Source organism: Lactuca sativa, chromosome 3, assembly GCF_002870075.4.
Source record: "Lactuca sativa cultivar Salinas chromosome 3, Lsat_Salinas_v11, whole genome shotgun sequence".
Lineage (NCBI taxonomy): Eukaryota > Viridiplantae > Streptophyta > Magnoliopsida > Asterales > Asteraceae > Lactuca > Lactuca sativa.
In genome coordinates, this window is record NC_056625.2 from 45,998,911 (window position 1) to 46,070,999 (window position 72,089).

The 72,089-nt window shown below is 34.5% G+C and overlaps 3 protein-coding genes across 3 annotated transcripts; 2 read left to right on the forward strand and 1 right to left on the reverse strand.

Annotated features, from left to right (window-relative positions):
* The first annotated feature begins 31,001 nt into the window (after positions 1–31,001).
* LOC111909073 (tetrahydroberberine oxidase) lies at positions 31,002–32,787 on the forward strand. Its single transcript, XM_023904860.3, has one exon. The coding sequence runs from the start codon at positions 31,017–31,019 to the stop codon at positions 32,652–32,654; it is 1,638 nt and encodes a 545-aa protein (XP_023760628.1). The 5' UTR covers positions 31,002–31,016; the 3' UTR covers positions 32,655–32,787.
* A 7,685-nt stretch (positions 32,788–40,472) lies between these two features.
* LOC111921295 (protein FAR1-RELATED SEQUENCE 5-like) lies at positions 40,473–51,013 on the reverse strand. Its single transcript, XM_052769680.1, has 8 exons — positions 50,947–51,013; positions 44,128–44,162; positions 43,988–44,041; positions 43,486–43,588; positions 42,235–43,039; positions 41,864–42,122; positions 41,331–41,747; positions 40,473–40,973 (listed from the first exon to the last, which is right to left on the reverse strand). The coding sequence occupies exons 1-8, from the start codon at positions 51,011–51,013 to the stop codon at positions 40,473–40,475; spliced, it is 2,241 nt and encodes a 746-aa protein (XP_052625640.1).
* A 289-nt stretch (positions 51,014–51,302) lies between these two features.
* LOC128132747 (leucine-rich repeat extensin-like protein 3) lies at positions 51,303–51,815 on the forward strand. Its single transcript, XM_052769681.1, has one exon. It carries the CDS (start codon positions 51,303–51,305, stop codon positions 51,813–51,815), a length of 513 nt encoding a protein of 170 aa, XP_052625641.1.
* The last annotated feature ends 20,274 nt before the right edge of the window (positions 51,816–72,089 follow it).

Here is a 72,089-nt window from a genome sequence, read left to right on the forward strand (position 1 = left end):
TGTAAACAAAACAACTTGATGATTCAACCATCTTATGCCCTCGCGCCACTACCTGTAATACAAATAAAACTGAGTGGGTCAGGCTAGGGAGCCTGGTGAGCATATAGGGTTTTCAACCCACAATAAATAAATTATATTTAATTTCACCAACCAATCACTATCCCGATTACCCATTCTCGTTATCCTCACTTTACGTCCCTAAAACAACATCTATCTCAAGGGACCTAATCTAGGATTTTCATTGGGACGGACATCACTACTAAGGGGTTTCCTCAACAATCGATATCCTAAAGGCAACCATGAGGGGGTTAGAGTACACCGGTGAACACATCGTTCACAACACCTACAGGTTATGAACCTGCTAGCGTTCCACTGGATTGTCTAGAAAGAGTTCGTGGTCGTTATCCATACTCCGCTGAATAACTAGATCAACAACAACAACATCGAGGCCTCTCATCTGTTTATTACACACCAACTATCTACCCATGTTCTACCCAACATATTAGTAGATAAAATATATATTTTCATACATAGTTTAAAATTTGTATAGCATTTTCATTCAATATATATATTCCACATAACAGATGAGGCATACCCGCATAACACGTATTTCATAGAAAACAATTCAAATCTATGAGATGGAAGAGGGTGAATATACATTCACACACATAACAACAAATTATACACATAACACGTATTTCGTATAAAATACTTCATGATCATGCGTTAGAAGAAAGTAACTACGCACTCACACATATAAACAACAATATACTTAATACACTCGAACCATACTTGTATTATTATCGTGTTTATGAAAGGTAGTATACACTCACTTGATCAGAAGATGATCAGACAACACTACGACTTGTAGAAGTAGTAATCCTCAGCAGATCTGGAAGATCTCTACAAAAATCGAACTTCTCGCGAGGAGAGCTTCGGCTCGGGAACCGCACTTCTCGGGATCTTCGGGATCTCGGGACTTGATTCGGGGCTCGAGAATAATACCGGGGCTTCAGGGTATTTCTGGCATGCAAAACGATGCAAAACGGGAGAGAGAGAGAGAAGAGAGAAAATGAACAAAAGAACCGGCTGCCCTCACATCCTATTTATAGGAGGCTGGAGCCTCGGAGTACGCGGGGCGTACTGCCTCAGAATCGTCATTGCTTACGTATCCGAAGTCCTTGAGTGCGAGTGTCGACATCTTCGGTGTACGCGGGGCGTACTTCGGATCGGATCGCTGACTCCCCTTCGGATAATGCCGGATTTTCCAATTAAAAATAAATACAAATTATTTAATAAACTTCGGAAATTCATATCTTCTTCATACGAACTCCGTTTTTGACGTTCTTTATATCCACGCGAAGGTGAGACTACGCTCTACAACTTTCGTTTAGACTCCGTCGGCTAATTTTAATTTTTTTTTATTATTTATTTTTAATAGGCCGGGACAGAAACTTTCGTTATAAATTCATAACTTCTTCGTTTGACGTCCGTTCTCGCCTAACTTTTCATCGCTTGGATACCAACAACGAGACCTTCGATCCTCGTTTAGATTGCTTCGGCTAAAAACTGCTTGATCTCAAATCGAGTATTTCAGGTTGCATACCGCTAAGCCGAAACTTCGATAAATCATAACTTCCTCATACGAAGTCAGATTTGGGCGTTCTATATATATTTGGAAGCCTCGTTTCAACTACTACAACATTATCCAAAGATATTAATTTTATTTTTACACTTAAATTTTGACGCTTATTTTTATTCTTAATTAATCAAACCACATAATTAAGCAATTAAGCACAAAACACATAATACTCAAATAATACACTCTTATTATTTCAAAACGGGTTACAAAGGTTAACCTAGACTATTACATTGCTAAAAATGGCAAGCCCGGAAACACAGGCGTTACAATTCTCTCCACCTTAGAATGATTCCGTCCCCGGAATCACACATCAACAAACAAATGCGGATAGCGACCCATCATGTCACTCTCCGTCTCCCAGGTGAGATTCGGCCCATTCGTGTGTTTCCATCAGACAAGCACTAACCCAACCATTTTGCGTCGCAACTTCTTAGTCTTTCGGTCAACAATTGCCTCTGGTTCTTCAATCAACCTTTTGTTCTCATCGATTCTCAACTCCAAAAGTGGAATCATGTCAGGAATTTCCCCCGTGAACTTCCTCAAATAACACACATGAAAAGTGTTATGAATTCCATTCAGTTCTTCTGGTAGTTTGAGCTTGTAAGCTTGGTTCCCAATCCTCTGAAGAACTTTAAACGGTCCAATAAACCTTGGACTTAATTTTCCCCTTTTACCAAATCTTATAAGTCCCTTCCACGGCGAGACTTTAAGCAAAACCGAATCACCAATTTCAAAAGTCATCGGTCTTCGCTTTTTGTCAGCATAGCTCTTTTGACGATCCTGAGCTGCTAACATTATTTCTCTAATTATTTTCAACTTTTCAACAGTTTGATGAACCATCTCTGGTCCCATAAACTGCTTTTCCCCAGCCTCAAGCCAACAAGACGGCGTACGACACTTCTGCCCATACAAAGCTTGGTAAGGTGCCATCTTAATGCTCGAGTGGAAACTATTATTATAGGAAAATTCTACCAATGGTAAATGTTCATCCCAATTACCTAGGAATTCCAAGGTACATGCTCTCAGCATATCTTCAAGTGTTTGTATCGTTCTTTCACTCTGTCCATCAGTCTGCGGATGGTAAGCTGTACTTAAACATAACTTGGTACCCATTTCCTCTTGTAGACTTTTCCAAAATCGTGAGGTGAAACGGCTATCACGATCCGATACAATCGTTAGCGGAACACCGTGAAACCTCACAATTTCCTTCACGTAAGAATTTGCAAGCTTTTCCATAGACCATTTCTTCTTGGCCGCTATGAAATGCGCACTCTTAGTGAATCGATCAACGACCACGTAAATCATGTCGTGACCATTCGTTGTTCTGGGCAGTTTAGTGACAAAATCCATAGCAATGTCTTCCCACTTACCCATAGGCACAAGCAAAGGTTCTAAACTCCCGTATGGCTTCTGATGTTGTGTCTTTACTCTCGCGCAAGTCACACACTCAGCCACATACTTTGCAACATCAAGCTTCATCGTCGGCCACCAGTAGTAGGGTTTCAGGTCCCTATACATTTTAGTGCTACCGGGATGAATTGAGTACATGGTCTTGTGAGCTTCTTCCATCAGAAGATCTCTGACTCCTCCTATCTTAGGTATCCAAATCCGATCTTGGAACACCTTCAGTCCATGACTGCTTACACCGAACACCAACGTTTTGCCCAAACGTTCCTCCTTTCGGTCATTCTACTCAGAAGCTTCGCTTTGAGCTTTCTTTATACTTTCCAAAATAGTCAAGACAACTTCAATTCTCAACGCTCTTGGCCTTTTCCTTTCAAGATTGACTTTCCGACTGAGAGCATCAGCAACAACATTAGCTTTACCGGGATGGTAAAGTATCTCACAGTCGTAGTCCTTGAGTAACTCTAGCCAACGTCGTTGCCTCATATTCAATTCTTTTTTATTAAAGAGATATTGGAGACTCTTATGATCAGTGAAAAGTTTGCACCTCATGCCATAGAGGTAATGCCTCCATATCTTCAGAGCGAAAACTACCGCTGCCAACTCCAAATCATGAGTCGGGTAGTTCTTTTCATGCTCCTTCAGCTGTCGAGACGCATATGCTATCACCTTTTCTCTTTGGGTCAAAACACAACCCAATCCAACCCCAGACGCATAGCTATAAACAACGAAGTCTTCAACTCCATCGGGTAGAGAAAGTATCGGTGCCTCGCATAGCTTCTTCTTTAGCTTCTCGAATGCTTCTTTATGCTTATCACTCCAAGCATAAGTAGCTCCTTTGTGGGTCAAAGCTGTTAATGGACTAGCGATCGAAGAAAAACCTTGGATAAACCTTCGGTAATATCCGGCTAATCCCAAAAAGCTTCGGATCTCCGTGGGACTTTTTGGTGGTTCCCACTTCATCACAGCTTCGATCTTCGCTGGATCAACCATTATCCCTTCTTGGTTGACCACGTGACCCAAGAATTGGACTTCACGAATCCAAAAATCACATTTGGAGAACTTTCCATACAGCTTCTCCTGCTTCAAAACTTCTAACACTTCTTGCAAGTGTCTGCCATGCTCCTCTTGGGTTTTCGAATAAATCAGAATGTCATCTATGAACACTATCACAGATTTATCTAGGAACAGATTAAAAACTCTGTTCATTAAATCCATGAATGCCGCTGGAGCATTGGTTAGTCCAAACGACATAACCAAAAACTCGTAGTGTCCATATCCAGTTCTGAATGCAGTCTTCTCGATATCTTGCTCTCTTACTTTTAGCTGATGATATCCTGACCTTAGATCGATCTTAGAGAAATAGATCGAACCTTGTAATTGATCAAACAGGTCATCAATTCTTGGCAACGGATATCTATTCTTTATTTTTGCCTTGTTCAGCTCTCTATAATCAATGCACATTCTCATACTTCCATCTTTCTTCTTTACAAATAACACCGGAGCTCCCCAGGGTGATGAACTAGGTCTAATGAAACCTTTGTCCAATAACTCCTGAAGTTGCATCATTAACTCCTTCATCTCCGTCGGTGCTAATCGATAAGGTGCTTTCGCAATTGGCGTTGTTCCTGGCAACAAGTCAATACGGAATTCCACTTGTCTATCAGGCGGTAATCCAGGAAGATCTTCGGGAAATACTTCCGGATAATCACACACAACATGAATATTCTGCATCACCTTCTTTTCCTTCTTAGCATCGATCACGAATGCTAAGTATGATGTACACCCTTTGGTCAAACATTTTCTGGCTTTCATTAGGGAAATGATTCCAGAATTTACTCTGCGTTTGTCCCCATACACCATAAACGAATCTTTCCCAGGCGGGTTCACTTTAACTATCTTCTCCTTGCATAAAATTTCGGCATCATTGGCGCTAAGCCAATCCATTCCAAGCACGATGTCGAAACCATTAAGTTCGATAGGCAATAATTCCTCGTGGAACTTATTCCCATTCAGATCAATTAAGATGTTTTTCATACGATGGCTAACAGGTACAAACTTGCCACTAGCAACTTCGACTAATAAGGTATTATCTAGTCTATCAATAGGCAAAGCTAGTTTTCTACCAAATTCATGCGATATAAAGGAGTAGTTGGCTCTAGAATCAAATAAAATTTGGGCAGGCAATTCGTTAACGAGAAAGGTACCTGAAGCGACATCAGCTTCATCTTTAGCAGCTTCCAGTGTCATTTGGAATGCTCTCGCCTTTGGCTTTGGCGGAATGTTGTGTCTAGCTGCCTCCTTCTTCTTCGGGCAGTCCCTCGACATGTGTCCCTCCTCACCACAACCATAGCAAACCTTCTTAGAGAGGGTACACTCATTGGCATAGTGCCCTGGCTTTCCACACTTGTAGCATGTGGTCGCTACCTCACATTTTCCATGATGCTTCTTCTTACATTTGTCGCACCATTTCGCTTCGCCTCCACTTCCCCTCGAACCAGACTTCGAGAACTTGTTTTTCTTATTGGACCCTGAAGTTCCATCGAAGTTCCTCTTTTCACCAACTTCTATCCTTTCCAGACCCTTTTCCTTCTGCTGGGCCTCCACATTCTTAGCTGCACGAACAGCCGTTTTCAGAGTAGTTGCCATCTTGACTGTCGGACCAAAGTCGGCAGGCAGTCCATTAGCAAACCTCTCAATCTTGGAGAGTTCTGTTGGCACTAGGTACGGAAATAACTTCATTTTCTCAGTGAATGCAATAGCATAGTCATCTATGCTCATCCTCCCCTTCTTTAAGTTTTGGAACTTATTGTTCAGATCAATCAGATCTATCTCTGAACAATACTGCACCCTTAGCTGTTCCAAGAACTCCTCCCATGACATTTTCAGGGCTTCCCCTCGTGGCATAGTATCTGCCAACAACTTCCACCAACTCAAGACTCTAGTCTTCAGTTGTCTGACTGCAAAGACAGTCTTTTGTTTGTTGCTACAGTCGCAACTTTCAAACACCATCTCCATTTCGGAGATCCAATCCATTATCTCAACAGGCTTTGGGCTCCCAGAAAGACTTGGCGGTTTGGCGCCCAAGAAGTTCTTGTACATTTGCCCATCCTTGTTGTTTCTCCTTTCCGGATCGTTCCTTTGTTCTCCTTGAGTCCCAACTTGACTCATAATGCGACTATTGTTCCCTTCCTCTGATTGCTCGGGAATCAATTCAGGTTCCTCAATAGGTATGATAGGTTCGTCCCTATTATCATGCAACATTTGTCGCATCTCCTCCCTTTGTTCGGCTAGCATAGCCCGAATCATGGCTTGCACCGCAGCCATTGTTATTGGTTCTGGTGCTGCTGCTACAACAGGTATTTCCTCAATAACTGGCAGTTGATTCCTGTTTTCATCTGCGTTTCCAACGCCACTCCTTGTTCTCACCATTTTTGATCTACACACCGAATAAGGTGAAATTAGATCCTCATTCACGACAGATATTCAATTCATCCTTATTACTCCGAAACGTTTACATGCTAGTTCTACACGTAGGCATACGCTTAGAATCCTACACACATAAGGTTTCCAGATCCGGTCGGCAACAGACCGTAGATCCGAACAATTAATATCATATATGGCAACATATAACATTTAGCACATAAAAACATTTTAGGCAACTTTCCTAAAATAGACTAGTGCTCGTGTCTAAAATCCAACAGACACTTAACTCAAATTTCCACTTAGCATTCTAAGTTTAAGTCTAGAAATCCTACAAATTCCTAGTTCGCTTAAACTAATGCTCTGATACCAACTGTGACATCCCCAAAATCTCGGCCAGAAAAGACCGATTTCATTTATGCTTTTTAAAATAATTTCAGAGTAAATCCTTTTGATTTAAAAGTGTTGCGGAATTTGTTCCCAAAACAAAACATGATAAAATAATATTTATCAAAGCATTTCATCAAGAGATGCATTTTCATTATATAATCAAAACTCGGGATGTCATGTTCCGATACAGACCATAAAGCATAAACGATAACATTACAAGTCATTCAACAAATATATACATATATAGACTTGTAAACAAAACAACTTGATGATTCAACCATCTTATGCCCTCGCGCCACTACCTGTAATACAAATAAAACTGAGTGGGTCAGGCTTGGGAGCCTGGTGAGCATATAGGGTTTTCAACCCACAATAAATAAATTATATTTAATTTAACCAACCAATCACTATCCCGATTACCCATTCCCGTTATCCTCACTTTACATCCCTAAAACAACATCTATCTCAAGGGACCTAATCTAGGATTTTCATCGGGACGGACATCACTGCTAAGGGGTTTCCTCAACAATAGATATCCTAAAGGCAACCATGAGGGGGTTAGAGTACACCGGTGAACACATCGTTCACAACACCTACAGGTTATGAACCTGCTAGCGTTCCACTGGACTGTCTAGAAAGAGTTCGTGTTCATTATCCATACTCCGCTGAATAACTAGATCAACAACAACAACATCGAGGCCTCTCATCTGTTTATTACACACCAACTATCTACCCATGTTCTACCCAACATATTAGTAGATAAAATATATATTTTCATACATAGTTTAAAACCTGTATAGCATTTTCATTCAATATATATATTCCACATAACAGATGAGGCATACCCGCATAACACGTATTTCATAGAAAGCAATTCAGATCTATGAGATGGAAGAGGGTGAATATACATTCACACACATAACAACAAATTATACACATAACACGTATTTCGTATAAAATACTTCATGATCATGCATTAGAAGAAAGTAACTACGCACTCACACAGATAAACAACAATATACTTAATACACTCGAACCATACTTGTATTATTATCGTGTTTATGAAAGGTAGTATACACTCACTTGATCAGAAGATGATCAGACAACACTACGACTTGTAGAAGTAGTAATCCTCAGCAGATCTGGAAGATCTCTACAAAAATCGAACTTCTCGCGAGCAGAGCTTCGGCTCGGGAACCGCACTTCTCGGGATCTTCTGGATCTTGGGACTTGATTCGGGGCTCGAGAATAATACCGGGGCTTCAGGGTATTTCTGGCATGCAAAACGATGCAAAACGGGAGAGAGAGAGAAGAGAGAAAATGAACAAAAGAACCGGCTGCCCTCACATCCTATTTATAGGAGGCTGGAGCCTCGGAGTACGCGGGGCGTACTGCCTCAGAATCGTCATTGCTTACGTATCCGAAGTCCTTGAGTGCGAGTGTCGACATCTTCGGTGTACGCGGGGCGTACTTCGGATCGGATCGCTGACTCCCCTTCGGATAATGCCGGATTTTCCAATTAAAAATAAATACAAATTATTTAATAAACTTCGGAAATTCATATCTTCTTCATACGAACTCCGTTTTTGACGTTCTTTATATCCACGCGAAGGTGAGACTACGCTCTACAACTTTCGTTTAGACTCCGTCGGCTAATTTTAATTTTTTTTATTATTTATTTTTAATAGGCCGGGACATAAACTTTCGTTATAAATTCATAACTTCTTCGTTTGACGTCCGTTCTCGCCTAACTTTTCATCGCTTGGATACCAACAACGAGACCTTCGATCCTCGTTTAGATTGCTTCGGCTAAAAACTGCTTGATCTCAAATCGAGTATTTCAGGTTGCATACCGCTAAGCCGAAACTTCGATAAATCATAACTTCCTCATACGAAGTCAGATTTGGGCGTTCTATATATATTTGGAAGCCTCGTTTCAACTACTACAACATTATCCAAAGATATTAATTTTATTTTTACACTTAAATTTTGACGCTTATTTTTATTCTTAATTAATCAAACCACATAATTAAGCAATTAAGCACAAAACACATAATACTCAAATAATACACTCTTATTATTTCAAAACGGGTTATAAAGGTTAACCTAGACTATTACATTGCTAAAAATGGCAAGCCCGGAAACACAGGCGTTACAATACACATCAAGCTGGTAGACCGAGAAACATAAATTGTATCCCGTCACAAGGTGAGGAACCTGTAGTAAGAAGGTGTAGTAGATGTAATAGTACAACACATAATGCAGCGACTTGTCCGACATTGGTCCTAATGAATCAAAAAAAGGCTAGAAAAAATAGTGCGACATCAGGTAGTAACACAAAAGGGAAAGGGAAAGGGACACAAAGGACTCAAGAGACGCTTGAGACGCACGTGACACAAGAGACGCGCTAGACGAGTGGGACATAGAGAGAAGATTATTTCAACATTTGATTTGAATGATTGATGTTGTATTTATAATTAATTATGTTTTGTTTTAGAGGACATTAATTTGTGTACTTTGAAATGGTGTGTTTATTTTAAAGATGATGGGTAATATTATGATTATATTAGTGCATCATTACTAGTAGAATAATAACTAAAACTCGAAGATAATACATTCAACAAACCACAAACATATAGCAAACGTACAACAACATTAATTAACTTAAGGGAATTGCAAAGGATACTTTTCTTTCTCCATTGTTATGTAGTCGTCCCTAATTCTTATTTTATCTTCCATACAGTCCTTTTGCCTCCCAAGTTCTATCATTTATGCATCCTTCTCAACAAGCCACTTTTCAGACAGTTTGATATTCTTGTTAGTTTTTTTATTCATTCCTCATGATTTTTGATTTTTTTTAGTAATCGTCATCCTTTCCTCAACCTCTTTGCACTCCGCCGCAATGAGGTCACGACGTTTAGTGAGAGATCGCGATGACTCTTTATCTGTTTTTTGTTGTTCTTCAACCCATTATAGTTGTTGCAAAGTATCCTCATACATATACGAATCTCTTAAAATTGGTGATGGGGCATGAAAAGGGTCGATCGGATTACAATAGAAACAATCAACTTCATTGCACGAGCAAATATACAAACTTAAAGATGGAATCATTTTAAATTAAAAAAAATTATAACTCTATACCAAAAATCCAACGACCATCCATGACTATATATAGTCCCTTCTACTCCGCAGAGAGCCGTTGTCAGTCCGCAGAACTGTTTGTCAGTCTACAGAGCTGTTTGTCTAGTCATTGTCATCCATACATTACAATTATGGGAATACAATTATTTATTTAAAGGTAAACATTTTTTTATTAAAAACTAAACAACGCCAACAGATCGTTACAACTATGGTTAACATAGAACTGAATACAAACTAATATTCGTTGTGATCCATACAATATAGTTCAATTGAATTTTCGTGGAGGTAAGAACACAACACTTTCAACTGCTATTTCCCAATCCTTAAGGGTTGGAATAGTATTGACCATCTCAGTTTGATAACCATTTCGATACACCACGATACTTAACTTTAAATTTACCATTTGCTGTATTTCTACAATTTCAAGCCTTTGTAGTGAAGCTATAGCATGCTCACAAGGTATACCAGATTTTTGCCATTTACCACAACTACAAATACCACAGTCTAATTGCACATATTCGGTTGTTAAATACTTACTCACTTCATATCTTCGCCAACAATATACCTAATCCTACAACCATCCGAGTGGATAAATCTTTTATGAATCACCTTAAGTGCATAAGGGGTTAGAAGGCCATGAAAATCCCCTGTGAAATGAACTGAAGGAAAAAACAAAAATTATGATGTCATAACGTATAATAACATATCAATTGACCATTTGAGTGATGTCATAACTTATAATTGTTGGATTTTGAGCATTCTAACACTTCCTAAGTGTACATGCAACCCTAATAAACCTTGGATCTATGTTTGTCTAAGGTACATGCAAAATATTATTTTCCAAGGTTTATAACTTATCTAGCATGGCATGGGGTACTTTTAAACATAAAAGAACTAGATGAATTACATACCTTTTGTTGATTGTTGATTCCTTGGAGTTTGAGAGCCAAGCACCAATAATGTGAACGCCTCAAATGGAAATCACAAATCACTACAAACTTGTAAAATGTATGAGAGAGTATACTAACACTTAGAAATCGGCCACCACTATTACACACACACTAGGGTGCTATTTCATGCAACATAAGCTTGTTTATATAGTGTGCATGGTTAGGGTGAAACCCGAATAACCCATGTCTTTTCCTTTCCAAGGATCCATGGGTTAAAAGCCCCATGGATCATCCATGGACTTCCATATAAGCTTAGCCCATTAACAAATGAGTATTAGCCCACACCATATAAATATAATAGCCCATGATTTAATTAGTCTTCCTTTTAATCACTAAATTAATTCATAATTAATTCAAGATTAAAACTAATTAAATAATATGACTTTATATTAATATATTATAACTTATAATATATTAATAAATCGTAAGTATACAATTCTCATAAAGTTATCCATAAATAGTTTGGGTGAAGTGCAACCCAAATGGACCATGTCCGGTCGGGTCAAGTATATACCAAATAAGTTATGGACTTAGACACCTTATCCAACATACTCCCACTTGGATATGTCTAATAATTGTATTTGCCTATATTACTTCAGGAACCAACCGACAATCGTAGCTCTCGAAAACTCTGTTGAACTATGAAGCGCCATTTTAGATAAGTGATCATATAATCCTCTGTTCTCATGATATCAGCCGGACAAATACATGGAAAAATGTCGTACTTATTATCCAGCAGTTTGTTTCCCGGTTTCCGATTTGTTTGACAAAGAACTTAATTGAACACATCAACTTAGTTCTGACCGGGCCCGGTACATAGGTCAAAACAAAATCATCGAGGGGCCCAGATATCGCTTCTATTTCTAGAAGGAACAGATAAACTTCAACTCATATGCTTGTTCTACTACTAGTTGAATTGTACACAAAGGCACGTTTTATAGCATCAAGTTACTGATGCGTTTTCGTACAATCAATGCACAACCAACTCATAGGCAACAACTCATATCTCTAGGTTTGAAGACTTATATGATATTACCGTGTCACGATCACTCGAGATAAATTCCATGAAGTGATACAAGTAAGCGTGGGTTTATTCTAATTAATAGTCATAAGTTATGAGCACTCATGAATGTTGTAGCAACCACTGCTATGTCTAAACACATTTATCCATCTACAACCTCGATTCATGACAGTCTTAACTCATACCTACTTCCAACATACGAACGACTGTGGAGTGTTTAAATAACTTAGTCATTCGAAAGAATAACCTAGCTATTCTGGAAGTCAAAACATGGAAAGTGAAACACAATAATAATCGAATCCAATATGGTCTCAGAACCCTTTTGAATATAAATAGAACCACCTTTTATTTATCACCATATTGATTACACATTATTCATTGTATAATGTTTCAAATAATCAACTTAATACTTGAATAAAACAACAGTTGTCCCATGCTCCTAGCATGTACACTTTGTTTTCTAAACAATGGTTATGTCATACTCAATGTATGCAAACTATGTTTGTCTATGATCCTAACATTGTGAAATAGATCAATTGAACATGATTCCAATGATGCTCATTTCACAATCCCAAATCCTTATTGTAAATGTAAGAATTCCTAATTCCTACCATTTACCAAAAATCTGTTCGATTTTAAACTTTTATGCAATGTTCCTCTTGTAATGATTATGCACAAAGTCACAAAACTTGTCAACAGTCATTACAGAGTATTCCAAAGAAGATCAACTCTATGGAAACGAAGTCTCATATTCAAAGTACATTGCTTTGAACATCCTTCTTGCATTAATGTTTTCTAATCTTACACAGATTGAATAACTTCCACCTATGGAGACATTTCCATAGTCGCATTTTGACTATCACTTCCGAACAAGAGTTACCTATTTTCAGAGTATGTCAATACGGTCCCTCCCAACAATTTATATTCTACTTCCAAATGTCCCCAAGCAACCAATCTTTGGCGAAGCTCAGATTGTCCTCGACAATTGCTTAATCACTTTAGTCATATCCAATTATAGACTTTTCCTTTCTCAATGCCCAGAGCATTTGGAAAATTTAGAAAGGATGAATATTATAGCACATGCAATCGAACCTATTTCCGAAGCATATGGGACACAATTCATGATGTCTCACATAAAGACATGATACTAGACCAGTCTATTGCTACAAAATTTTTTATTTGCCATGTTTACTAAATTTAACTATGAAGAGGGATGCCGTAGTCATAATCGAATTTTGATAACGCAATATATATATAATTTCTTTAAGTTGAACCATTCCAACATAAAATACATACATACATACACACACACACACACACACACACATATATATATATATATATCCTTGACTAAATATGATTAAAATCTCAATCTAAGCTTTTAGAATTAAATTGAAGTATAATTTCCTCTCCCTTAACTATAGCAAAACAATTTTTCAACCCCTGCAACTTCACGAATTGATACTTTTGTTTTTCTAAAATTAACATTGCTAACCTGCAACACTAAACATAATAATCATGCTCCCACTAACACGATGATTATCAGCATAACACTTATGCTCCCACTAGCGTTGACATATTTCCAGAAATCAGCTGGACTTCTGAAATTTAGATTCATACACCTTTCCTTAGATATCTCACATGTGTGTCTAAACAATTTCCAAAACTATGAAAAGGGATGTCGTAATCATAGTCTTAATTGTTTAGACCTTTGCCATTTCTCACAAGTCCATGTTAGTGTGCCGGTTAACCACACACGCTCCACTAACGACTTTTGAAAATGCAAATATCACAATTGCTATCTACTTAAAATGTACTTAGTGAAAGCGTTTCCTCACCATCATTTTCATGAATCGGAGTGAAACCTTATGACACTTAGATTTTATAGTGTATGAGTTCCTATCCATGTGAATTTGTCAAAACCATAATCACAAGACAAGGTTAGTGGCATATTCAACCTTACATGGATTGAACTTGTTAAATCTTAATTTCTTGTCACCTGGTAGCACAAGGCCCACCAATACTTCCAAGCTGTTATGCTCACAATTTAGAACTCACAGAACTTTTATGCCTAGGCAACTTAATTGGCACAAGAATTTTGTCAACATGATAGGTTACAAACCTCAAGTCATGTGCTAGTGATAAAAACACAGGTTTTACTCTTGATTAAATCTTGAAACTCTTTCAGGATCTTTAAGGCTCCCACTGTCCTCTTGACATACAAGTTTCCCTAGTCAAGGACCATTCCTTGACAGAACAAATATTCGAGAGTTGGTGCAGATTCTTATCAAGATAAACACTTCACATAATTGTTCTTAGTTGGTCTTTGTCTCATCTAAGACATCACAACTTACTAATTTCAAATGTACAAGAGTAGAAAACATTTTACACTACATTTGGTAAGTGTTTTAAACCTTAATTTATGCCACTCAATGTTACAATCCTGGAGTATAACTCTAAGAATTGTTTTGGAACGAAGTATGATTCATCTTCTTGATTTTAACCATTCCAACAATTCATGACCCCTCTTCTTAGTCATAACAATGCACTAAGATGTCCTTAGAGTATGAATTTGTGATATGGTTTCATAATCATTAAGATGATCATAAAACATGATACTAAAGTACTCTCCCATCTTTTCACATTTGAGAAACTTTTATCTCTCTGCCTAATTTGATTCTTCTCATCCGTTCTGTCATACATTGAAACTTTTCCAATGTTACAAAATTATACTTAACCTTATAAGTATAACCATATTTACTAATCTTTAGTAAATTATGACGAATCGATCTTTGTGGTGGACCTTGACCAGCACACACCCAGTGTACCTAATTCCTTAGTCCTTCAATTGACTCACATATGCATGTGATCAATGAATTAGTCTCAATTTTACAAAGATGAAAATTCTCATTCATCATACAATACAACTTGTATGATTCCAAGTTTCAGTCCAATTGAAACTTGGGTAATGAGAACCTTTCCGCATTTGGTAAATTATGACACTACCACAAACGAAAGAATCAAATCCATTTTCCAATATTGCTATTACTAGAAACATATAAGCAACAATTTTTCACAAATGCCATTGTAAGGATATTTTTAAAATAAATAAAATTAAAACCTTTTTTTATTTTATTTTAAAAACCTTGCGGAAAAACTTATCCTTACAATCCATATGAAAACCTTGTTGTTATCTATTCCTAAGTAATATATCTTAACTTTTAAGCAACAGCTCAAAATTTTGATCACCGAACCATGCGATCGAAACCCATCTTCGCAATCAGAATCAGCATATACTTCCTTTAAGCTTCCTATATTTTCTTTGATTCTTAAAAACATCAACATGTGACCCATTCACATTATGTAATAAGAATTTCCAAATAGGAACTTAATAGAGTTAGACAGTGCACTTTAACTGAAGTAGAGTCAAACTTCTTGACTTGATCAACCTTATGATCTTTCAGGTAAATATGGCAGCTTCGCAATCAGTGTCCCTTCCTTTGGCAATAAAACATATGGACCCTTTAGTAATGGCACATGAGACTATCTCAGACTTAGCCTTTCTCTTTACCATTTGGTCAACCGAGTTGACTATGTCCGATCCCTTTCCATTGGGAAGAGAAATCCTTTTCTAGATATCCAATGCTACCATTGTCAATGTCCATTTAAGGTTTGGGAAGTTGATTTTCTAATAAAATTTGCTTTACTAGTGTTCCAAATCATTGCTGATTTCGCAGCACCAAACAAATAGATAAGATCATTAAGGTTCATGTCATAGTCTGTCTCATAGTAGTCCCAAAGGGACTCACTTTGTTACCAAGAAATCAATTGAACATCCAACTTTCACAAGACTTTGACACCCAACTCTCCCGGCTTGTCAATATGTGACTTTATCTCCAAGATGTGAGCACACATAGACCTTGCTTGCCAATAGGGCTTGAGTGACCTTGAAATTGTAGGTTAGGGAGAATAAATAGAGGAGGTGGAGGAAGAGAACATGATGTTGAGGGACATCATCTTTAAGAGAAAAGCTTGTTCCAAGAGATTTGGGAAGATCATAGTTGTCTGAACCAGACATCTATAATGCGAGATAATCAAGTTAGTTGATTCAAAATCCTTAATATAACACCCAATATGAAATATTAAGGCTAGGAACCAACATAATATTTTATAACTTAGAAGAGGGATGCCGTAATCCAAGCTATAAGATATTTGAAGGTAGGCGAATGACGATTCACCAATTTCCACCATGAAAAATGAAATAATTGATTAGGTTTTAATTGGATTTAAAACTCCTAGATATTTTGAAATTCATTGAACTTTTCAAAGGCATGTTTCAATCTCGAGTGTGCCCTTCAAGTTTTGTGACTGGGATGCCGAGGATCACAAAACAAGGTGTGAATAACCATACTAATTCACTTGGTACCCTTAATATCACCACCTAATCAATGTGCCGGTTAACCACACACACTCCATTGATCTATGACAAAAATTAAGTCACCCCTCGTGATCCTTACTAGTCCAAGTTAGTGTGCCGGTTAACCACACACGCTCCACCAACGACTTGGTAAGGTACAAAGTGTGAATTACATGGAGTAGCACCATGTTCACATTTTTCCTAAAGTAACTAAGATTGGGAATTAAAATATTTAGTTACTTTATAATAATCATTATACTTTTAATGAGGATTTAAAGTCATTGTCCTACCCGTTCGGCTAACGACCCTCCACCAATCAAGGAAGCGGTGGGTGAGAGTGGACACCCATTAAGCTTCCATTTTATAGGCAGCAACCTTATACCCCCTTATACACCAGCTTCGTGAATGAGGCCTACTAACGGTAAAACGACTTAATCTTATACATATATATAAATATTAACCATTAATCTTATTATAGTATAAGGGTTGAATTTTAACTTTTAAAACTTCTAGGGTATGGAATTAAAGTTTGTGTGAGACTTTACAAATTCCAAAACTCGAGGGCAAGTTTTGAACAATTCAAAAACTTTTGGATATTCATAACTTATGATTTTTAATTAAGTGTTTAAAACTTTTAATGAAGAGTCTCTTGGAAATCCATAACTTGAGGACAAGTTATGGAGTCCATAAAAACATTTATTAGAAAAACTCTTCAAAAGTGTAACTTATGACTTCTTGAAAACATTTAAAAGAAAAACTTTTGGAATTCCATAACTTGAGGACAAGTTATGGAGTTCATTCAATGTCATAAAGATCAAGAATTATTCTATCAAACAATTTCCAAACAATTCCTATGATCTATCAAAACTCATAAGTTCATGAACATTCATAATCAACAACTTTCAAGAATCATATAAGCATATATAAACTTGAAACTTTGATTATAACTTTGAAATTGGTCCACCATCATCATTACCACATCAAAAACATGTTTTATAAGTTCAAAACAGTTTAAGGTAATGATTCTAGACCAATTCCAGCACCAAAACTCGAAAATCTGCACTCAGGCCTGCCAACTCGTCGAGTGCATGAACTAACTCGGCGAGTTGGTTGAATATACACATGGACTCGGTGAGTTCCATGAAGGACTCGGCGAGTCAGCTGTGCAGAATGCAGTTTTTCGACATTTTTCAGCAATTTGCATCAAGTATTCAAGAAAACAAACCTGGCTCTAATACCACTGTTGGGTTTTGAGCATTGTAACACTTCCTAAGTGTACATGCAACCCTAATACACCTTGGATATATTTTTGTCTAAGGTACATGCAAAATATTATTTTCCAAGGTTTATAACTTATCTAGCATGGCATGGGGTACTTTTAAACATAAAAGAACTAGATGAATTACATACCTTTTGTTGATTGTTGATTCCTTGGAGTTTGAGAGCCAAGCACCAATAATGTGAATGCCTCAAATGGAAATCACAAATCACCACAAACTTGTAAAATGTATGAGAGAGTATACTAACACTTAGAAATCGGCCACCATTATTACACACACACTAGGGTGCTATTTCATGCAACATAAGCTTGTTTAGATAGTGTGCATGGTTAGGGTGAAACCCGAATAACCCATGTCTTTTCCTTTCCAAGGATCCATGGGTTAAAAGCCCCATGGATCATCCATGGACTTTCATATAAGCCTAGCCCATTAACAAATGAGTATTAGCCCACACCATATAAATATAATAGCCCATGATTTAATTAGTCTTCCTTTTAATCACTAAATTAATTCATAATTAATTCAAGATTAAAACTAATTAAATAACATGACTTTATATTAATATATTATAACTTATAATATATTAATAAATCGTAAGTATACAATTCTCATAAAATTATCCATAAATAGTTTGGGTGAAGTGCAATCCCAATGGACCATGCCGGGCCAGGTCAAGTATATACCAAATAAGTTATAGACTTAGACACCTTATCCAACAATAATTACCTCTAAACGCAGCACATTGAAGATACACTGCTTGCATCGAGTCATGGACCATTTCAATGATTGTTGTTATTGGAAACTCATGCCTGTTTGTTCTTAACCAATTGATAACATCGGGAATGTCAATGAATTTAACATTGAAACGTACTCCAGGAAAGAAAGCCCGTACCTATTTTGCAATGGGAATATTGTCAAGCCAATGAAGATCATTCCCATTAACCTCATTTTGTAAGTTGTTCAAACATGCATAAAAATCAGACATATTATACGCTTTACAAGTCTTCCAGAACAACTGCTCTACAACTGTATTGCTTCCGGTGGAAGCACGTATTTTCTCGGCTATATTTTTACAGCAATAACCATGATATGAATCAGGGTAGACTCTTTGAATTGCAAATTCTATGGAATCAGACATATGGCTTATGAAACTAACTTCTGTATTGTCCCCTAAATATTCTTTAAGCCTCCTCATGAACCATAACCATGAATTGTCACAGTTTATGGTTCCCAAAGCAAACACTATGAGAAGGGGTTCATGATTTCCATCTAAAGCAACCGCAATGTACATGGATGTTACATACGCCCCAATTAGAGGTACTTGACCAACGAATATGAGTGGTATCATGGACGTGAGAAACGTATGAATCTGCAAGTCAAGATAAGAATAATAGCCATATAACAACTTCAAATAAGTAAATATTTATTTACTATAAGGGATTACATACCACGCATCCCAATGCCACAAAACAAATTTGGAAACGATTTTGCTGATCTTTCGTAATGTACGTGAAGATGTTAGGATTGGTTCTTTGCAGATTATGGAAAAAAGTCGGTAGGTTGGAGAAACTTTTTCTTAATACCTAATTGACTGAACTCATTTTCACAACTTTCGACACCTTGTAAAAATGAAAATGTTTGTCTAATTTAAAAGGAATCAGTATACATTATTCCGCAGAACCTACTTGTTAGTCCGCGTAAATGACTTGTCAGTACGCGTAACCTATTTGTCAGATCTGTTTGTCACTAGAGACGCACGGGACACAAGGGACGCATAGCTGTTTGTCAGTCCGCAGAGCTGTTTGTCAATCCGCAAAACTGTTAGTCAGTCCACAGAATGTAGTATCTATACGTAATTCACATCTTTAATTGACAGTAATGGTTTTATGTTATTTGAATGTATGGTTTCATAACATTTGTTGGTGAATTATGCTTCAAAAAATAAATGATAAATACCATATTACATATAAATAAAGCAATACAAGCACAATACAAAACGCAATACTAGTTAAAAAAACGGGACACTTTTTAAAAGCTTCCAAGGGGCTTCATACTCGAAACTCTCACCGTTGCTAATGGATTTGTATTCTTCTTTAGCTGCCTCCAAGATGTCTTCCTCAGTATAATTCACACGATCGTCTTCAATCTTCTTATAAAGATCGTTGAATAACACAACTTCTGTTTTCAATTCATACTATTTTGCTGCTATATCAAGCGTGTTGTGATGGTTTCCTATGGTGGTTTCAGCGTCAGTGTTGAAGGTATTGGTTAATAGGAGCCAAAACATTCTATCCACCAAACTCCTGTTCTCGTAGACATTAATATATGCACGAGTTAGAAGCAAATACTCGTTAGCGGTCCATGGTTTTGAACCTATTGTAAAACATACAAAGTAGATAAACTAAAATAGATTAGATGAGGTGATACACAGTTTTTTGTCGTTTTATCTAGACATGACAGTCCGCAAATATCCAACGATCATCCGTGACAATATATAGACCCTTCAACTTCGCAGAGAGTTATTTATCAGTCCGCGTTACTGACGTGTCAGTCTGCTTTACAGACTTTTCAGTCCGCATAACTGTTTGTCAATCTGCAAAGCGAATGGTCAGTCTGCAGAGCTGTTTGTCAGTCCGCGTTACTGAATTTCAGTCTGTATAGCTATTTGTCAGTCCGCGTTACCTATCTTTTTATATATAGTAAAGCATGTATCTATACGTCTGAATTAGAGCTAAGGGATCATTTCACAAAATGGCATCTAATGTACCAACTTTTTCAAATGCAACTAATCCATCTAATGCGTCTGCTCCAACAAATGGTGCATCTCCATGGATGACAACAGAGGTGTTGGTCCTAACACGATGTTGGATTATCATTTACGAGGGTCTACCGGTAATAACTCCCCTTAATTGCCTTATTGGTGATGAATAGTCCCGCTTAGTACCTTTGTTCAACTATGAGGTGGGACAAGGACAAGAACGACTAAAACCTGATATTGTTAGTAAATGGATGGATTTAAAGACAAAAGTCACATGGTTCAATCGATGATACAATTATGAGAAAATGCGATGCTCTGATACCGACGATGACGAACTTCTTGAATACGTGAACGGATATTACCTGTGCCTGTTTGATGAAACTGATTTCGAGTATACAGACGTTCGGAATCTGGTTAAAATAAACCATTTTTTTTATGGAGACGACTCTATTATTCGTAATGTTATATGTAATGTTTATTAGTCGTACATCTCTTATTCGTAATGTTCTATGTAATGTTTGTTAGTCGTTCATCTTTTATTTGTAATGTTTTGTGTTAATCAAAATCACTAAAAACAAGTATTTAATATTAATATATATACAAAGTTCCTAATATCAACTTATATAGTAGGGCCTATATAGTATCCCAAATAATATTTGTCATCTTATGTCTGTAGAGAAATCCCGCATCTCTATGTGCCGTAGAAATCTTCATTGGTACCCCCGAAACAATCATTTCCATAAACATGCATACAAATACTCTACAATCCCCTCTATCAAGACTATATTGTGGCGCATCTACAACATCAATAAACTCCACCTTTTCTTTGTCTTTGTGTCCAACGGGGAAATCGTTCCAGTACTCAATGGTATCTAACTCTGAGATAATACTATCTCCAAAACTTGTGAATTCTCCATCAGTTATGTACTTTGAGAAGTAATCCATAAGTCGTACTGAATCATAAATATCTATTTTCCAGGTATTTAAATGTAGCACCACCATAAACCAATGGGCACCAATAACATTTATTACGAATAGAACCTGCAAAAAATATTAAATTAAATAGTCGTAATTTCAGTAATATTATATATATATATATATATATATATATATATATATATATATATATATATATATATATATATATATATATATATTAATAATTATTAAACTTAACTAACCATATCCACATCCTTCCATTTAGGACGACCTCCAACACCATTTGCTACATTCCTAAAAAAATGATTTTCTGGGTTCCAAATTGATTTCTTGAGGAAATATCGTCCACCTTGCATTCGATGGCCGCCTTTCTATCAACAAAGAACTCCATATTGCAATATACTGTACATTTTAAGATAAAAATGTTAGAATTAATTATATAAGTTCTCGTCTAAAAAAGTAGTTAAAATTTTAATTAAAGGAATGTTACCGAAGAAATTAACTACCCTTGGTGATTAACAGCAAGTAAACTCGACCAAAAATATATATCCAGTGGGAGCATATGCAGCCTATGTTTAGTGATGAGTTTGAAAGAGATCATACTCCATTCTTTCCAAAAACTCATCGTATTAGCAGCATAAATATTGTCCAACAAGAGATGGTTTGAAACATCACTAGTCTCTGCATTAACAATGTCCTCATTTGCTTTTTCAGGACTCTCCACTATTTTTTTCTTCCTTGTTTTGCCGATTTTCTTCAATTTTGGTGTCGATTGCATCCAAAAAATTAACATGTGAAATCATTATCAATAATTTAATATTTTATAAATATACCAAATTTAAAATATGAGTTTTGTACCACTGTGAACAGAGTCTGCTGATACCATGCAACAACCCTCTTTCGTTGCGGCCTACCAATAAGAGTCACTGTTTTTGTATGATGTTCACCCACGTCTGGTGACGGCTCGCCATACGTAGGTGTATGCCCAACTTCCCCCTCAAAACCACCATATTCGAACTGTGTACCATGGTAATATGCTTCTTCCTCCTCTTCATTTGTCGTCTCCTCCTCCTCCTCCTCCTCCTCCTCCTCTACAAACCGTGTGTTTGGCTCATCTTTTTTTCTATAATATACGATCTACTTTAGAAGATAAGTCGGCCACAACGCCTAGTAGACGCTTCACTAATGCCTTTGCGTTAGTCTTCTTCTTTTTTACCACCTTCGTTGATGTGTCGCTTGACGTATAAGTTCTTTCTATTTCAGGATGTTGTGAGGAAGAAGCATTTGTGGCAGATTCAGTCGAAGATGTTTCCGACTTGTACATCTTTCTTCGAGGAGGCGAGGCAACAACAGGTGAACTATTTCGGACCGGACTATGTTGCCGTGGGGGAGGCATGGCAACAACAGGTGGGCTATTTCGGATCGGACTATGTTGTTGTAGGGGAGACTCTTCATGGCTAAGAGTCCAATTAACGTAGCGAACATAAAACGGCAACATCAGCTCCGTCGCGTTTGCCACGACTCAAATAGGTTCGTTGTTAGGCTACAAAAGTTAAAATCAAATTGTTAGTTTAAAATGAAAATACATTGGAATTTGTAAGTATAAATAATCCTTAATATAAAAAGCATACCACAGACACGTTGATTATTCGACGAAAGTTATCCCAAGATAACGGTGTTTGACTTCTCCATGACCTCATCCACGACAATTTTGTCGGCGTGCGTATATAAAAATTGGTTGCCTCAGGGAATGTCTCCAAAATCCATATCTATAGAAAAAAATGTAAGTATCATGCTATTGTAGTATAAAAATCATAATACAACGGTATTTTATACTACAAACCGAAGTTTAATGTTTTTATCGTATAAAAACAAACCTATGATAACTATTTAAATGTATTAGAAAGTAACCTTAAACGGAAGCATAAAACCGGGAACGATATACTTGTGTAGTTTCTTGGCTTCGGGATTGGCCTGCTTCAATAGTCTAAATTCTTCTATTTTCTTAAAAATTTCATGCATCATCCGCGAAGTATAGGTCCAAAAATACGTACCCCATGCAAACCTGCAATTTTCAATTTATTTATTATAATTATTATTATTCTATTGTATTTATACACAATATTTAAATGTAACACATGTTCCAATAATCTCTATTATCAGCAAGCTTGGATACTGCAGCAGGAATGCACGTTTTAACGTCATGTTCGTGGAGCCCCGTCAACATAAAAACAAGCTGGATAAGCATCACATCTCATCTTGAACTACCAAATAATTCGGAGACATAATGAATTCTTCCAAATCTTTCAACTACAAACGTGCATCAGAAATGTCTGGGAACAACCGAGCACGAAGATTTGAATCTGAGCGACCTTTTTCGTCGTGGAGTAAATCCACATAAGGACCAACTTTTAAACCACAAATGAGAATATATTCAGTTTCACCAAAATCCAAATACGTCCCTTGTATATCAAAAAGAAACCTCCCATTTCAAATACTTGTTGACATCTTATTTCGTGCAACATCATCAAATGCATAAGTAACTATGAATACTCCGAACGGCGAAGCTTTTCGAATAATTGTCGTTGTGATTATGTTAGGCGCTGGAAATAGTCTTTAATGATAGTACCCACCACACCTTTTAAAGTTAAATCTGCTTTTTGATTGAGATCTTCGTGCTGCAAAACATAACATTTAATTTCATATAAAAGGGCAGAAAAAACGGCAGAAAAAAAATTAGAAAAATCAGTTAGGTTATTCCGCAGAGACTACAGGTCATTCCGCAAAGAACCCTATGCGGATTGACCAATACCTCCGCGGAGGCCCAATTTTATTCCATCCGTGGAGAGAATACATTACTCCGCGGAGGGTTCTCTATGGACTGACGTAACCCTCCGCGGAGTGACATACACCTCCGCGCAAGGGATTATACCCAATCTGAAACCTGTCAAGTCGATTTCATCTAAATCTTTATATTTAACCTATATATATATATATATATATATATATATATATATATATATATATATATATATATATATATATATATATATATTCCATGTAATCAAATCGGTTTTTGACAAATTTCATACATATACTACATTAATCCAAAGAACGGAATGTGAGAAATATCCGGGAGCCAAATCCGTCGGCCAAAATATCGGGGAGATTGCCCTCCATAACTGCCGGAATTTTAGTTTGAAATTGAAGTCGTATGTACTCGATGTCACCGGAAAATGACGTCGTTTGACGTCGTTGTCGCCGGATATGATGTCGGTGTCGCCGGAATCGTCGGTGGTAAGTCGATGCGGAGGATTGTCTTTGTCAAAGAGGATTCGGGGGACTAGTAAGGGGACCAAAGAGGAGGGTTCAATTTTGTCAAAGAGAAGATGGTGAAATGACAAAAATACCCCTCTCCGCAGAGGAAACTTCGATCCGCGGAGGTCCACGGAGGACCCTCCGAGGAATGCATGTCTATAGCCAGAAAAGTCATTTTTTATGACTAAATTTTGAAATTGCCCCCCATTTTTTTTTGTCTATTGGCGTTATTTTCCCTAACCATACCATCATGCACGTAGAACTGATAATTCCAGACTCGAATATACGAATCTGTGAGAGACATGACACGACACGAATACATTTTGAAAATTGAGATAAAACTTATTTCTCATCGTGTAATTGTATTTTGTCAAATTTGTGGCTGACACGTTTTCATGATACAAATACATGAATTGCCAGGTCTACACGCACCTAGAGGCATTGATGATTGCATCTAAAGTTTGCACTTTTTTTTTTCAATCAAAGGAAGAAATATTGAATTTGATTTTGAATCCACAATTATATTCTTTGCAACAATGACACGTAAACCTATTTTGAACAATAGTAAACCCAAATTATTTTGGTTTATGGATGAAAGGTGCATCTACTTGTCCAAAATTTGAAGTTTGGGAAATGATGACGTGGCCTTATAAAATTTCATTATTTCGACATATTTCATTTTGAAATGGAAGGGTTTTGCAGGGAAAGGGATAGGGTTTTGCAGTGAAGGGCTTTTACGGGAAAGGTTGAAATGACATCACTTTGGGCAACAAATTAGCTGCCATTTCTCAGTGTCCGAAATAAGTTGTTGCTTGTGGATCTTATTAATCTTTGACTAATTATTATAAAGAGAGAATTACAAAAATCGTCCCTGTGGTTATATACTTATTTTGAATCAGGTCCCGACTTTTCAAATTGAATGCAACTCATCCTTAAACTATTTTCTTGTTGCGCATATGGTCCCGTCTCCCAACGACGTTTGCTATAGTCGTTAAGTTATTCCATGTGCCAAGCACATGATGGGCAATTTGGTCTTGTAACATGTGCATCCTTCAATTAGGTAAACACGACTCTGTATTCTCTCTTCAAAGCTGTTCGTTGTTCTAGGTTTTCTTGCCCCCATTCTCGCCATGGCTATTTGCCTTTGTGGAAGGGTTGCGATAATCAAAACATCCTGGACATCTCTCAATCCCGGTCGCAGGTTCTACGGATGTCCACTATCAGGGTCAACATGTCCGTTCATTAGCTGGGTGGACCCCCCCAATGTGCGCAAGGGCGACAAATGTAATACCTGGGCTGCTGCGATCCATGAATGTGCTTCGATTTTCTGTGCAAAAGCTGAAAGATGACGTTCGTAAGCTGAAACAATGCCTCATTTTCAGTTGGATTTTATTTTTAGTCTGCTTCTACATTTATAAGTGACATAAAAATGTCAAACTTTTTGTTGCCTTAAAATGACCATGGAAGGTATTATGTTAGACTGGTCATTAATTTTGTTTTGTAATGGCAAAGTATTATATTAGTTTGTAATGATCTGTAATGAAAAAAGTGTCATCTTTTTAAAATTTGTAATGGGAAAAGCATCTCTTTTGTTAGATTGTAATGGAAAAAGTGTTGTTTATGCTTATTCCAAAATCCAATTGTATTGAGACATATTGTATGTTTCTTTTGACATTGCACAACTTCTTTTAAACCAAACCAAAATCACATTTACAAAAATAAAGAATCCATTACCAACAAATCTAAAATTTCATAAACCATAACATTAAAGCAAAATCATACCAAAATCATTTATAAACCAAATCATCCATTGTTTAAACATACTAACATTAAGACAAAACAAAAACCACAACCAACCATAGGTACTAGAAATCAAAACATGAACTAAACCATAAAGGAAAGTGTTTAGGCATATTGCCAGTAAGCAAAAAGAAACAAACACATCATCATAAAAGAAACAAACACATCAACATTAAACAACTAGTAGAACCATCAATACGTCAAGGTTTGTCTACACCTGCTGCCTTCTTTTCACCACCAGATTTTTTACCTTCTTATCCTTCTTACTACCACCAACTACTGATGCTGGTTGACCATTACAAGTCCTTGAGTTATGCCCGATGGTGTTACACTTTGAGCACTTGACTGACTTTCCTTGTCTTGATAACTTTCCAAACTTCACCATATCTTCACCATCTGTGATCCTGACACCTTCATTGACCCCTTTCTTTCTTTTCTTTTTTGGCCTTCCAATTTGTTTGTGATGATGAGGTGGGATCAAGACTGTTGGACATAGTGACTTGGGCCACATATTCCTTCCATTTATTGGATTTATTTTGAAATGGTACATCTTCTTCCAAGTATCTAGCCAATAAACAGGATCTGTGTAATTTTCAGGTTTCCCATCACCCTCATTGTTCTTCCCCATATCCCAAATTGTGGCAATAGCATGTTTACAAGGCATCCCAGTCACTTCCCACCTTCTACATGTACAAGACCTCTCTTTCATATCAACTACAAATTGCTCACACAAATGACCTGTCACTTGGTATTTTTGACTACCATTGAAAGCCACAATGCACTTAGCAGCCTCTGTTTTGTTGGCATCCATCAATTTTGTCCCATATGGAGTTAATGGTCCATTGCACTTTTGTATTTCCTTTTGGACCATTGAAATCCTCTTCATTAAGTATTCTCGGATAAATTCTAGAGCAGTGATTATGGGTTTGTCTCTCCCTTTAACTAATTGGTTGTTAAGGCTCTCACACATATTGTTTAGCAGGACATCACATTTTGCCCTTCCTGATAAAGTAAGACTATGTTAGAAATTTATAGACTCAACCAATAACAATTTAAATTTCCAAACTATTCATACCTGAGAAATGTGATCTAGCCCAGTGTTGGGGAGGAATTCCTTTCAACCATTCGTACGCATCCTTATCCAAACTTTTAATTTCTTCCATAACATTATTAAAATGTGGAGCTATATAAGCTCTAGCACACTTCCATAGTAGATCCTTGAAGACATTTGCTTTCCAATTTACCCTCATATTCTCATGTATATGTCGAAAGCAGTATCTGTGTTCCGCACATGGGAATAGATTTGCAATTGCTGGGATTACTCCCTAACAAACAACCAAAATTTTAGATAATTTAATATGATTAATTCTTCTAACTAAAAAAATATTTAGAAATAAGTCGGTACCTTTTGCCTATCAGACACAAATGTGAAATTTGAGTTTTTTTGCAAATCTAGGTCATCACCTAAGCAAGACAAGAACCATGTCCAAGACTTTAAATTTTCAGCCTCTACTATGCCATAGGCCACAGGATATATTCCATTATTAGGGTCAACACCCTACAAAAAGAAAATTGTAACAATAAAACCAAATTTCAAGAAAATAGGTGAAAACAAATACAAATGTAAAACAATGAAATTAAAGGCAATAATCAATACCACTGCAGTTAATATTTGGCCAGGGTAAGGCCCCTTCATGAAGCACCCATCTAGACCCAACAAGTCTCTTTTTCCTGCCTTAAACCCCTTCTTCAAACTTCCAATACATACGTAAATCCTCCTGAACACTCTAGTCTCCATGTTTGACAAATTCGGTTCTTCTTCAACGTCAATCTGCACAGTCGTGTCTTCATTCATAGATTGCAATTCAAGGACATAGTCTCTTAATAATGCATATTGTATCTTGTAATCACCCATAACTTGATTGTATGCTTTCATTTTTGCTCTGAAAACCTTCATCCGGGATACTCCTATCTCATACTTCCTTTCCAGATCTTCCTGAAGAGCCTTCAGAGGTATGGTGGGGTTACTCTCGATTTGATTAACTATCTTATTTGAAAGATATGTTGCTGTGCAAGCTTTAATTTTTCTTGATTGGAGGCAAGTATGGTTGTCATTAAAAGTTTTGACAACCCAATCATCTTCCTCTCGCCATTTAGAAACGTAAAGTACCCAAGGACAAGACCTTGATATTGATTTTACCCCTTTACCCTTGACTGTAGTACCTTTGCTTGGATCACTACTAGTAGAAAATGACAAATTTGGGATGGTACCATTACATACAGCCTTCACTCTGTTTTTGTCATTTTTATCCAATGAAATTTCTCTCCTTCTCTCTACGGCATAATTGTTAATGGCTTTTTTGACTTCTTTATATGTGTAAAAAGCTTGCCCTACAGAAAAGTGTGTCCCTTTTGAACCAATAGCCTCAATCTCCTTGTTTTTTTTCCTTAGCGCCCTTAACTTGCTTTTCCTAATTCTATCTATACCCTCTTCACCTTCAGAAATGGAATCAAAATCTTCATTATCCAATATCTATATGTTCTCATTATCTTCATCTGTAACATCCTTCAACTTGGATTTTGGCTCAATCCATTCCAAATCTTTATCAGTATTCACATAGAAATCATTCATGTCAACTTCCACATCATGCAATACGTCCTCCTCATCGACATAGAAGTCATCGTCTTCACTTCCATTATCTTCATCTTCACTTATATCAAAACCATCTTCACCGTCTGGTTCCTCATGAATTGAGTCAATACCTTGTGACATTGAATGGTCAACATTGGTTGGGAGAGCGTGTTCACTGGATATTGTTTTATCAAAATCATTACAATTGTTAAAATCATGATTGGGAAACCAATCTAATTCAAGCCTTTTTCCACAGGACGACTTTGTAGAACTAGAACCTCGTGATCGTACTCTGGTATAATCAGGGGTACCATCATCTTCAATTTCCTGAATAATAACATTAGAACCTCCTGGTGACTGGAAGTAAGTGCAAACCGTTATCTTATCTAGTTCAATGTATACCTCTAGCAATCTATGTTTTGGGACATAGCTTGTTAGTTTGCATACATCACCGTCACTACCTAAAGCCATCAACCCAACATCAAGATCACTATCAGGCTTCTTAAAATGGTAATACATTTTCCTATTACCATCATACCCTAACTGTAACATCATGGAGTCTAACTCATGAACTGAGAACTCGTCTGCATCTAAGAAATCAATGTACGAATGTCTTCCGTTCACATATTGTCTTCCAGGAAACTTTGAGAATTCACCACCATGATATATTTTCAAAGAAAACATAGTTGGGTGTGAAGCTGTAAAAAATACTATGTGCTTTGATCCCCAGAATATGTTATGAAGAAGAATACGTATAATTTTGTAAAATTAGAGAAACAGAGGAACATACCGTAAATAACATCGACGTCTTCATGCTCATTACTAAAACGCACATTCCACATCGTCAACGACATCCTAAACTTGGTCGATCAACAGTCGACAAATAGCAGTTAGGGCTTTCAATGAGAGAATTTTCAGGGAGGAAGGAAGACGCTTTGGACTACAAATACATATTAGTCTTGGTATATGAAATGGGGTTTTAAATATAGGGAGGATCGATGCAATAATCATCACGATTTTAATTATATCTTCAAATGGGCGGCAGTAGGAAACACATGTTAAAAGACCAAATTGCCCATCATGTGCTTGGCACATGGAATAACTTAACGACTATAGCAAACGTCGTTGGGACACGGGACCATATGCGCAACAAGAAAATAGTTTAAGGATGAGCTGCGTTCAAATTGAAAAGTCGGGACCTTATTCAAAATAAGTATATAACCACAGGGACGATTTTTGTAATTCTCTCTATTATAAAAAATGACTTTTTTAATCATATCATTAAAGAAATAATTTTAATTTATAATTTATTATCCAACAAATAACCTAGATTCACAAAATGTGATAAGAGTTTAAACTATAAATTAAATCCAATAAAAAGGATACCAGGTAACGAAAGCACACATCTATAACGGTTGACCTTTTCTTATTAAAATTTCAACAATAAGGAATTAATAAAAGGGTGTATATAATTTATTTTGCAACAATAAGGAATTAATAAAAAGTCGGTTTAGAGGCCTCGGTCAAATTTCTATAATCATACATTTTATGAATAATTTCTATTATATTTTAGATATTTGACAAATAACACATATACCTCAAAATTCAACAAAGTTTTGTCGTAATAGTTTAGAACTAAAAGGGTAAAAGTCAATGAATATAAATTATTTTCAGTGATCTGTTGATTTGTGGTATTCGAAAACACTGTTGGAAAAAAAAAAAAAACGAAATACATTTTCAATCCTCGGTCACTACTGAAATATAGTCATCATCCTCAAATTCAAAGGTTTTTTCCAATCCCATTTGCATTCAACGATATATATTATAATCCCATTTGCAGTCACCTACGCTCTCTACTCTATATAAAATACGGCATAGGCATAGATCAAACTCACCAAAACATGAAGAAGTCTCAACTAAGCTCTTCTATCTTCATCTTGATTATAACTCTTTCATTTTCTCTTTCATGGGCTGCCTTATCTTCCATTCTTAAGGCTACATCAGATGCTGAAGATTTCACAAGCTGCGTAATATCCAATTCCAGCAATGTCACCTCCATCTCTGAGCTCATTTTCACCCCTGCCAATGCTTCTTTCTTACCCGTTTGGCAAGTTCATGTCCAAAACACTAGGTTCCTTAAACCTTCCACTCCAAAACCATCAGCCATCGTGACACCTGTGAATGAAACACTCATCAGAATAGTTTTATATTGTGCCAAGATGTATGACTATGAGCTCAGAATCAGGAGCGGGGGGCATGACTATGAGGGTCTCTCCTACACTGCTGATGTTCCATTTGTTATGCTTGATTTCACCAACATGAGAGCTATAGACGTGGACGTAGCTAATAAGACTGCATGGGTCCAGGCAGGCGCTGCCCTCGGTGAAGTTTACTATGCTATTTCTCAGAAAACCGACACCCTGTACTTCCCGGCAGGTGTTTGCCCTACGGTGGGTGTTGGCGGGTACATGGGCGGTGCTGGCTATGGAAACTTGTTGAGGAAATACGGTACTGCTGCAGATAATGTTGTGGATGTTCGGTTCATGGATGTCAATGGAAATATTCTCGATAGGAATTCGATGGGAGAAGATTTGTTTTGGGCGATTCGAGGTGGTGGTGCTTCCAGTTTCGGAATCGTTCTTGCATGGAAGCTTGGGTTGGTTGAAGTTCCAGAAAGAGTAACCGTATTTATACTCAACAAAACTTTAGAAGACGGTGTAACCGAGATTTTCCATAAATATCAATACGTCCTACCTCTTATTGATAGAAATTTACATATGAGAACTCAGATTTTTTCGGAATATATCGGCAACAGCACCATGAAAACCATCAGAATTATGTTCGAAGGTATTTATCAGGGCACAACCGACACATTGCTTCCATTACTGTACGAAAAATTTCCGGAGCTCGGTGTTACACCAGAGATTTGTGAAGAAATTACAATGGTCCAGTCGACCCTTGTGTTTTGGGGATTGCCAAGCTCTACCCCAACTGAGTTTCTCACTAACCGATCTGCCATAGCCAAGCTCAACAACAAAAGTAAATCTGACTACGTCCGAAAACCGATCCCTATAAGTGGGCTCAAAAAGATATGGAACAAGCTAATGGAAAATGACGAATCAGCGCTTCTGATGATCAATCCTTTTGGCGGAAGGATGTCTGATTACTCGGAGACAGCCATTCCATATCCTCATAGAGGTGGTGTTGTGTTACAGATGCTCAAGACTGTCAATTTTGCAGGTCAAACTTCAGACACAACACCTGTATCACGGAGCAGGATAGCATGGCTGAATAGCTTGGATGAGTTATTGACTCCTTATGTGTCAAAGAACCCAAGAGAGGCATATTCCAACTACAATGATCTTGATTTCGGTGTTGGAAATGCTAATTATCAGGAAGCAAGTCTATGGGGTGAGAGGTACTGGAAGAGGGCAAATTTCAAGAAGTTGATTAGAATCAAGGCCAAAGTTGATCCCGAGAATTTCTTTAGGCACCCACAAAGTATCCCAGTTTTCTCCACATCTCTCTCAGATATGTGAAGTTCTTGGATTTACATGGTTTGCTTTTTCTTGAATTAATTAGCAATAAGGGCTACTTTCTGTTGGGTTCTACCTGTTTGCTACGTTTCCAATGCCTATACATGAATAAGTATGCTTTCTTTTCTTTTTAAAATTATGTATTAAATTTTTGCCTTGCACGCTATATGAAAAAAAAAAAAAAAAAAAAAATTAAACATCGAGGAGAATAAGAACAACAATTTTGGAAATTTTCAATGACAAAAAATATGACAATTTGTTAAAAAAAAAAACAATGGTTGCAGTTGCAGAGTGGAAGTTAGGTTTCATGTCCTGCAACAATTGATTCCCCTGCCAAGTATTCAGAACAAAAAATAGATTATACTTTTTACAACTTATATTACTCCTATCTTCAAACTAAGATATCGTTCATAATTTATTTTTGAACATTCTCAAATAATATTAAAAAGGAATTATTCTACGTTTGTGAGTAAATATCAAAATTTGTTTTTATTTATCCTAACTTCTAACTGATTTAATATATAAACCCCCTTCATTGGCTTACAAAAAAGTGTATATATATATATATATATATATATATATATATATATATATATATATATATATATATATATATATATATATATATATATATATATATATATATATAGAGGAGGATTCAATTGAGAAAAAAAAAGGTTGAGAATGGGGGAACCATTCTCAGCCAATCATTTAATGAGCTTAAAAAACGCACGGTGACAAACTTGTAAATAATCCAAATATATTAATGAGTGGTGGCAAATTTGTAAATAATCAAAAAACATTAAATCGTCAGGGCACTTGAGTAATTTGATATCACGTCAAATCTCGACAGAAAAGCACCATTTCCCTCTTCGATACACCATAACTCGAAAACCATTTGAAGAACAATCGACAAGAAGAAACACATTTGCAGAAGCATCAAATAACATAAACGAAGAAAAATGTCTTCCGATGAAAACATGAACGAGACCATTTTCTCACTCTTGACAATGAAATGTAACCATCGGCGTTTTTTCTCGAGTTTTTAACGATTTCGAATCATTTCTAAAATTATCACTTGATTACTTGAAATTTCTCGTAATGTTCGAAAATTATTAGTTGATTTATAACTAAAAACATTGTTTTCACACTGTTCATTTTTCAAAAAAGGTTGTTTACTTCAATTATACTTGAAATTTATGATACTCGTTCATTCTCGTAACCCTCCTTCGTTATTACTTTATTTACTTGAAATTTTTGTAAGAATCATCCATTATTATTTGATATATAAATGATTTTACATCATCTCTTCATTTTTCATCTTTATTCAAAACTATTCTGTCAAAATACAAACGTTACTTAACATTTTGCTTATGTTTTCCTAATATTAACTACTTACCTTTATAGAAACGACATCAACAGTGAAGAATACATATACACGAAAACCAAGAACAAATCAAAAAGGTAAATAAAATATGTTTTGTTTACTTCTGAACACAAGCAAAACTAATATTCATTCGTGAATCTGTATAGCTTGCTGCCATACATACATTATTAATATGTGAATACAACAAGAATTACTTACGTATGTTCTATTCACATATGAATATAACAAAACATATTCATATGTGAATAAAGAAAATATGAATACATATGTTTTATTCAAATATTCATTCATGAATATGTATGTTATATTCACATATAACATAACTTACTGCCATACATACCTTATTAATATGTGAATACAATAAGAATTACTTACATATGTTCTATTCACATATGAATATAACAAAACATATTCATATGTGAATAAAGAAAATATGAATACATATGTTTTATTCAAATATTCATTCGTGAATATGTATGTTATATTCACATAGAACATAACTTGCTGCCATACATACATTATTCATATGTGAATACAACAAGAATTACTTACATATGTTCTATTCACATATGAATATAACAAAACATATTCATATGTGAATAAAAAAATATGAATACATATGTTTTATTCAAATATTCATTCGTGAATATGTATGTTATATTCACATATGAATAGAACATAACTTGCTGGCATACATACATTATTAAAATGCGAATACAACAAGAATCAGTTACATATGTTCTATTCACATATGAATATAACAAAACATATTCATACGTGAATAAAAAAATATGAATACATATGTTTTATTCGAATATTCATTCGTGAATATGTATGTTATATTCAAATATGAATAGAACATAGCTTGCTACCATACATACATTATTCAAATGTGAATACAACAAGAATCACTTACATATGTTCTATTCACATATGAATATAACAAAACATATTCATATGTGAATAAAAAATATGAATACATATGTTTTATTCAAATATTCATTCGTAAATATCAAACTCATTTATCTTCTACTTACTATTGAATGAAGGTAAGAACACTAACATTTCCGATAAAGATTCACCAACAATGAGAGAAACAAGATCAATGCAGAAGAGGAAAAATGCGAAAGGTACAAAATTCCTATCATGTCTAATATATTCATATATAATAAAATTGTATATATTAGTTATATTTTTGAAATAAATAAATATTAATAAATCAACGAGCATATATCATATTCATATATCAGTAACTTATTCAAATATTATATGTTTTTATTTCCCAGATAAAAAAGAAACAAAAGTACCAAAGAAAATGAAGCATCAAAGCAGGAAAAGTCCATCAAAAAGGAAAACTCCTGAAAAACAACAACTACAAGATTCAGACTCTGATTTTGAAAGTAGTCATCCATCGAAGAAGGCAAAAAAAAAGGAGTCACCAATCAAAAAAGACAAAAAAAACCAATGGTAAAAGAATTTTACTCAATGAAAAACAGATGTTCACCAGAGACATTACTGTCTATAATCCTTGGGATGAGCAAAGAACAAAAAGAAACTGTAAGATCTATGGGTTTTGGAGCTTTGTTAAAAATGAAAATCACGGATATACCACTGAAGCTGAGATTTTATGTTCTTCAAAAATTTGATTATGAGAGAATGGTGATAGATATTGAAGGAAAGGAATTGAAAGTAACAGCAGAGTCTGTTCATGACATGTTAGGCATACCAATTGGTGGAACCAAACTTACACAACTGGATCAATGGCCTAAGCATGATACAAGTTATGATGAATGGAAGCAACAATTTAAAAAAGATTCAATCATCCGACTGAGTGCAATCAAAAATGTTATTGTTTCTACCACACAAGCTGATTTCAATTTCAAATTGAACTTCTTAGTTCTTTTTGTCAACACTTTTTGCGAGTCAACATCAATGGGAAGATGCAACCTGTTTCCCTTGAGTTATATTTCAAGAAAAACAGATATCAGCAACATAGACTAGTGGAGCTATGTTTTGGACTGTCTTGTCAGAACAAAAAACTCATACATACCATACTCAGATAACAGCTTCTTTGTTGGACCTTCATCTTTCTTGGTGGTAAGTTATTATAATGTTTATACTCAATTTTTAATAATATTGATTATTCATAGTCTAATAGCAAATATTCATATATGAATAAGAAAAATATATTTGTTCACACGTAATGCTTTACATTACTTATTCATTTATGAATAAGTAAAAAATAATATTACTTGTTCATATATGAATATCAATTAGTTATCATTTATGTGCAGTTGTTCTATGCTGATAACATCCACTCGGAAGCTTTAACAGTAACACGTAAACGGCCAACAATTTGTTATTGGAGTTCAGAGAAGATTAGATATCGAGAGACATTTGAACAAGAAAAAGGTAGATATGGAGTTGGAGAATTAAACGAAGAATTTGTTAATGAACAAAATGAAGGAGATACAGATCTCGTAGACAATGATTCTGATAAAGATGAAGATCATTCTGTTGAGGTAATTAGTTTTAACATGTTAATAATATATGATTACATTAAATTATTATATTAAATTCTAATCATATACTTCTTTTTGTTACATAGGCATATGAATCAAAAATATCAAAAATGATTAATAGTTTTGAGAGGATGAAGGAAAAGCTGAATTCAAAGCTTAATGATGCGATGACAAAGTTCCCTGAAAAGGAAAGTTTTAGAATTTTCAAAGAAAAGATGAAAAATATGATTGTTAAAGAAAAAACTGAAAGCACAACACTTTTTAATTTTCCAATTAATGAAACTGGAGTTGAAGGAATCAATTTGACACCAATAATGGGTCAAAAAACAAATGATCAAACAGAAAATGAAGATAAAGAGGGAAATGGTGAAGAAGACAGTGATAATGGTGCAAGTCAACCAGAAGTAGATTATTTGCTTGATTCAAATGAAGCAGATAATGAAGGAATAAAGAATGATGCAGATAAGAATAAAAAAGAAGGTGAAATTAGAGTAAAAGAGAAAGATGCAAAGAGGAATGAAAATCAGAATGCTGAAGAAGAAAAAGATGATCATGCTGAGGAAAAAAATAATCATGAAGAGACTATTCAACAAACTAAAAATCAAAATTTGTTGGATAAAGTTGTTGACAACATTGTGGACAATGTCCTTAGAATTGGAGTTTCAAGTTTAAATAGTCAAGAAGATGAAATCTGGAATCACCCTGAAATGAAAACTATTTTCGATAATATTGATATAGGTAAATTTTGTCTTAATTTTATTTTTAAAAAATATATAAAAATATCAATACACAATAACAATTTTGTTTGTTAAATTTTGACCAGGGTCACCAATGAGTACAGGTAAAACTAATACTCTTGCAGAAAAGGAAAAATCAGAAGGTGTACATGAACAAGGAACAAAAGTTGAAAAAACAAAGGGAGATGATACAGGTAAATGAATGATTTAAAATATATTACAATATTTATATTTATTTTTTTAATAACATTGTTTATTCATAAATGAATAATATACTATATAAATGAATAAAAAATAAAAAATATTCATATATGATGTATATGTTTCAGGCAAGGAAAACTCTGAAGATAGAAATGAAGGAGGAACGGAAGCTAAGAACACGAAAGATGGATGTGAAGAAAAACAAACAGAAATTGAAAAAGGAAATGCAGAAGATAGAGGTAAATAGTTGATTCACTAATAAATGAATATAGTAAGTTTTATTATTCATAAATGAATAACACAATATATGAATAAATAAAAAAATATAGTATTACTTATTCATAAATAATGATATGTATTACTTATTCATAAATGAATACATTACTTAACTTAAATATTATAATTAACTTACAACTATTTATATGATAAATCTCCTGGCATGCAGATACTCATCCAAGCTTTAGTCTAGGTCTCAGTCAAGATTCAGATCAAACTTCAAGTAAAAAATCTAATGAATCTTCACCAAAAAAAGCACTTACAAAGAAACAAATCAAAGACGACCATCAGAAGGTTGTTATCAGATTAGCAAAAAAAAATGTTCTTAATCCAAATCCAATATCTGTATCAATTCCTATTGAAGTAGGACCATCAAAGCATGATCTGGATCAACCAAGAGAGAAGAAGCTTGTTGATGCTTTCAAATCACCTTTCAAATGCAGAATAACAGACACAAAACCCAAACTGACATATCAGGAGAGTATTGTCAGTGAATGGTTGTTCAACTTACAAGGCAATACATCGTAAGTAACTTTATTATATATATATATATATATATATATATATATATATATTCATATATGATTATTATATAGATAATAATCTATGACATTTTGATTATATATTTGCAGAGATGTGGTTGTCCAGACAAAATATGGTCAGATAGCAGAAAGAGCAGTTATGGAAAGTCTATATGCAAACACAGATATTTTTGGAGAAGTTTTAGACACTTGGTCTGATTTACTTAACCACCAAGAACTGGAAAGGGATTTTGGAAATTCACCATACAGACTCTTCTTGAAATTTGGAGTTTCTGTAAGTTTATGTTCTAACCTTAATTCCTTCCTTATTCATAAATGAATACACCAATATGATGTATTCATTTATGAATATTATATTTTTTACAACTTAAATTCACATATGATTATACAAATATGATGTATTCTTTAACATAATTATATATATTCAATCGAAATTCACATATGATTATATTGGTTACAGACTGCTTATCTAACTTCAACATTGTCTGATGAAAGAAAGTATGAAAAATTCAAGGAGAACTTTCATGACAGTACCAATGGGTACAAGAAAATCTTGAACATAAAAGATATTGACATGGTATGTTAATTAAAGTTGTTTTTTATATATATTTTATCAACAAAATACTTACCATTATATACATAAAAACAGGTATTCTTTCCAGTTGTTAAAAGTGCTCACATTTTTGTGATTGTCTTCAACTTAAAGAAACTGTCAATTGAAATTCTAGACAATAGTGCAGTTGAGGGGGATTATGAAGGGAAATACGGAGTAATAATGAAACCTTTGGTATGTACCTAGTTCACAACAACATAAAAGAACCAATTTATTACATATCTAACTTTTATTTTATTTAATGATCAGAAAAATTTGTTTGTGAGATACTTTAAAGAAATAAACCATCCAAGAGCAAATGCAATCTCAAAAGAAAGTATCAAACCCCAACGACTTGAAATGTCATGGAGAACAGTTAAAAACAAAGTTGATTGTGGGGTCTTTGCAATGAGACATATGGAGACCTATATGGGACAACCACTCTCAAAGTGGAAACCAGGTCTTCATAAAGAAAGTTAAGTTCAGCAAACTACTTTAGAGAAGCTCAGACAAAGATATGCACACATAATGCTAACTTCTGAAATTAACATGTTGAAGGCTAAGGTGTTGGATCTTGCTGAAAAATATCAAAAAGTTGAATTCAAAGTGCGTACTGATCATGCATACAAGGCTATGCAAACAATTCAAAAAAGGTTAAAAGAATATTAATGATTGCTTGTGAAGATGAAAGAATGTTGAAGTGTGATGCTATAGAACAGTTTGTGTTGAAGATGAATGGATTTGAAGTACATGTAAGATGATTCTGCGAAACAAGTTTTAAATGGTTTTTTAAATATTGTTGAACATCGTTTTAATATTTTGTGAAATGCTTATGAACAACTTTTATTATCTTGTGTTGAATGATTATGTAATAGAAACAACTTCGCTTATTTCTGTCAGTTTTTTATATTTAAATATTTTCAAAGTTTATTTATGTTTATTCATAAATGAATACGAATATGATATCTTCATTTATGATTAAATTAAGAGTAATATGTCAGTATAACAAAGTTCATATATGAATATAACAAATGTCATATATGAATATAACTAACTTATTAGTAGAAACAAGTTTGCTTATTTATGTCATTTTTTTATATTCAAATATTTTCAAATTTTATTTTTCTTTATTCATAAATGAATACGAATATGATATATTCATTTATGAATAAGTTCAAAGTAATATGTTAGTATAACAAAGTTCAGATATTAACATAAAAAAGTTCATATATGAATATTACTTATTTATTAGTATAACAAATTTCACACATTTATATTCATTTATAAATAATTCACAATATCAATATAACTTATTTTATAGTAATTTAAAAAACAAATATCAACATATCAATTTACCATATTAATATAAATGTGTATTATTCATACATGAATATTATTGTTTATTGTTTTTATCTGCATATATTCATAAATGAATAAAAAAATCCCTAACTGTCTTTTGCTGATTTAGCAGCTCCAACTCTTTCTGGACAAGTATGTAAATTGTGTGGAACTCGCTTTCCACATCCTGAACACATTCTATGTTCTTTTTTAGAATTTTCATATGCTACTTCACCTGCACTTGGAATTCTTTTCTTGATTCCAGAACCTTTATTGCTTTGAACTTCAGGAACATGAATATTAATCTCTTCTGGATAGGAATAGTAACACCCAAAAGCTTGCATACGACTTCACCATCTGTCTTGCTTTTCAATCCAGGAGAAATATAACCACTCTCAAATTCCTTCAACAACATTTGTTGTTTCTCAGCAAACAAAGCCAATCTCTTTTTGTCATCTCTTACAATATCCAAACATGATTCAAAACTATAATATGAATCATTGACTAGCTTTACATTCTCACAATCACCTGAATCGGATTGAACAAAACTAAAACGATAACTTCTTGATATCACATCCTTTCTCCATCTCTTCAAAATGTACCTTTCAGGAATTTCTTTAACACCACATCTCATCATTATTGTAAAAGCATGTCTGCATAAAACACCCATACACTTAAAATGTTCACAACTGCAATTTATTTCTTTCTCTTCAGCTTTTATTTCAACCTGATATAAAAACAAAATTTACACATTTACATTCATATAAGAATACTCATATCAACACTCATATATATATATATATATATATATATATATATATATATATATATATATATATATATATATTCATATAATATTCATATATGAATATTATCATATTCATATATGAATATTATTACATTTTTCATAAAAAAACAAGTAAAATTATCTTAAATTCATTTTTAAAATCACTTTTATTGTTGTTGTGCTGCACAATGTAAACTTCCCAACCATCTTCAATACCAAAATATGAGTACGTACAGAAAAAAAACATGCTTTATATATTTCTTTTTGCACCTCAAAAAATAATGTACTTGTATAAACCTTTGATGCTTGCAGTTCTATTTCTCGAGGTGTTTGCATTTTATATGATGCTTTCTTTGAAGCCCTATCAAACGCTCGTTGAGTATTCCTTTGCTTTTGAATGACAGTGTCGTAATTCATCATGAAATTCAAAAGTAAGTTCCCACTTTCTGAATATGTATTAAAGAATGAATTCATACTCTCTGACCTCGATGTAGTCTTCATCAAACCACACATTGGAATATCACTAAAATATCCAGGTATCCATGAATCACGTATTGTAAACATGTCTTTAAACCATCTTGTGTCTTCAAGATTGAATTCCTTCACAAGCAAACCCCACTTCACCTCAAAAACATCAGGTTTCATATTAATGTCCCAAACAAGCTTCGAAAACCTTTTTCTAAAGTCTGTGTTTGTTAATAAATCATCTGATATCTGTATTAAAACAAAAATATTCATAAATGAATAAATAATAATAGGTAAAATAACAATCAATATTCATAAATGAATATACTAATAAGTAATATATTTGAAATATATTAAAATAATACATTTTTTTTCAACTTTTTCATTATATGCCACATACATAATCGGTGCTTTGAATTACGAAAAACATTCTCAACAGCTTGTTTTATTGCAGCATCTTGATCAGTTAAAACAAGTGTTGGTTCTTTCCCATGAGTTTTAAGAAATGCTTTAAGCAACCAAGAGTAAGACTCAATGCTCTCATTGCTTAGCAACCCAGATCCAACAGTAACCGATTTTTTATGATGGTCAATAGCAGTAAACGAAACAAAAACCATTCGATACCTAACACACAAAAAAAATGTTCATTAGAGTCAATTTTTGATGTATTAATAAGTGAATATAAAAATATTCATATATGAATAAGCTATAAACAAAAGTAGATAAAATAGCTTACTTGTTTGTTCGGAAAGTCGCATCAAACGAGATGACATCACCAAATTCAGCATAATATGCCTTCTCCATTTCATCAGCCCAAAACATACAGTCCAAAACATCATCTTGACAATTAAACTCAAATGAGTAATTTGGATAGTGAGCTCGACGATCATTCATTGTGTTTACTATCATTTGGGCATCTTTATAACCAATAACCCTGTTGATATCTCTTCTTAAATTTTTATAGTCAACTACTTTGGGATTTACAAACTCATACCCACCTCTCAGACTTGCCCTCAACTTATGAGCCATAGTTGGACCTATTTTTGATGTAGAAGAACGCACAATAAACTCTTTTTCTGAATATGACATTTGTCTCGCCTTTTTTAAATCGCTTCTCTTCTCAAGTGGATGGTTGTGAAGTTCATCAAACTGAAAAACTTTATAATCTGGAGTTCCATACACAGATTTAAATATAATCTTTGCTTGACAACCAATAGCTCTTGAATTTAAATTTCGTTTCCTCTTAACACCACTTGTACCTAATGTGTCACAAGATTTCTTTTTCTGTTTACCACCACGATTACATATAACATGTTTCTTCTTTATAATCTTGTTATCAAACCTTGACTGTGTGCTCAGTCTAACATCAAAACCACCAATTTCAACATACTCAGAATACATTTTGATAGCCAACTTTAATGATTTGAAGATTAAACCCTTAAAAGGAATAAGTTGAACATGTACATCTGGCTTATAGACATGTTCTCCAATTATATCATCAAAATATTGTGCATCATGTACTGAACTTGAAGATTCACCACCTAAAATAATAATGCATGAATAAAACAATAATATATATGAATACATAAAACTCATATAAATAAAACAAAAAACATTCATATATGAATAAAACATTCATATATGAATACATAAAATTATGAGGATTCAAAATATATAAAATAAAACATAACTTATTCATATATGAATAAAACGAAAAAAATAATAAATTCGAAATTACAATTAATACACGTTTATTCATATATGAATAAGACAACAATTTATTCATTTTAACATATTCATATGTAAATAAAACATAACTTATTCATATATGAATAAAACGAAAAAAAATAATAAATTCGAAATTACAATTATCACACGTTTATTCATATATGAACAAGACAACAATTTATTCATATTAACATATTCATATGTAAATAAATGATAATCAATAAAATCAAAAACAACAAAATAATTCAATAACTGATACCTTCAAAAAATGAGTTCTCAACATCTTCTTCTTCACTCTCAATCATAGAAGAATACAAATCACCATCAATAACACTAGAATTCGCCATAATACACCAAATGATCTATATAAATAAACAAAAACAATCTTAATATCGAATATATCTCACAAAAAAAGTCGTAAAGATGAAAACCTAGTTAATTTCGAATATATCTCACCTCAACGTACAAAATATCTGAAAGAAACTTAAATCATATATGATCATATGATGTAATTAAGCAATCTCTCTCAGTACAGAACGTAAAAACTACAACGATATAACTGATGAAATAAATATCTCAAACTACTTAACAAAAATCCGATGAAATAACTCCAATACATATTCGAAACTTGATAATCTTGATAATGAACTCCGATGAAACAACTCCAAAAGGAATATAATAAGCGTAATTCAAAATAAATTATAAAAAGCAATAATCTTGATAATGAACTCCGATCTATCCGATTCAAACGATATACATACCTGATCAAATCGGAAACTCAAAACGAAGTAGAAAACTGAAACACAGATGCGAAACTTCACGATTAATTGAATGAAAACGTATAATTGCTAACAAGTTATATAAATAACTCCGATCTATCTGATTCAAACGATATACATACCTGATCAAATCGGAAGCTGAAAAAGAAGTAGAAAACTGAAACACAGATGCAAAACTTCACGATTAATGGAATGAAAACGTATAATTGCTAACGAGTTATATAAAGAAAATAATCTTGATAATGAATTCCTCATATACGATTCAAACGATATAAAGATATCATCAAATTGGAACCTGATAACACGAACATGTAAGTTCTATGTAAAAAAGTTGCTAATTTACAAAGATACCCTTAATGAAAATGGACACGCGTATTTTTTTTTTAATTTGAACATGTTAGATAAATGATTGGCTGAGAATGATTCCCTCATTCTCAACCTTTTTTATTTTCTCAATTGAACCTACCTCTATATATATATACATACATACATATATATATATATATATATATATATATATATATATATATATATATATATATATGTTCAAATGTGGATTGACATCTATTTAGGCGGATATGTGGACAGTGTTATTCTATGAGAATGATAATATGAATATGTTCAATCTTACATACCTATTATCATTATCGCGCATTCTCACCAACTAAATTCTCTATAAGGTTATTATAGAATTTTTTTAATATTATTCTCATTCTATGAGAATATTGTTAGGATGTTTATTGAGTCGTATTCCGTAATTATAAAAATGAGGGAGAAAAGATGCGTGCGAACAAAATTGAATACGAATTAATGAGAATGCATGGAAATGTTAATAATTATGTGAAGTTGAACGTATTTACACTACTAAACAACTTATTCTTTTACTAATTCTCATAGAATAACATTGTCCACACATCCGCACAATAGTTGTCCATCCACATTATAATTTTTCCCTATATATATATATATATATATATATATATATATATATATATATATATATATATATATATATATATATATATATATATATATATATATATATATATATATATATATATATATATATATATATATAGGAATGAGTTCTATGAAAAACAAATAACTAGGACAACATCTACCGGAACCAATAATCAAATGACAGGTGTCCATTTCTTTTTCACAAGTAATGTATTGTGGAAGTGATGTGTTGTCATGTTTTCATTGGTTCAAATATGTGTGGCCCTAATTATTCATTTTCCATATAACTCTTCCCTATATATATTTATATATATATATATATATATATATATATATATATATATATATATATATATATATATATAGAGAGAGAGAGAGAGAGAGAGAGAAAAGTTCAAATGAGAACCACCGATTTGTCCACTGATTTATTAAAAGCCCCCACTTCATTCGGCCTGTGTCACCGCCGGCACCACTGCCACTAGGAAAATATCGCTGACGGTAGACCACAACTTTCAGATATGGTACTGCCGCTTTCAGATCTGGAACTGACGCCTTCAAATCTAGAACTACCGCCTTTAGATCTAGAACCACCACCTTCAGATCTGCAACCAACACTTCTAGATCTATGTCGACATCACTCTAATATGATCAGATATGTTGTTTTTTTTTCGCGATTTCTTCATATCTGAAAACGTCACCATCACCGTCGACGACATCTACACATCAACGGACGTTGCCATCGGTCGCATAACGTCCCCTAGATGTGGAACTACCACTAAAAATGACCTCATGAAGCTTTTTCAGCTTCAGATCTATCGTCGACCGCCGCACCATCTACTTTGTCGTCTCCTACCACTGGTTAACCACCACCATCAAATGTACAAGCTTCCATCGGTTCCAGATCTTCAATTTTCGCCTCAGATCTACGATATTTGTCTCTATATCTACGATTTTCTACTGTAGATCTATGAATTTATGGTGAGGATCCTCATTTCCCTTCAGATCTGTTTCGTGTCCACCTTCATCCAGACATGTGGTTTATGCTTCTTCAATTTTTTCTGGCAGCCGACTTCACCGGAGCAAATATGAAGCCAAAAAAGTGTTGTTGTGATCAGATCTAACAAGAAATGACAAAAAATCGCTTTCTCTGGTGACTAGTGGTTGTTCCATCGCCTTCTGATGTTTTTTTTGGTAAGATCTAGTTAATTTTTAATAAGATCTATCCTTCTACTATTGTCTTTGGTGGTTCTACCACCACATCAGATCTATTCCACCTTCATCGATTCCTTACCTTAGATCAACAAAAAATCATCAACAACCATTAGCTTTTTAGATCTGAAGTCAAAGACACTGATTTGTCAGATCTGGTTAGATCTGATCAAATCTGATGTGTTTGGTGCAATTTCAGGTATATATATGGTGTATACAAAGCATTTCATGTTGTCAACTGGTGGTTCTACAACCTTAGATCATCGAAAAAGTCACAAATTACCATCAACTTTTCAGATCTAAAGTCAAAGACGCACTAATTTCTCAGATCTGGTTAGATCTTATGTGTTTGGTGTCATTCAGGCATAGATCTAGTGTGTACAAAGCATCTCATGGCGACTAGCAGTGGTACCACCACTGAAGCATATCTATATCAGATCTGATTTGTATGATGCACAAAAGGTGTTTGATGAAAGTTTCAACAAAATTTGGTATTTTCTTAATTTGTGAATATTATGATTGAGAGTCCTAAATTTTGTTTATTAAACTGTGAATGAGGGTCAAAGAATACTCTATTAAATTGTGAATTTGTATGGTGCATTCTCTAAATGAGACTCATAAACTATTTTATTAAAATGTAAATAAAATTCTTGAAATGTAAGCTTTTAGCTGAGAATATTATTATGAATATATATATTTTTTGTACTAAACTGGGAATTTTTTATACTAAACTGTGATTTTTGTGTATTAAATGTGAATTTACTGTATTAAGCTAAGAATTGACTGTCTTAAGCTATGAATTTGCTATGAATTTTATGTTTGATCTGAAATATGAGATGAAAGAAGCAATATACATAAATCTAGTCTTCCCTAATTTTGAATAAAATACATAAAATTTGAACTATAAATATTATGTAAGATAAACTTTTAAAAAACACTAGCCTCCAAATATCAAGGTATAAATACAAGTTTTAAGTTAAAAATATGGCTGGGAATTTACAATTTTTGTGTATTAAATTGTGAATTTATTGTACTAAATGTGAATTAATTGTATTTAAGCTGCGAATTGACTGTATTGAGTTGTGAATTTATTATATTAATATATGAATTATTTTTTTTAATTTTTTTTTATGAATCTTATGTTTGCTTCTAAACAATGAGTTGAAATAAACATTATACACATATATGATTTTCTCTAATTTTTTAATAAAGTACATAATATTTAAATAGTAAATATTATGTAAATTAAACTTTGAAAAAAAAACATTAGCCTCAATATATGAATATATAAATATAAGTGTTTAGTTGAGAATATGGATGTGAATGAAAATTTTTTGTTTATTAAACTGTAAATTTATTGTATTAAGCTTTAAATTTTGTATATTAAACTGTGAGCTGACTATATTAAACTGTGAATTTACGATATTAAATTGTGAATTTTTTTATACATTTTGTGCTAAATATGAATTTTTTATTTATCAATGTTTGTATTAATTTTCTTGTGAATATATTTATTATTTGTGCTGTATAAATATGTAAGAATGTAATGGTTTTTATTGTTTTGCATTAAAATCAAAATGAGTGATTATGTAACACCCTGTTTGAGAGTACTCGGTTGGGTCTCGAGGACCAAAGGGTAAGGGTGATTAAGTCTTTTATGGGACTCGGGTTTTATCCGAAAGGTTTTAGACTTGGAGGTGTCGATGGGAGCGTAGGGCTTCCCGCCACCTTTCCGTGGATATAAAGTTCATCGAAAACGAACTTAAAATGAAGGAGTTATGACACTCTGAAGCTTTTGTCAATTCTAGCCCCTAATGGAAATTGGTGACAAGAAGATCACATGCATGCATGGTGGCTGGCGAGGGTACACCCAACGTACAAGGAGTACACCCAGCGTACGCTCAGAGTCTCTAAACCCTAATTTTAGGGTGTACCACTATATAAAGAATATGATACCCTCTAGGGTTAGCCTCCTTCTTACCCTTAGACAGTTTTTGTGAAACCCTAATCCTCTTTGAGTATTCTTGGAGCTTGGAAGGCTTTGTGAGAGCATTTTGGTGTTTTGGGTCCACTCTTCAAGGAAGCATAGGTCAAGGCAAGGTGTTGGTGCAAAAGAAAAGGTTTAGATATGGGATTGTTGCTTCACTACAAATCTTTTCAAGGTATAAAGTCATGAGCTTGATGATTAATCTCTTACATCTCTCTTTGTATGAGTTTATGGACTCTTTTGGTCCAAAGAGTGGACCTTTATGGTGAAATATCGTTTGTAAGCTTAGGGTTGCCACCTTCAGAGCTAAAAGGGTCCCATAAGCAGTAAAGTCTTCATCTTGAATGTCTCAATGGGTTCATGCATGAGATATAGCCCTTTTCATGGAAGTAGAACATCATTTTAGAGTTTGGGATTGTTTGGGCCATGTAAAGTCACCAAGTCAGTGACTTTATGGATTAAGACGTGGAAAAGGACCAGGATATGTGATTGTAGCTCCTGAAGTGAAGTATTAAGCACTTAATGAGAAATAGACTTAATAGGAGGTTTACGCTGAGCGTACGTGAAGGTACGCCCAACGTACGCACCACTCAGTCAGTATGCTTAGCATATGAGGATATACGCCCTACGTACTCTGTTAGTTAGGCCTTGTGTTTTTGGGCCATGGTTTGGGTCTTTGGGCCTTTGTAGGCCATCAGAAGTCAGATAATTTAGGCCAATAATATTTTTGGGCTTAACGTAAGGCACATTAGAGGGGTTGGGCCCAATTGAGCAAATTGGGCCATTAATGGGCCAATAGTGGGCTTGGAAAGCCTACCTAGTGTTGGGTTCTATTTTGAGATTTGGGGCCTTGTTGCTAATTGGGTATATTGATCAGTATTGATGGATTAGGAAGTGGGCGGGGCAGCAACTAAGGATTTCTTCAGGAAGCTTCTGCATTCGAGGTGAGTCTTCTCACTATACCAATGGGTCTATGGCACCAAGGCCGACCCATTTTACGATAGTTGGTATACTTATTGTGTAGAGATGTGTGGCTTTGTTATGCATTGATATGTGGTAGAGATAGCCTTCAGGGCTAATGGCACAGATAGCCTTCAGGGCTAGTGGTAGAGATAGCCTTTAGGGCTAAGGGTAGAGATAATCGTTATGGCTAAGGGTAGAGATAACCTTTGTGGCTGATGGACGAGATAACTTTGTAGCTAATTGATATGCATTAGGTGGTAGAGGTAGCTTTATAGCTAATGGTTATGTGTTATTTGGTAGAGGTAGCTTTCATAGCTAACATGTTATGTGGTTTGTGTGTGGGGTATGCTCTGGGGAACTCACTAAGGTTCGTGCTTATAGGTTTGTTTATGGTTTCAGGTACATCAAATTCAAAGGGCAAGGGCAAGGCGTGATGGCGCGGTGTGCACTCTCTCGCAGATACTTTATGGGACACTCTGATGTTTGGAATAAAAGTTGTATTGACTTATGTTTTGAAAACAATTATAACTGAATTTATTAATGTATGAGAATATGTTTGCTTATTCGAAAATGAAAATTTTACTTTGAAAATTGGGTCATTACAAAATATTAAACTATGAATATAGTATTAAACTTGTCAATGCATAATTGTATATGCAGATAAGATTTAGAAGCAATCATGGTTGCAACGATGGCATAAATGGTTGTTGGCGGCCTGTGGTAGTTGGTGATGGTGGTAAAGTTTGGGTTTGACTTTTCTGAATCTTTGAATTAGTGTAAAATGTATTGTATTAAGTTGTGAATTATGTTTATTAAACTACAATGGACTGTATTAAATTGTGTATTATCTACATATTTTGTGTTAAAATAGGAATGAAAATATTAGATTATAAAAATTATGATTTTGCCATTTCTCACCAAAAAAGACAAAATAAAATCAAGATTTTTACATATTTAATAAGTATTCACATGTTTAATAACTATGAACTTGGAGTTCCTAGGGTTCTTAATTTTTTTGGTTATCATTTGAATCACTCCCTATATATATATATATATATATATATATATATATATATATATATATATATATATATATATATATATATATATATATAGAGAGAGAGAGAGAGAGAGAGAGTTAGGTTCAAATGTTTTCACTATCTATTGTGTGCTTGTATGATTGATTCTGGACCAATCATTTTAGTTATTTTAAGAAGGTAATTCATGCTTATTAAATGTTGAAGATGTAATTAATACCTATTATATCTTCAACATGTAATATGCATTAATTACTTTCTTAAAATAACTAAAATGATTGGTCCAAAATCAGTCATACATGCACACAATAGATAGTGAAAACAAAATAACCAAACCCTATATATATATATATATATATATATATATATATATATATATATATATATATATATATATATATATATATATATATATATATATATATATAAGAGCGTTCAATCGAGAACATTTCTTATTGCGAAAACATTTGAGAACAAATTTGGACTACATAATTTTTTTAATTAAAACTATAAAATAATATTCATAAAAATCAATCAATTGTTACAAACAATTTAAAAACTCACTAACCAAACTACTCACCACCTAACAAACACCACCCATCACCACTACCTACGACCCACCACCACCTACACCAGCACCCGCCACCACCACTAACCACCACACCCATCACCACTACCTATGACCCACCACCACCTCCACCAGCACCAGCACCCGCCACCACCACCCACCACCACTACCCACCACTCATCACTACCGACCACCACCAATCATTACCACCACCCACCTCCACCACCACCTGCTACCACCACCCTCACCCAATACCCACCAAAACCACCACCCGCCACAACCATCACTACCTATCTCCACCACCCATCACCACCACCCTCCACCACCACCACCACCTATCACCAACCACTAAAACCACCACCTGGCACGACTAGCACCCTCCACCACCATCACCACCCACCACTATCACCACCCCCACCCATCAACCACCAAAACCATCACTCGCCACCATCATCACCACCTACCTCCACCACCCATCACCACCACCCCCACCCACCTCAATCACCCATCACCACCACCCACCAACAACCACAACCACCACCACCTATCACCACCCACCTACTACCCACCATTATGACCACCACCTGCCATACCACCAACCATTACCCTCTACCTTTCACCACCACCCGCCTTCACCACTCATCACCACTACTCACCTCCACCGCCTCCCACCACCACCACCCACCATTTCTACCAACCACCACTTACCACCCATCACCACAACCCACCTCCACCACCCCCCACAAACACCAACCATCACCACCGACCACCACCACCCGTCACCTTCACCTCCACCTCCACCTACCACCCACCAAAACCACCGACCACCGACAACCACCCATCACTAGAACCCACCTTCACCACCCATCACAACCACCCGCCACCACCACCCTACCAAAACCACCATACACCTTCATCGCCGTCACCACCAACCGCCACCCACCTACCCACCACCACCACCTATCACCTTCACTCATCTCCACTACCTATCACCACCACTCACCACCGCCACCTGCCACCTACTATAATCACCACCATACATCTCACCCCCACTATGCTTCACCACTACCACCACCTAACACCTAACACCACTAAACATCACTACACATCACCACCACCTGTGATTATATGTATATAATCACATGTTATTATTTGTATTTAATCACATATGATTTATAAGGACAATATTCTTTTTTTCATGTAAATCATGTGATTAGATACATATAATCACATGTGATTAGATATATTTAATCACATATGTCATTATTGGGTTCTCGATTTAATAAGTATTTTTTGTCAACTTTAATCATATGTGATTAGATACGTATAATCACATGTGATTCTATGTATCCAATCACATGTGATTATATGTATCCAGTCACATATGATTTACATGAACAATATTCATTTTTTATTTTTCATTTCAATAATTTTTCTCATATATTTAATCACATGTGATTATAAGTATTTAATCACTTATGATTAATGAGGACTTAAATTTTTTGAATGTTCTCGATTCAATAGTTGTTCTCGTGTATATAATTACATGTGATTATTTATATTTCATCACATATGATTTATTGAATCAAGAACGTGAAAACAAAGCTTTTTCACATAAATCGTATGTGATTAAATACACGAGACCAACTATTGAATTAAAAATGCAAAAATTAATATTGTCCATGAAAATCAAATGCGATTAAATACATATAATCACATGTGATTATATGTATCTAATTACATATGATTTATGTGGACAAGATTCATTATTTATTTCTCAATTCAATAGTTATACTCATGTACTTAATCACATGTTATTATATGTATCAAATCACATATGATTTATATTGATAATATTCGTTTTCACATTTTTGATTCAATATTTTTTCTTATGTATTTAATCGTATGTATTTAAACACATATTATTAATGTGGAAAAAGAAAAACTATTGAATCAAAAACACGAAAATGCATCTTGTGTACAGAAATCATATGTGACTAATTGTACAAGAACAACTATGGAACGAGAATGCAAAAATGAATATTGTCCATATAAATCATATCTGATTAGATACATATAATCTCATGTAATTAAATACTTAAGATCAACAAACGAATCGAGAACGCGAAAACGAATATTTTCCACACAAATTCTATGTGATTAGATATATATATATATATATATATATATATATATATATGTATATATATATATATATATATATATATATATATATATATATATATATATAATCACATGTGATATATGCATTTAATCACATATGATAATTATGGACAATATTTATCTTTATGTTCTCGATTCAATAGTTGTTATCGTGTATATAATCATATAAGATTATATGTATCTAATCACATATGCTATGTATAGGCATCATTATATGTTGTCCATATAAATCATATGTGATTAGATACATATAATTACATGTGATTATATGTAATTAATCACATATGATTTTAGTTGATAAAGAACAATTACTGAATCGAGAATGTGACAATGAATCGTATCCACATAAATCATATATGATTGGATACATATAATCACATGTGATTATATGTATTTAATCAGATATGATTTATGTAGACAATATTTATTTTTGCGGTTTTGATGAATAATTGGTTTTGTGTATTTGATCAAATGTGATTATATGTATATATTCACATACGATTTGAGGTGGACAAGATTCATTTTTGCCTTCTCCATTCAATAGTTGTGCTCATGTACTTAATCATATACGATTATACATATAATCACATGCGATAAAATACATGAAAAAACCTATTGAATCGACAAAGCGAAAATGAATTGTGTCCACATAAATCATATGTGATTAGATTCATATAATCACATGTGATTAGATGTATTTAATCACATATGATTAATTTGGAAAAAGATTTGTTTTCATGTTCTTGGTTCAATATTTGTTATTGTGTATATAATCACATGTTATTGTATGTATCTAATCACATATGATTTATATTGACAAGATTCATTTTTTCCAAATAAAATCATATGTGATTAGAAAGATATAATCACATTTGATTAAATGTATTTAATCACATATGATTAAAGCGGAAAAAAACAATTATTGAATCGAGAACGTGAAAATGAATCTTAGCCACATAAATCATATATGATTACATATACAAAGTAGGAGACTTAGTGTAACTCAACTCCTTGAACTTGAAAAGCAGCTAGCATGAGCAAGATGGATCTTTTCCTATTCAAGAACCTACACAACAATTATAACATTATTTAGCTTGTGCTTAGTTGTATTACTCTAATAAAACTTATGTATATATTTTCTTATTTTCTCGTTGATTGTAGTGCTCTTTGTGGGATCTGTTTTCTTACCTTTCAACACATTCTTAAATTTTCGTAAAATAATATTGGTAAAGTTCCACCTTTTATCTTTTCAAAAATATAAATATCTCATTCTAATGATTTTTGTTTGATTTTATATTAAATTTACAAGTTAGTAACTTTAAGCTGTCACTTTCTGGACCACTCAAAACTTTTGGAATAAATTGTTCCAATCTACTAAGAATTACATCAGTCCCTTTATATGTACAGAACTATACACAAATATCTAACTATAGGATTTGGAATTTTGGCATTTGGAGCGCTAATGAATTTATTATGAGTTTTTGAAGACAATACATAAAATCTATGACAACATGGACCAACCTGAGAAGATTGCCAATTTTACCCCTTAACGAGTTTGAATTTCAAAATATGATTCAAAGTTTGAAGAAACTAGACACACTAAGATTTCCATAAAAATTAGTCTCATGATTTTTAGGTGTTCTTATTGACTTGCACAAATTTTAGATGTTGGAGGACAGATTTGGAAAAATTGATCATAATAGCTTTTAAATCAGTTTTGGTGTTCTATTAAGGACTTAATGGTTAAGCCTAAAGTTATCACTTTTTATATGATTGTTAGTTACTTATTAGGCTATTGAGATTTAAAATTCAATTTAACCTAAGGGACTTAATGCTTGGATTAAGAAGGGTTCAAATTTAAGGATTTTAACATAAAATGCCACTTTTACACTTATTAGGGTTAAGTTGCCAACTTAAACCATTAAGCTCTTTAAGTCACCCATGTCTTACTTGTAGAAGACATGTTATAATCATTTTAGGCTCTACTACATTATGAAAGTAAAATAAGTAATATTAACAACAGTGTTTGTATTTAGATCTTAATAACAAATGTGTTTCTTTGTGACATTTTGTTAAACACCTGGTGGCCGCTATTTGTTTCACCAGGTGAGACACCAATTTCTTAAACTATGAACAAGGAATGATACTATGAAAGATTATATGCAAGTGTTAGTTCCTAAATCTTATTACCAATTAAATCAAATGAATGATATCTTTCTCAAACTAAACAAACATATAAAGTCCGATCAATAAATTAACATAACAATTTCGCAAAATTATAACATGTCTGAACAAGAAATAAGCAGAGAGAAGGTAATGAATAGATTATTGATTACCTATACAATTGTTGACTTTGAGTTCCACTGAAGCAATGACTCTATTGCTTTTGCGGTTACCTTGAATTTGAGCTCCTCTGAAGCAATGGCTCATTGATTCTTTAGATAACAGAAAACGACTTCATAATTGAAGATATTCAATATGAAAATCGGTACCTTCGGCTCCAATATGCCATGATTTTTCCAAATCGAAATCCTGGAACATAATGCTTGACCCTAACTGTAACAACCGGTTATTTTGGGTCAATAAAAGTCAAAGCAGTGTATAAAAGTCAAATGTGTCAAATTACAAGTCAAATAATTAAAATTGTTTAATATTTAATAATTAAAATTCTTTTGGCTTGGTTGATTTAGGTTTTGGGAATCAAATCCCAAGTATGGACCGAAATCACCTTTTGGTGATTTCATTTGAGAACCGAAAACCTTTTCTTAGTGCACCGAGAACTCCCACTGAAAGAAATCCTAACCGAAATCCCATGCGAGGACCCTACCCTCGGACCGAAATCAACCTCCTAGACCACAAAGCCTTAGGACCGCAAACCCTTTGAACCGAAAAGACTTAGGTTGAAATCTCCCATTTTAGGCGGTGACACACTATTCTAGGGGATAAAATGCACATTCCAAGGTAAGTGTCATGTCAATATTATCCCATATATATATATATATATATATATATATATATATATATATATATATATATATATATATATATATATAATCAACCGAAAACACAAGCTCATTCCTCTCATTTTCACTTGCAAAGCTACGCAAATTCTCTCAAAAACCATAAGAACCCCTTCACACCTTCATATCTTCAAGGATCATTTCCAGTGCACCTAAAGAACATCTTCAAGTTTTTCTAAGGAAATCAAATTCTTCAAGATTAAATCTTAAGGATTATAGTGAGTATTCTTACATAAACTAGTATTATAAAAACACTTTAATTATTATTTCACTAATTTACACACAATATCATGTGTTAATATAATTAGGATTTCGAGTAATTTGCGTATTCTAGCACGAATAACGTTACTACCACATCAAACTCAACCAAGAACACACACACACGAGGTGAGTTCATACGCCTACGATTTCACGATTTTTCATTTTTTTAGTGGGGAATACAAGTAAAACACAAGAAATCTTGTGTGTGTGTGTGTCTATATATATATAAGATTCTACAGGCTTAGAATTGGTGATTTCACCGTAACTCCTGTACCTTGTTTGGTTTTGGGCTTAGGGTAAGATCATTTATTCGACTTTCTTTTCGATCTTAGTTATATATGCCTTATATATATAAGTCCAAAAATTATTTCAAAACGTTAAACAAAAAGAATATGTTCGCAACTTATTTTATTACCGTTTGTACAAAACGTTAAATCTCATGAAATATCTTTATCTCATATTTACGTTTATAAACATACAAGATTGTTAAGAATACAAAGGTTTCCATTTCAGTAGAGCATACACTTTAAACTATAATAGGTATAGTTTATGGAACATACATATCATTTTACTAGTCAAGGATACAATACCAAAATAATTATATAAAAATATAATTATTTACTCTATGATTACACTATGAAATGAGACATATATACAGTTTATTTATTACAAAAATGGATTTTCATTATTCTACATGTAACCGTCAATATAGCTTTATGAAACACAGTTCAAGTACTTATCTAGGTACCATAGAAAGTCCTGAATTTATAATCAGAGTCTCCCGGAGGGAGAGCGTGACACTTGAGTATAGATCTATACGAGACTGACAATCCCACACCTAAACTGTTAGCTACAGTTAGGCCGCCAGGCTTGGGGTGACAAATGTCGTACCAATTCGGACGCCTGAAGAACGTCATATCAGTAGGTCATCAATCATGGTTATAATAACTCACAGTTTTGTATTAACAATACGATTAGTGTACGAATACATTAATAACTTCAAATAGCTTTATTTGATAATAAGACTACAATAAGTATTTTACAGTACAACTGGTGGATCCATGTACATAAATTCACATAGATTTATACAAGTACAATTACAATCTACTTTTTTCAGAACAGAGAAACTTACATTTCTGGAAACATTCATTCATTGGTTTTATGTGAATTAAAAGTACATTATACTATTTCAGAGTACAACAACATTTACACATTTTGGTCTTAGGGTATTAAGACTACAATTCATTTACAACACAAAATATAGGATTTTCTGGAAGAAAAAACTTACATTTTCAAGGAACAAATGATAGACTTCTAATACAAAAATGCTTATGAACTCACCAACTTAATTGTTGACACACTTTTCAAAACCACCTGTATTCTTAGGGAATCAATAGATAGGTATCCACTCAGTTTTTGGAGAAGACGGAGTATCATAGAGCCATGTCTTTTAGTTTTTGCTATACATTTTTGGTGTCAAGTATACAATGATTTGAACACAGATGTAAAAAATATACATTATCAATATGATGTTTTTTGTACTTTGATTACTATTATTCAATTGTTGTGATACTGTACATGACGTCATCCACATCTGAATGTTTCTACCGTTCTGGTTTGGGGTGTGACAGATTGGTATCAGAGCATTTTTTATAGTGAGCTAAGTATATCAAACCACACAAGATATACAACTATAAAGGGCTGAAACGCTCTGATTAAAAGTATACTTTTAAAATATAAGTATTTTGTAATGTCATACCCCCAAACCAAGGATGGCGGAAACGTCCGGGGGTGGAGAACTTCATGTATAGTATCATAACAACAATTGCAATAGTGATCCCAGTAAACACAACCAACATAAATATAATTGAAAAAGTTACACCATAGTATGAGTTTACATGTTTCCAAATCAATTACATTACGTTGACAAAAATGAAATGTTTGACGCCATAACGTCCCATCCTCAAAAGCACTTGGTTACCTGTTTATTGATTTCCTGAGAATACAAGTAGTTTTGAAATAGTGTCAACAATTAAGTTGGTGAGTTCATAAGCTTTTGAATGCAGTAGTAAAAGTCTTTTTCCTTGTAAATGTGGTGTTTGTTCCAGAAAAATCCAATATTTTTCTTAAAGTGTGAAATGTAGTCTTAAAATCCAAAGACCGAAATGTACAAGTAATTTCCCATACTTATAGTAAAAATAATGCAAGTTTAAATTGACATAAACTCGTTTGATTTAGTGAAGTTCCCGTAAATCCTATGTTTTTTTAGTACTTGTTGTGAGTTATTATAACCATGCTATGATCTAGTTGGCCTGAAACGATGTTCTTCAGCCGTCGGAATGTTATGACATTTGTCACCCGTAGACCTCGAGGTCCCACTGTAGCTAACAGCTAGGTGTGGGGTGTCAATCCCAATATAGATCTACATACAACTATCACGCTCTCCCTATAAGAGATTCTAGTTACAATACAGGACTTAAGTGTATTACTTGAAAAGTAACATGAAGCGAATGTCTCACATTTAGTCATTAACGGATTTACATGTAGTGTAATGAAAAACCTTTTGTATAAGTGAAACCTTTTAGTAATGAGTTTGCTATGTAAATGAATCATAAACTATACCTATTATAGTTTATCAAAATAGTGGTAGTGGTAGTGAACATAAACTATACTTTCAATAGTTTATCAAATTTGTTTGTAATGCAAAGGGGTATAAACTTTGTTTATATTAATTTATTTCCACACTTGTAAAGGTAAAAATCCATTTGTTTTCTGATGTATGCTTAATTTACCAAGACAAAATGACATATAATATAACAACAAGTGTTTATATAATGATACACACCTTGCTCAACATATTATAAGGTGTAATTGAAATTGATAGCATTTTTCTCATTATAACGTTTCTATTCTTGTTCTTAGAAAATTTATAGAAAAATCATCAAATGTCCAAATCAGAATCCGTAAATTCTGGAAGTTTGGAAAATGAGTCTAGTTTGTTCATAAATTTTATTATGATTTTTAGTGACCTCCAACTTGTGTGAAAAAGTCCATATTCATAGACTGGTACGAATTTGTTCTAGAAATGATAGACTATTTTGTAAAAATCACCATAAATTGTAGAAAATCATATGGAGATGTGCAAGTAGCCATTTTAAAGGTATGAACCTGAACTATTTGCACCTAATACATTTTTTAAAACTAAAATGTTTAAGTTGTCCAAAACAGTCCGTTAATGGAGTGGAACTTTCCTGATGAAAGCTGTTGGAAGAGTCTAGTTGTGTTCTTGGTGTTTTAGCTTGTATTCCCCCCCCCCCCCCATAAAACTTAAGAGAAACATGAAAAGATAGGGGTATTAACTCACCTTTTATGATTTCAGTGGATGGATGTTGAAGAAAGGAAGTGTTCAACTCAAGAACACTTAGAAGATTGCTTGAAGATCCGAAGTTCTAACACAAATATGATGAAGTTTGTGTAACAAACCTATGATCTGAGTAGAAAGAGGTGGAATAATCATATGAAGGATAATATTATTTACAAAAAGTAGATGAAGAACTTGAAAATGATCCTTGGAATCTCGAAATTTAGAGAGAGAAGTGAGAGAGAGTGGAGTTTGTTCTTTGGTGGAGAATGAGAGAACTGAGAGGAGAGATAAGAGTTTTTCCAGCCTTTGACTAAGAGTGTGGCTGGAAATGGTGGGGAAAGGACAATGAAATGACCAGGTTTGGTGGAAGGACAAGGGCTGGTCATGGAGTGGGCATGGGATGGTTGCTTGTGTCATACATTAAGGCTAAGTCAACACTCCACCTCAAGTATCTCACCCACTAATCTTGGGTAAGGATTGCACTAAAAAACATGATTAAATCATGAAATGTGAGTTTTATATGTTGAAATATGATTTTGGGTGAAAATCCCGCGTTAAAATCATGTAAAACGGGCCTAAAACGAAGCCGTGGTCGAAAACAGGGTCAAATGGGTCAATCTGTGAGACTTCTCGGATAGGGACCGAAGGTGCGAGGGTCGGAGGAGCGAAGGCGAAGGGGAGGGTTCGGTCTGAAGGGGTTCGGGTTCGGTTCAATGGTGTTTCGGGTTCGGCTCGCAAGGAGCTTCGGGTTCGGCTCGCAAGTAGCTTCGGCTTCGGTCCTATGGACTTTTGGTCCTGAGCAGTTCGGTCCCTATAGGGGACTTCGATTCAGTAGGGTTCGGTCCCTTAAGGGACCTTCGGCTCTTAAGAGGGTTCGCCCCTTATGAGAAGGTTTCAGCTCCTTAAGGCTTTTTTGCCCATTTTTACCCCGTTTTAAGTGATTTTTGACCTGGTTAAGGGTCGGGATGACCTGAATGATTTCAAAAAGTTATAGGAAATTTTGCGAGAGATTTGGGAGAGATTTGGAATAGAGAAGATAGCGTGAAAGAGATTGGGAGAGGCTTCATTTGTGACCTTTTTGAGTGTTTGGCTTCGCAATGCAAGGTCGGTAAACCCCGTTAAGCCATGTTTAAGGATCTTACAAACCCCCGATGGGTATGCAATAGTGTTTTATCATTTTGTTACCTCACTTACCCCAATTAGGGTTACAGAAATCTAAAAATACGAACTTTCCAAGTGATGATTTCTTATTAAAATAGTGAGTTGTATAGTAAATACATAACGTAAAACCTAGTATACAAGGGTTAGTTGAGTTGACCGGTTTGACTTGTTGATTGTAGTTGACTTTGACTCGACTAGAAATTGACGGTTGTCACATCATCCCCCCGTTAGTAGGAATTTCGTCTCGAAATTTGCATTTTGACTGGGACTTCAAGGGTTCGAGAAGAGATGTGGGTACTTTTGTTTCATTTGATCTTCGCGTTCCAGGTGAACTCGGGTCCCCGTTTAGCATTCTAACGGACCTTCACAATGGGACCTTCGGCTCTTAAGAGGGTTCGCCCCTTATTAGAAGGTTTCGGCTCCTTAAGGTTGTTTTGCTCATTTTTACCTCGTTTTAAGTGATTTTTGACCCAGTTAAGGGTCGGGATGACCCGAATGATTTCAAAAAGTTATAGGAACTTTTGAGAGAGATTTTTAATAGAGAGAGATAGTGTGAAAGAGATTAGGAGAGGCTTCATTTGTGACCTTTTTGAGTGTTTGGCTTCGCAACGCAAGGTTCGTAAACCGTGTTAAGCCATGTTTAAGGATCTTAGACACCCCCGATGAGTATGCAATAGTGTTTTATCGTTTTGTTACCTCACTTACCCCGATTAGGGTTACAGAAATCTAAAAATACGAACTTTCCAAGTGATGATTTCTTATTAAAATAATGAGTTGTACAGTAAATACATAGCGTAAACCCTAATATACAAGGGTTAGTGGAGTTGACCGGTTTGACTTGTTGACTTTAGTTGACTTTGACCCGACTAGAAATTGATGGTTGTCACATATAAGAAGTATACGAACATGCATACATACCAGAAACCGAATCACAGTAAGAACTACATAAAAGTATTTAGATAAGTTGGACATTGCAGTTAAGCCTAGACAATTATGTAATCATATATGTGATAAATATAGTCTGATCAACTATATTCATTTTGTTGGATTAAGTGTCTAAGCCCATAACTATTATTGGTATGTATTTGACCCGAGAGTAGCATAGTCCATTTGGGTTGCATGACACCAGAACAATCTGAAGGATGGATAATTGAGAAGAGGTTATTTATGGTTTATTAATATATTATAAGTTCAAATATATTAATATGAAATCATATTATTTAATTAGTATTGATCAAGAATTAATTTGGAATTAATTTTGTGATCAAAAGAGACTAATTAAATATATGGGGATTGATCATGTAAATCATTCATTCTTATAATGTGGGCTTATGATCCATATTTCTTTGTGTTGGGCTAAACCCATGTGGTGGCCCATGGAGGTTTAAACCCATAAAGCATGAGGAATATGGAAGGTCATGTACATTAGGGTTTGCATGGTGTAACCCTAATTAAGACACACTAAATAAGACCCCCTCTAGCTCATGAAATTGAACCTAAGGAAGCTTACAAGAGGGCAAACTGATTTTATGAGTGCAAGTAACTTCCTCTCAAGTTCCTCCATTTTTGGTGGTGTTGTGTGATTCCATTTAAGGTGCAACACTTGGGGAACTAAGTTCTTAAAGGTCCAAGGCTTCCAAATACAACAAAAGGTATGTCATCTAACTAGAATTTTGTAGTACAAATACTCCATTGTATTCTAGTTAGGATGATGCTTTGGAATATTAGAAGTTTGCATGTATATTAGAGAAAACATAGATCCAAAGCATCTAGGGTTGCATGTACACCATTGGAGTGTTAGAATGCTCAAAACCCTTAAGTGGTATCAGAGCCTAGGGTTGTTTTCTTATATATTTGATGCTACTTGTTTTCAAAACTTAAAAAATTGATTTTTTGCTGTCTGGACAGTGGACTCGGCGAGTCCACTGGGGGACTCACTGAGTCACCTCACAAATGTAACCAACTTGCCGAGTCAGTTCATGCACTTGACGAGTTAGTGCTCCAGAATGCAGATTTTCGAAGTTTTTGGCTAGAATGAGACTAGAATCATTACCCTAGGCTGTTTTTGAACTTATAAACCTGTTTTTGATGTGGTAATGATCATGCTTGTCTAATTTTAAAGATAATTGTCAAAGTTTCATGTTTGTATTAGTTTATATGGTTAGACAAATTACATGAGATTTGTTTGATATGAATTGTCTTGTAATTGTGAGTTTAATTTATATCATAGACAAAATACTTTAATTTTTGTAAGTTACAATGGTTGACCTAAACGTTTTGATGAATTTCATAACTTGTCCTAAAGTTATGGAAAATGAAAAGGTTTTCTTTAAAGAGATCATTAAAGCATAGGTTATGAACTTGAAGAGTCTTTTTCCCATAGATGATTTTATGAACTCCATAACTTGTCCTCAAGTTATGGATTTTCAAGAGTCTTTTCATTAAAACCTATATTAAACTCATAAGTTATGGATTCCAAAAGTTTTTGAATAGTTCAAAACTTGCCCTCAAGTTTTGGAATTTGTAAATGTAAAAGTCTAACTTTTTAAACATTTAATTCCAAACCCTAGAATTTAAAAGTTTAAAATTCACTAAGTAGATTTTAAGGAGATAGCAGTTGTGATATTTGAATTCTCAAATTTGATTATGATTACAACATCCCTTTTCATAATTCGAATTGTTAGAAATGGCAAAGTTCTAAACATTTCAGACTTATGGTTGTAAGTTCTAAAATTGTTTAGACACACATGTGGGCTATCTAAAGAAAGGTGTATGAGTTTGAGACGCCTAAATAAAGTCTTATCGAAGCATCTCGTATCAGAAATCTGAACTTCAGTAAGAAAGTTAATAAGTATTGATTTCTAGAAGTCCAACTGATTTCTAGGTACATGTCAAAACTAGTGGGAGCATAAGTGTTATGCTGGTAAGTTAATAAGTATTATGTTAGTGGAAGCATAGTTATTATGGTAAGTGTTGCAATTTAGCAATGTTAATTATAGAAAACAAAAGTTTCAATTTGCAAAGTTGTGGGTTTGAAAAGTTGTTTTGCTATAATTAAGTGAGAGGAATTCATACTTCATTTCAAATCTAAAAGCTTAGATTGTGAGATTTTAATCAAATTTAGTCAAATATATATGGATGTTATGTTTGAATGGTTCTGTGACATCCCTAAAATCACGGCCAGAAAAGACCGGTTTAATTTATGCTTTTATAATAATTTCAGATTAATCATTTGATTAAAAGAGTTGTGGAATTTGTTCCCAAAAAAAAATATGATAAATAAAATTTATCAAAGCATTCCTTAAAGAAATGTACTTTCATATATAACAAAACTCAGTATGTCATGTTCCAATACAGACCAAAAGGATAAATAGCACATTATAAGCCTTACAACAGTTATATACAACTACAGGTCTATAAACAAAATAACTTGATGATTCATCCAACTTATGCTCTCGCGCCACTACCTATAATAAAAAGAAACTGAGTGGGTCAGGCTTGGGAGTCTGGTGAGCATATAGGATTTTCAACCCACAATAAATAATTATATTTAATTTCACCTACCAACAATAACCCGATTACGCATTCCCGTTATCCTAACTTTACGTCCCTAAAACAAAAACTATCACAAGGGGCCTAGTCTAGGATTTTTCATCGGGATGGACATTACTGCAAAGGGGTTTCCTCAACAATCAATGTCCTAAAGGCAACCATGAGGGGGATAGAGTACACCGATGAACACATCATTCACAACACCTACAGGTTATGAACCTGCCAACGTTCCACTGGACTGTCTAGAAAGAGTACGTGGTCGTCATCCATACTCAAATAAATGACTAGATTAACAACAACATTGAGGCCTCTCATCATTTTATTTCATCACACATCAACTATCTACCCATGTTCTACCCAACATATTTGTAGATAAAAGTATATATATACAGTTTAAAACATATATACAACATTCAATCAATACTCATTTCACTAACAAATACTATATAAACACATAGCACATATTTTATGGAGAGTACTTCGTATTTATGTGTTAGAAGAAAGAAACTACACACTCACTCAAAATGTATACTTAATACATTCAACTATACTTGTATTAAATCGTGTTTATGAAAGAGACTACGCACTCACTTGATAAGATGATGCTCGGACAACACTACGGCTCTTAAAGTAGTATTCTTCGGTGAAACTGTGATGTCTTCACATACCGCGCTTCTCGCGAGCAGAACTTTGGCTTGAAACTCTTTTCTTCTTGGGATCTTCAGAGCTTCGGGACTGGATTCAGGTTTCAGGATGATACTGGGGCTTTGGGGGTGCTTCAAGAGGGCTAGAGAGGTTGTGGAGAGTGAGAGAGTGGGGAAATAGCAACAATGGCCGGTTGCCCTTCAATTTCTGTTTATAGGGTTGAAAATCGACATTCACGTCGTGAGCCATAAGTGCTCACGTCGTGAGATCGATCCTACATAGTTCATTGTGTTCGTCATCAGGCCACTTGCTCTGGAAAGCGTCCATCACCTGTTCACGTTGTGAACTCTCTGTTCACGTCGTGAGCTCTGACACACGGGTTGAAGTTCGTGCCCCGAACTTTAGAAATTCATATCTTATGCATACGAGCTTCGTTTTCGACGTTCTTTATATCCATGCGTAGGTGAGATTATGCTCTACAACTCTCGTTTATTCTCCGTCGGCTACTTTTGACTTTAACTTTTATTATATTGTTTTTAGTAGGCCGGGACAGGAAAACTCCGTTAGGAATTCACAACTCCTTCATCTGACGTCCGTTTTCTTCTGTCTTTTTACCGTTGCATTAATATCGACGATATCTTCGATTCTTGTTTAGATTGTTTCGGCTAGAAATCACTTGATCTCATATTCGAACTTTGGGCTGCATACTGCTAAGTCGAAAATTCGAAAAATCATAACTTCCTCATATGATGTCAGGTTTAGACGTTCTTTTTATGTATGCTCTCGGTTTAACGTATTCTACAACTTTCATTTAGATCACTAAGGCTAAATATTGCTCTATCGTAAATTCACTATTTACGTCACACAATGTCGTACCGGTTCTGTCACGAAACTTCGACAGGTCATAACTTATTCGTTATAACTTGGATTTCAACATTCTTTATATATTCGGAAACCTTGCCACGACCACTACAACTTCCTTCATAGGTAAGGGGCTTATGTAATATTTTATTATTACAGTTATTCTTGTTCTTAATTCATTTAAGTTATACAATTAAGCATAGAACACATAACACTCAAAATAATACATTTTTATTATTTCACAACGGTTTACAAAGGTTAACTTAGACTATTTGATCATCATTAATGCCTAGCCTAGAAACACGGACGTTACAATTCTCTCCTCCTTAGGATGATTCCGTCCCCAGAATCACACATCAACAAACAAATGCAGATAGCGACTCATCATGTCATTCTCCGTTTCCTAGGTGAGATGTGTCCCATTCATATGTTTCCAACGGACAAGCACTAATTCGACCATCTTGTGTCGCATCTTCTTAGTCTTTCGGTCAACGATTACCTCTGGTTCTTCAATCAACCTTTCGTTCTCATTAATTCTCAATTCCGGAAGTGGAATCATGTCAGGAACTTCCTCAAATAACACACATGAAAAGTGTTATGAATACCATTCAGTTCTTCAGGTAATTCGAGCTTGTAAGCTTGGTTCCCAACCCTCTGAAGAACTTTAATGTTGTATTAGTGTCTAAGCCCGTAACTATATTTGGTAAGTACTTGACCCGGCTGTGCATTGTCCTTTTGGGTTGCCTTCACCATAACAACTTGACAGAGTGATTTATAGAGAGAGAGAGAGAGAGAAGAAATTATGGTTTATTAATATATTATAAGAATAATATATTAAAAGAGAAATCATATTATTTAATTAATATTAGTCATAAATTAATTAGGAATTAATTTGGTGACTAAAAGAGATTAATTGAATAAAGGGACTTAAACTGTCAAATGTGTGATAGTTGAATTTTGGGTTGGGAAACCTAATGGATCAAAGGGGTGAACGAAATTATGACTGGAGCCCATCATATTTTCGTCCATGGCCTGTATTCTAGAAGGTTCCATGGGCTGCTTAGGGTTTAAGTTGTCCATTAGGGTTTTAACTGAAACCCTAGTTGCTTACAGTTTAAATAGGACCCTATGCATGCAATTTTCTACCACTGGTTTTTTAAGAACCCTAGAGCCGATTTTGTGTGCCTCCTCCCACTCTCAAATACTACCCTCTTGCTTGTTGGTGTTTGTAAGCCATTAGAGGAGTTACACTTATGACTCTAAGCTCAAGGAAGAAGAAAGATCAAGAGTTCTTGAAGAGGTAATCATCTAGATCACATTAGTTACATTAGTTTTGTAATGTGTATGCTAGATCTAGGGTTATAAATCTTGGATGAATTGCATGTACAATATAGAAACCTAGATCCAAGTATTAGGGTTTGCATGTGTACATAGGAAAGTTCTTTTGTGGCTCAAACCCATCAGTGGTATCAGAGCCTTGATTGGTTTCTGTTGTATGTGATGCAATGCTTGTTTATCTGCTGAAAATCGAGTTTCTAGCCTCTGCCCGACCCGACTCGGCGAGTTAGTATCTGGACTGGGCGAGTCAGCCCAACTCGGCGAGTCCAGGAGTCAGGCAGAGGATATTTCGAGATTTATTGTTGTTTTGCTGAAGGATAATTGCTAAAATCGTTTTCTTATGATAAAATCTAAATCATATTATTTCTATGTGATTATCCTTACCAAAACAAAAGATAATTTCAAATTGTTTGAATAGTAATTTCCTTATATGACCAATGTTGATTATTTAAATTATTTGGTAAATTATCTTGTAAATAAAGTGGATTAGGTCAAATTTAGATAATCATTAAATTAATTGTTTAATTTAAAATTATTTGCTATTTGATCTTTTGTGTTTTGAAAAGTTCAAAACTTGTCCTCAAGTTCTGAAATTTAAATTTTTGATTAAAAGTTAATTTAAACTATTTAAATTTCAAACCCTAGAATTTTACAAGTTTAAAATTCGACCTTATACTTTATAATATTATAAGATTAATATATATATATATATATATATATATATATATATATATATATATATATATATATATATATATATATATATATATAGAACCTAAAATGCTAGTCTTACCGTTTGTAGGCCGCATTCACGAAGCCAATCTCTAAGGGGGTATAAGGTTATGGCCTATAAAATGGTCATTTAATGGGTGTCCACTCTCACCCACTGCTTCCTTGATTGGTGGAGGGTCGTTAGCTGAACGAGTAGGATAGGGAAAATCCTTTCTCATTAATAAGTATAATGAATTATAAAAGTAACTAAATTTTTTTACAAAATTCTCAATCTTAGTTACTTTAGGTAAAGTGAATTGATGCAATTCCATGAAATTACACTTTGTACCCTTGCTAAGACGTTAGTGGAGCGTGTGTGGTTATCCGGCACACTAATTGGGTTCTAAGCAAAGGTTGAAAAGGGTGACTCATTGTTTGTTATAGTTCGATGGAGCGTGTGTGGTTAACTGGCACATCGAATAGGTGACTGTAACAATGAGGACACCATGTACATTTGCATGGTTATTCACACCCGCTTTGTGATCCTCGGCATCCCAGTCACAAACTTGAAGGGCATATCGATATTTAAACATGCCATTGAAAAGTTCAATGAATCTCAAAAGGATCTAGGAGTTTTCATTACATTTAAAACTAAATCTTCTTTTCGTTTTTCATGGTGGAGAATTAGTGAATCGTCATTCACTTACCTTCAAGTTATTTGCATGTTAGATTACGACATCCCTTTTTCTAATATGTAAATAATGTTGTTGGATCCTAGACCTAATTTCTCATTTGGGTGTTTAATTAGGGATTCATTTCTAATCAAACTTTGTTCTTTTGCTTTTCAGATGTCGAACATAAACAACAACAACGCTTCTGGCTTGAGTTCCTCCGGCTCATTCTCACTCATGAACTTGTGTGGGAGGGTGATATTTGACGGAAAAAATTTCAATGATTGGATCCGCAACATAAGAATGGACACTTGTTACAAGGATAGAGAGTATGTCCTTGATAAGGAGCTGAAGGATATCGACATGACCACTGCCACTCCCGAAGAGATCGCTGCCTTTGAGGCCCACGAGTGTGATGCCACGAAAGTTCATTGCATTATACTAGAGACAATGACTTACGAACTCCAAAAGTCCTATGAAGACATGTATCCCTATGAGATGCATCAAGACTTGCTGGACCGGTACCACCAAAGTGCGAGGAAAGAGAGGTATGAGATCATCACTTCGATGATCACTACCCGAATGGATAGTGGAGAGTCCCTTACTACTAATCTGCAAAAGATACAGAGATATGTTGATCGTCTGCTAAAGTTGAATGTTAACTTCGATGAAGAGCTGGCGATTGACATCATCCTTCACTCCCTGCCTCCCTGCTACAACTAGTTCTGCATGACCTACCATATGAATAAGGTAGAGGTCACCTTGAGCAAGCTTCAAGGCTTGCTAAGGACTGCTAAGAGCAATCTCAAGGATAAGTCTATTGCATCAACTCCCGCTCCAACCGCTTCCCCTGTTTTGGCTATTGGGCAAGGGAAGGGTAAGAAGAGGAAGGCTCCCTCAAAGAGCCACCACAAGGGTAAATCCCAAGATGGTACCTCTTCTAGTGGAACCAAAGTTGGTTATGCTAAACCCAACTCTAACCTAAAGGAGGCAGAGAGCCACTACTGCCACAAAATAGAGCATTGGAAGAGAAGCTGCCCAGAATATCTGCAGGCCATTAAGGATGGAAAGATCAAGCCATCCTACGCAGGTATTTAAACAATTAAATCTAATGATTCATCGCATTCCATTTCTAGGGTACTTGATACAGGATGTGGCTTTCACATTTTTTCTGATTTGTAGGGCCTAAGAAGAGATAGGGATGTGGAGCATGGGAAGATAAATTTGATCATGGGGAACATAAGATCATCGCCTATCACCAAAATAAAAATTTACTCTTTAATGCTCAGCAGTGGATTAGGATTAGATTTAGACAATTGTTGCTATTTGCCATATATGGCAAGAAACATCATTTCATTTCATGGTTTATATAGATAAGGTTTTAGATATTCATTTGATAATGAAAAGGGTTCCATTAATGCTTATCTTAATTGTAACACCCATGTTTCGGGACGAAGCATTGGTAGATGATGTAATAGTCTAGGTCAACTATTGTAACTCTTTTTGAAGTAATAATGATGAAATATTTCAGTATTATGTGAATTATGTGCATTTATGTGCTTATTACTTATTTATAAATATATAATAAATAAAGGATAAAAATAAGCGTCAAAATTAAAGTATGAGATAAGACCAATATCTTTACATAAAGATTTAGTGGTCAAAACAAGGATTTCGGATATATAAAGAATGCTGAAATCCAAGTTATAACGAAGAAGTTATGACCCGTCGAAGTTTCGCGACAGAACTGACATGGCACCGAGAAGACGTAAATAGTGAATTTACGATAGAGGAATTTTTATCCTTTGTGATCTAAACAAAAGTTGTAGTATACGTTAAACCGAGAACATACAAAAAAAAAAGAACGCCCAAATCTGACTTCGGATGACGAAGTTATGAATTTTTTAAGATTTGGCATAGCAGTGCACGACTCGAAACTCGAATTTTAGATCAATCGGTTTTTGGCCAACACGAACTAAATGAGAGTTGAAGATCTCATTAATAGGAACTCAACGATAAAAAGACAGACGGAAATAGAGTCCGTATGTAGAAGTTATGAATTTTACGCGGTCATTTAACAATATAATCTCCTCCTACTATTAAATTTAATATTGGTCAAGAATTAGCCGACGAAGTCAAAAGGAAAGTTATAGATCTTGTTTTTACCTACACGTGGATATAAAGACGTCGAAAAAGGAGTTCGTATGCGAAAGTTACCGGGTTTACAAGTTGGCAGCGTGCTGCTGCAAAAGAGGTGACGTGGCACAATGTAGGCCACCCACGTTCTGCCACCAGAATGGTGACTCCTAGCCTGGTCTTGACGAGTAGAAGTACCAACTCGTCGAGAAGAGCTGTTTCACAACCTATAAATAGAGGTGTCGGGTTCAACACTTTTGTCAGACCTTCAACCTTCACTTTCTCTCTCTAAACTCTCTCTCTAACTCCCCAAACTCCCCCAAAAGCCTAGGAAACTTCCCTAGCACTTGAAGAAAGCCTCGGAGAGCCTAGAGTGTCCAAGAAAAAGAGTTTTTCGGTTTAAAACTATGCCCGCACGGAGCCTAGTTTTCAAGCAAACTTCCCGATTTTGTCAAAGAAGGTTATTTTTAGAAGCGAGGTGCTGTCCAAATCACTCTGTATCAGGTGAGTGTATAGTCACTTTCATCTTACACATAGATATGAAGTGTTTTATATAAATTATGTGCTATGTGTAAATATATGTTATCTGTTTACCTGAGATGTTTTCTGGATAAAAGATCTATACTTCTTTCTTTCAGATCTAAAACTTTTTCCTTTAACTCTACACTTTCTCATCTCAGATCTACACTTTTTCTTCAGATCTAAACTGTGTACTTTGAGATCTATGTTGGATGAAAGATCTGAACTTCTTTCTTTCAGATCTGAAACTTTTTACTTCAGATCTACACTTCCTCATCTCAGATCTAAACTTTTTCTTCAGATCTAGACTGTATACTTTGAGATCTATGTTGGATGAAAGATCTGAACTTCTTTCCTTCAGATCTGAACTTTTTCTTCATATCTAGACCGTATATATATTTTATGCTTTGAAAGTTATGCTGGATAAAAGATGTAAGCTTTTTTTTACAAATCTGGACCATGTATGTATTTTATATATACAAATATGTTAGGTATAACATGGGTAGATGAAATAATTGGTGTGTGGTGAAATAAAATGATGAGAGGCCTCAATGTTGACGTTGTTCTAGTCATCTAGCAGAGTTTGGATGACGACCACAAACTTTTCTAGGAAGTCTAGTGAAACGCTAGCAGGCTCACAACCTGTAGGTGTTTGTGAACGAAGTGTTCACCGGTGTACTCCATCCCCCCCCCCCCCCCCCATGGTTGCCTTACGGACACTTATGGCTGAGGAATCCCCTTAGCAGTAGTGTCCATCCCGATGAAATTCCTTAGGATAGGTCCCTTATGATAGATGCTTTAGGGACATAAGGTGAGGATAACGGGAACGGGTAATCGGGTTAATGATTGTTGAAAATAATAAACTTATTTATTGTGGGTTACAAACCCTATATGCTCACCAGGCTCCCTAGCCTGACCCACTCAGTTTCTTGTATTG

Bases quoted from the DNA above. Each gene is read 5' to 3' on its own strand.
- LOC111909073 (XM_023904860.3), top strand. From the start codon at position 31,017: ATGAAGAAGTCTCAACTAAGCTCTTCTATCTTCATCTTGATTATAACT.
- LOC111921295 (XM_052769680.1), bottom strand. From the start codon at position 51,013: ATGGTTGTGGCGGGTGGTGGTTTTGGTGGGTATTGGGTGAGGGTGGTG. The intron at 43,589-43,987 runs GTATGTATATCG...TTATTTATATAG, and splicing joins TGAGTTTCCGATTTGATCAG to ATCATTTGGTGTATTATGGC. The intron at 43,040-43,485 runs GTATCAGTTATT...TTATTATTTTAG, and splicing joins TGAGAACTCATTTTTTGAAG to GTGGTGAATCTTCAAGTTCA.
- LOC128132747 (XM_052769681.1), top strand. From the start codon at position 51,303: ATGACCACCACCTGCCATACCACCAACCATTACCCTCTACCTTTCACC.